The 60948-nt window shown below is 39.9% G+C and overlaps 1 protein-coding gene and 2 pseudogenes across 1 annotated transcript; 2 read left to right on the top strand and 1 right to left on the bottom strand.

Annotated features, from left to right (window-relative positions):
• Positions 1–345: 345 nt before the first annotated feature.
• LOC134735575 (fatty acyl-CoA reductase 2-like) lies at positions 346–29898 on the top strand. The gene is made up of 8 exons (XM_063631135.1): positions 346–355; positions 2150–2319; positions 3528–3572; positions 7424–7548; positions 8296–8363; positions 12581–12755; positions 16008–16086; positions 28659–29898. Exons 1-7 carry the CDS (start codon positions 346–348, stop codon positions 16015–16017), a joined length of 603 nt encoding a protein of 200 aa, XP_063487205.1. The 3' UTR covers positions 16018–16086; positions 28659–29898.
• LOC129472692 (Krueppel-like factor 2) lies at positions 4093–5016 on the bottom strand (annotated as a pseudogene).
• Positions 16078–33534, top strand: LOC129472167 (uncharacterized; annotated as a pseudogene).
• Positions 33535–60948: the final 27414 nt, after the last annotated feature.

Raw genomic sequence — 60948 nt, 5'->3', positions numbered from 1 at the left:
GATTGTGCCACTGCACTCCAGCCTGCGTGACAAGAGTAAGACTTCATTTCAAAACAGCAACAACAACAACAACAAACAACAAGAACAACAACACCAAAACCCAACATTTTCTAGTACAAGCAAACTCACTAAGCTTTGTAAGGCTCCCATCCCTCCAAGTATTATCCTTTCTGCGTACCCCAGCATTAATGACAGCAACTGGTACTAGCCATGTGACATAAAATCCCAGTACATTTTTGGGCTCTGATGTTTTCTAGGAATTTTTTCTTTACAGACTTACTGAAATTAAGCTCTATTCCCTCAAGACCTGGTTTTCATAAACTATAGTTTTGCAGTTGAGGGAAAATGGTCTTAGGTCAGTCAATCCACTGTTGACACAGAAATGAAATGAGGTAATGGTAGGATTATTGTTAATGCTGAGAGGTGTATGAATCATCCTACACTCTTTCACAGCCTCCAGGTGACCATATAATTAAAATATCCTTGATATTTCTATGTAGTTTAAGTTGTTTTTAATTCTAGAACCCCTGTCTTTCTCTATTCAACTTAAATGAAAAGGCATTTGAGTATCCAGAACACACTCAGCACTCAGAAGCAAAGGAAGAAAAATGGAAACATAATGGTCAGTGCCCATGTTCTACCCCAGGATCAAATGAGGCATTAATACTGGGAGTTGTGCTTCTGAATAAGTCTTAACCTCGTACACATCTTAGTTGTTCAAACATTTGTCATGTCAGCAAGGTGGTAACAGTGAAGATTTTCTACAATCAAAATAGTATCGTTATGTTCTGTTGTATAAAATAGAAATAAATGTACCACATTGATCAGAAAAATCACCCTAGCCTGTTCCGATGCTTAAGTTTTAACAATTTAACCACATAGATCTGTCAGCTAGAATAAATGTTGCATATTTAATTGACAATAATTTTTTTGCTGTCTCAGAGAGGTGTAGATAGATTTTGGGGCTATCAAATGGTTCTGACTTTTTCTTTTCTTTGAGATGGGGTCTGTCACCAGGCTGGAGTGCAGTGGCAAGATCTCAGCTTACTGCAACCTCTGCTCCCTGGTTTAAGTTATTCTCCTGCCTCAGCCTCCTGAATAGCTGGGATTACAGGCGCACGCCACCATGCCCAACTAATTTTTGTATTTTTAGTAGAGATGGGGTTTCACCATGTTGGCCAGGATGGTCTCAATCTCCTGACCTCATGATCTGCCCGCCACGGCCTCCCAAAGTGCTGGGATTACAGGTGTGAGCCACTGTGCCCAGCCAGTTCTGACATATTTTTAAGAAAGATTAGGCTGATGCTATGGTAACTCAGTTATTCATGATACATGTCATCTTGTAAGTAGGAGTATTCAATATTCATGATTTTGAAGGCATTTCAGAGTACTATAATCACCACACTTGACAGACTTCAGAATTCATTGAAAATCGCTGGAAATAATTAGCAATTTGTTATCATAGACTCTAAACAGACCTTCAAAATGCATTACATAGATTTAGTAAAACAGATTGTCAGTCTGCCACAAGTAATCACTTGGGTTTGATTGGCAGTGAATGAAATTTTTAAAATGTAAAGCTAAACTCTTCAGGATCAGTGCACTGGGTTTCTATGGGACAACACTGAACAGGGCTGCCACTGAAACACCTTGGATGAGGAAACACAGCTTCCAGCACACTACTGGGAGAATGACTGGGACTCAAAAATGTGTGCAATGAACGTACTTACGAGCTTGTTGGAAAAGAAGTAAAGAGGTTGTATGTAGTTACCTCAAATTAGTACTACTACAGATAAAGTAGCAATCAGTACTGATAAAGTAATAGTAGTGCTAAAGTAGTACTAATAGCCCTACACTAGTAGTAGTAATAAAGTGGCATTGCTATTGATTCTATCCGTCTACCTACCTACCTGTCTGGATGGGAGGGCATAGGATTTGACTAAGATTGGGCTTAGCAGTGAAGAGAAAAGAGCTCATGCATGCTTTGGACAGGTACACACTCAAACTTGGTATCATGTGACTGTTCTGAATTCCAGAACCAAGGCTAAAAGGTGGAAGTTTTGTTTGACTGTCTCACATTTTCCTTTTGGTCTATTGTCTAACACATGTTGCTAGAATTCTTTTTACTCTGACTACCTTTTATGTACAGACAACACTGTTATTGACGAGATCAGTCCCAAGCGGATTGGAGATTGTCCCAATACTTACACCTATAGCAAGGCCTTGAGAGAAGTGGCGGTGCAGCAGGAGAGCAGGAAGCTAACCATCACCATCCTAAGGCCCTCCATTGTGGGAGCAACGTGGCATGAGCTTTTCCCGGTAAGCCCACTCACCCGGATTCTGTGTTTTGCTTTCAAACTAAGGTTCTTCTAGCCCAATTATTTTCTGATGTCATTCTTCTTCTCCCCAGGATTTATAGCTAAGTGCAGCCAATCAAATATTAACCCATTATACTAGGGCAAAATTCCACTTTGGGATCATGCGGCTCTTCTGGCAGTTACCCTATCTTAGAGTTGGATGGAGATCTTAAGTTAGCTTCAAACCACTCTAGTCTCAAAATTCCCATGGGTGATGTTTTCATATCTTGGCTTTCCCACTGTAGCTTAAACATACCAGAATGTTCTTGATGGCCAAATTGGTAGTATTGCAACTAACTACCAGGGTTACAAAGCTCACAGAAGGATCTCAGTTTGGGAATACTAATTTATTTTAACCTCGGTATACTGCGATGTCCTTTTGAAAGTACTTTGAATTATACCATCTTCTTCAAAGCAAGTCTGTGAAGCTTTGGGGGCAGATAAATTCCAGCTCCACCACTTACTGGCAATGCAACATTTTTGAGTTGTTCTTTCCATAGGACAGGACAGATACTACTTTGGAGAGTTGGTTTGATGAGACAATGTATGAGGAGTGCTCAGTCTCTAGTGAAAGGCAGGTCCCTACTAAAAGGCTCAACGAATGTTAGTCCCTTCATCTTCTCCTCCCATATATCTGGTCTCCCATTATACGCATTTCGACTTTTATACTGTAAGGTAAAGAGACGGCTTAGGGCTTAGGAAACAAACTCAAAAAGACATTTCCCTCTAACTACTCTTCAGCATAATCTTTCCTGTAACATCTTTAAGCAAGTCAACACACATTACTACCAATCATGTTTTCAATGTTCTCCTAAGGAGGCTAAAATCAGGAATGAGGCGGAGAAGTATGGTTGGTGAATTGCTTAGCAGATCATGATATAAGGACAAGCTCCATTGTAGCCCTTAAGATGTCATAAAACGCCACAAAACCATTCATGACTCCTGCTACGAACAACAATCCTGGCCAAATTGTAATTCTTGCACAAAGTGCAGAAAATAGCCAATGCTTTGCCATTGATCTTTGGGATCTTAATAATACTGAATTAGATAGTTCTATCAGCTGGAGTCTCAGTGCCCTTGTTTGAAATTTATTAAGATTAGACTGCAGATGTTCCAAAGATACAACAATTTTCTGAAATGTGTAACCAATGGAAATTTTCTTTCTTTTAGCGTTGGGTTGATAATCTAAATGGATGTAGCCGACTCATTATTGCGGTATGTATAGGGATGAAGAAGTAACTGTAATGTAGTGGAGGAATAGTAACAAAATTCTTAGTGCTGGCTTAGCTTCATTGATCCAAAAACAAATGCTACTTTACTATCAATTGAAGCATATTATTTCAATTATTCTGGTTATAATATGGAGGCAGGATGAAATTATTTTTATTCTTTTAGAATTTTTTATCAGGAAAACAGAGGTAAAGTGCTATCAATTACTATTTAAGAGTTCTATTTTGAAAAGTCTGAGAATTAAGGATTTTTCTTTTATTTAAAAAAAACTTTTTTAAAAATTAAAAATAAAACAAGCAAAAGTCCTATGAAAATGAAGCAAGTAGCCCTGCCACTCTATGTACAGTAATACAATATTTGTCACAGTTATTACATACAGTATTATAAAAAATGTCACAGACAGTACAAATTAAGGCCCTTATTTCTCAAAGGACATCAAGCCTTATGACCTGGTGGTAGGGAAGATGCCACTTAATTATTGCACCATTTTGAAAAACAGAACTCGTCAAGGCGTATAGTGGTCTTTTCCCACCTGGTCTTCAGTCAAAGATGGGGGCTGGGGCGGTGGTGTCGTCTTCCTCTTCGAGGTAGACCCTATGTAGCCACACTGCCCTGCCCGGTTCTCTGGGTGCAATAAATACCAGTCACGGTTTGGGAGGGGGCCGTGCGCAGGTGGGCGGAGGCGTCTGGGCTGCATGTGCCGCTTCCTGTGCAGGGCAAGGTGGGCAGAGCGCCAGAAGGCGCGGTTGCACCAATGGCCCTGAAATGGCCCGTGACCCCTGTGCTTGCGGTGGTGGAGCGTTAGCTTGTCTGAGTGAGCACGCTTCCAGCTGCATCCATCCCAGTGGCAGTGGTCAGGCTTGTCACTTGTGTGCTGCGCAGATGTGCCTTCAGGTGAGAATTCTTGCCGTAGGTCTTGCTGTAGCCCCATAGGTATGCCTGGTGTTTCGGTTCCCAGGCCAGGAGCGGCTGCCACGCTTGGGCTCGGCCTCCAGCAGCTCCAGCGGGGACGCCGGCGCCACCACAAGGAGACCGCGGGCGACTGGGGGTGCCAGGCCCAGGGCTGTGGCGGCAGCGGCCACCGGAAGAGACTAAAGACGGGGGCGTGGAGGGGCTGGGCTGAGGCTGGGGGGGGCGGGGGGGCGCCTCATGAAGGCGGGGCTGGGTGTCCCAAACCAGGGCCATGGAAGGGCAGCGGGAAGGAGGCGCCCTGGCCATAGGGGCTGAGGGGCGGGTGTCGGGGGCGGCGTTGGGGGGGACCCGGGATCTCGCATGCATGAAGCCGCAGGCCCGGGGCGCCCTAGTGTTTGAGGCCGCGCAGTCCAGGCCTGAACCTGGGTAGGCAGCCGTAGTCGCCGCCATCCGCTTCAGGGGGCTGGGCTTTGACCAGGCGGTTGGACAGCGCCAGTAGAAAGCGGTTGAGCAGGCCGGGCGCGGTGGTTCACGCCTGTAATCCCAGCACTTTGGGAGACCAAGGCGGGCGGATCACGGGGTCAGGAGATCGAGACCATCCTGGCTAACACGGTGAAACCCCGTCTCTACTAAACATACAAAAAAAAGTAGCCGGGCGTGATGGCGGGTGCCTGTAGTCCCAGCACTTTGGAATGCTGAGGCGGGCGGATCACGAGGTCAGGAGATAGAGAACATCCTTGCTAACAGGTGAAATCCCCCTCCTACTAAAAATACAAAAAACAATTAGCCGGGCACGGTGGCGGGCGCCTGTAGTCCCAGCTACTCCAGAGGCTGAGGCAGAAGAATGGCGTGAACCCAGGAGATGGAGCTTGCAGTGAGCCGAGATCGCGCCACTGCACTCCAGCCTGGGCGACACAAGGCGACTCCATCTAAAAAAAAAAAAAAACGGCTGAGCAGCGCGGACCATCTGGCAGCGGGTCCAGCTCGGGGGCGCCTTAGGGCAGCGGCGTGCAGTGTTCGGGTAATAGGACGCAGACGGCGGGGTCGGCAGGGGCTTCGGGGTGGCCTCGGCCCAGGCCATCCAGCCCTGTGGACCGAATGGAGTCCCGCACGCTGTTGAGATGGTCGTGGGTTCCCCTGGCCTCGGGCTTGGCGCGGGGTCAGCGCTCCTGCAGGCGGCGCTCGCGGTAAGGGCTGGCGAAAGTGGAGACGGACGGCAGGATGGATTCACTTGGCGACATGGCAGGGAGCTGGGAAGACAGACACCGGTGAGTGGCTGCCAGGGAGGGCTGGTCGGGGCGCGGGCAGGCGGGCATGGTTCTGCCAAGGATTTTGCTTTATTTATCGCAAGATGGGGGTATTTCCTCCTTTCCGCAGTTTATAATTGCATGAATTAGTGCAGTGAATTGAGGATGCAGTAAAAATATCTTCAAAGATTATTAAATTCGTCATTATAAAACACATACAAGAGTTGATGTGTGTGTATGGAAAGCAGGTATACATCAATAATTCTTAATGAATACAAGAAAGAACTACTAATATTGGAGCAAATATTTCAAATACAAAAATCAGTGAATATAGGAAAGGCCTTTTTTATTATATTTTAAGTTCTAGGGTACATGTGCACAACATGCAGGTTTGTTACATAGGTATACGTGTGCCGGCAACGGCTTTTCAATAATGTCTTACAAGGAGAAACGTGGCTCCTCTAGGTAAGCAGCCCTCAGTGCGCATCTCCCTGAAGTCCAGATTGATCCGGCAGAGCTGTGGGCTTCACAGCTCACAATGAGGCATTTAGGGCCTAAACCCCACTTTACTCTTTTGTACAATGAATAGGAAATCAGTGATCTAAATGAGTTTAAATCTTATTAGGGATTCACACTGCCCTTCAGACTCTGTCTCTATTCCTCCCAGAGCTAGGTTCAGCATGAATTAAAATACAAATATGAGACAATGAATTATGATCGTGACAAAGACTTTCCTTCGAATTTCGGATTTTTCTAGCAGCCCCTTTCTTTCTGTTTCCCACCTGCCTTCAACTCCTTCTCCTAAAAAAGTTCAGTTGGGGTGAACGTTTGGTGATTTAGAACATCATTATTTTAACGTGATCCCAAAGCGGTTTTCATTATATGCAAAGCTGCATATTCATTTACATTTTAAAAAATGTTCTAAATTGGTTTCTTATGTCCAAAAGAAGGGGAGCTAGTTAGAAGAAAAGAGAATTGAGTAACATAAGAAAGTGCTAATCATTTCAAATTAAAGTGGGAAACATGCAAAGCAGAATCAATTTCATAAATTCAACAAATTATTAACATAAATAATTCCAAACTCTTGTATCTATATAACATCAGTGATCTGTGAGGTGAAATGAGATTCTAAAGAAAAAGTAAACAATAAGGCCATTTTTCTAAGCCAAAAAATTTTTGTCATTAATTGTGGAATTTCACCAATTAATTTTTTTCAAATAAAAATTTCATAAATTTTTAGTGCCTACTATTGCTTGTAGGTTAATAAGCCCTAGCAGAAAACAAAATCATTAAGGAAATGGAAAACAAACATTAATGGGAAATTTGTGTAACCTCAATTCTTAACGTGTCTTATGAATTAATTTTTAAAATGTGAAGGTTTATTCTTGGTGTTTGGTAATTAACTAAGTTTATTAATCTCTCATACATATGAGGAATTTTATTCCCTAAAGGAACGTGAGGAACACTAGTAGTTCAAGAAAATGCTGAAGATGCGCTTGGGTGGGAAGCTAGAATAGGCTGACGAAGTCAGACTTAGTGTAGAAACCTGGTAAGCAGTGGATCGATGTTAGCTGTTTTCACTTATTGCACTAGTATAATCAGTTTGATGATACATACTTTAGCCCCAGCTGTTACTTAAGACCTGGTTTCACATTTTATGTTCTTTTTCCTGTGCAGGCTGGGAAAGGGTTTCTTCTGGCCATAAAAGCTACTCCAATGGCTGTGGGAGACTTACTTCCAATTCCAGTTGATACAGCCATCCGTCTCCCACTAGCTGTAGGATGGTGTACTGCAGTTCACAGGTGTGGATGCTCAAGTGGGCTTTCAAAGACTTCATGAGGGGGAGGGTTAATGTATTAGGCACATTTTCCAAATATTGGCATTTCATTGTACAAGACCCCAAATGTGAGAGGGTGTTTGTTTCAGTATAGAGTTCCTAATATGCCATCATATATACATTTAGTTGTTTTCAAAATACAGTTTAGTACTTGGCTACTCGCAAAGTAATAAAACATTTAAATCACTTAACCATAAAATTCTTGATAACCAAAAGGCTTTTGTTTCTATTCAGTAGTTTAACATTCAGCTTTCTTTTTTAGGGCAAAGGAGATAGAAGTGGATGAAATGAGAAAATATTTTTTAATTGAAATCTGGTTAATGCCAAAAGTGTTCAATCACTATGTGTGGGGAAGTTCCTGGTACAAAGAAAAAAAAAAAGGTTGTTCCTACATTTGGCTGTGTTAGTAAGTAGTAAACAGAATTAAATTTTTCTTATGTGAACTCACACATATGTGCTTCATAATATGTCACTTCTATTTAACATCTCTTTCACACACACATGCATCCCCCACACACACACCCCTTTGCTAGTCTTCTTCCATTTTGCTTATTAACCCAAAGAAAGAAAAAAATATGGAAGTCTTCTTGCGTAGGTTGCCTTAATCAGATGAATTATTGAAACCACTCTGTCTAAATATTATTTTCCCTTATTTTTCTTTCATTAGTTTTCCATTCTGTTGTATTTATTTAATTTTTATTTCATTTTCCAGACCTAAGTCAATGTTAGTCTACCACTGTACATCTGGTAACCTCAATCCCTGCAATTGGGGCAAAATGAGTAAGTACTTTAGCCATGTAACTGCATAATTACTAGTGTCTGACACAGAGGAAAAATAGACAAAGTGTGTCATGGAGCTTAGAGCCTACATGAGGAGAAAGACAAAAAGTAAGCAAAGAGACAAAATAATGGGAAATTGTAAATGTGTGGTAGTTAACTAGAATGTACTGTGGTTACCAAAGAAAGCAGTCATTGGGAGCACATACATGATTGTAAGCAGTGGGGGTCCATTGGCTGTATTTTAAAAAACAATGATGAAATAAAGCAAAAGTTGGCAGTTATAAAGACTCTCAGTGATAAAATACTGAAATACTCCTCCCTGCTGGGGCACTGGGTCCTATACACACACCCCTTCCCTTCTTGATATGTCACTGAGAGTGTGACGTGATCAATGACCAGTGAGATTTAGAAAAGTCGGGTGATCTTATTCCTTATTGAGTGTGTAATACTGATCACTAATTTATGCAACTTGTTTCTCTTGGGTGTGCATTAATTACTCTACTAGTGATTTGTAAAAGTGAATAGGAATCACTGTGGGAGAATAAAAACAACACCCAGATTCCTTGGACCCTAGGACCAAGGTCTTGGGTGATGCTGAGGAAACTGTATTTTTAATAAGCATCTAGATGATTCTTGCTGCTTGGGGAAATGCTCTTTGAGAAACCCTGTACTATACAAATGATTAATTTGTCTGAATGTAAGGGATTTAATCTGGTCAATGTACAAAAACCATGGAAATCAATTTGAGTACAACTTATCTAATGATGGTAGAAGATAAAAGTAGGGAGTTTTGCTATTCTGTAGGATTTCTTAGTACCTACTAACTAACGCACCCCTTCTATCCCTGTTACATAGGTACCACTAGCTCTTCATATTCCAATGGTAAGCCATGGTACCACACTGAGAGTTCTATTGCAGGGCAGCTAGACACTGTGGCTCATTTATACATTGTGGCTTTGAATTGGAAAATGCTTTTCCAGGAGTGAAAATACCTGGCAGGCATGTTTCCTCTACCCCTCTCACACCTGTAGCAAACACTGTGGGCTGATACGACATTGGTTATCCCTGTGCCAAGGCTCTGTTCTAGATTCCCTTCTAACACAGCATTTCTGGAAGCTATTACTGTTAATTTGATGTTGAGTTCAAATTAAACTCATTTGTGTTTCCTGTCGGGGACTCTTAGGAGGGATAAAAATGCTGCCTACTGGGAGCAGTCGCCATGTTAACAGGAGGTTGAGCATATATAGTCTCAGGTGATACTACAAGGAGTGATAGACAGCTGGGTGGGTGAACATGGGCCATCTCTCCATAGCATTGTCTCCTTTAGTGTCCCTTAAGAAGAGTTTTTAATCTCCTGCATATAGGTCTTAAGCATCTTTTATCAGATTTATACCTAGGGCCTAGGTAATTGATGGTTTTTTTTTTTTTTTTTTTACTAATTTAAATGTCTTTTGTAAAAATATATTTTCTAATTGTTTGTGGATGATGTCAAATGCAATTGATTTTTGTATATTGACCTTATATTCAGCTATCTTGCTAAACTTATTATTGCTAGAAATTGTATAAAATTTCCTCATGATTTCTGGACTTATAATTATCTGGACTTATAATTTTTTGTGAGAAGATTTTTTATTGCTTTAGTGTCTTTAATAGTTAAAGAATTTTGCAGGCTTCATTTTCTGCTGGAATCAGTTTTAGTAAATTTGTCTCTTTTTCTAAGATTTTGTCTGTTTTAAAATGTATTTACATCCTTTTTTTATGTTAATATTTTTGTCCTAAACTGTATCTGTAATTATGCTTCTTTTTTAATTCATAATATTTGTTTGTCTTCTCTTTTCTTCTCAGCTAGTCTCCAAAGGGTTTATTTTATTTCTTTTTTTCAAAGAACCAACTTCTTCAGGCTTTATTGACTTTTTTCTTTTCTTTTTTTTTTTTTTTTGAGATGGAGTCTTGCTCTTGTTGCCCAGGCTGGAGTACAATGGCATGATCTTGGCTCACCACAACCTCTGCCTCCCAGGTTCAAGCAGTTCTCCTGCCTCAGCCTCCTGAGTAGAGTAGCTGGGATTACAGACATGCGCCACCACGCCTGGCTAATTTTGTATTTTTAGTAGAGATGGGGTTTCTCCATGTTGGTCAGATATGGTTAAGTGATTGTAGAAAAATAAAACAGATTAAAGAATAAGTAGTATTGTGGGAAGGCTGCTATTTGATATGTGATGGCCAAAGAAAGTCTCTCTGATGGCCGGGCGTGGTGGCTCACACTTGTAATCCCTGCACTTTGGGAGGCCGAGGTGGGCGGATCATGAGGTCAGGAGATCGAGACCACCGTGAAACCCCGTCTCTACTAAAAAATACAAAAAAAAAATTAGCCGGGCGTGGTGGCGGGCGCCTGTAGTCCCAGCTACTCAAGAGAGGCTGAGGCAGGAGAATGGCGTGAACCCGGGAGGCGGAGCTTGCAGTGAGCCGAGATTGCGCCACTGCACTCCAGCCTGGGCGACAGAGCGAGACTCCGTCTCAAAAAAAAAAAAAGAAAGTCTCTCTGATAAGGTGTCATCTTAGTAGAGACCTGAAAGAAGTGAGAGGGCAAATCAGAGGGACATGTGGATGAAATATTCCAGGTTGAAGAAACAGTAAGTGCTGAAGTTCTTTAATCATATTCAAGGACAGCAAGGAGGCCAGTATGGCTGCAGCAGAAGCCCTGAGAGGGAGGGAGGTAAGAGATGAAGTCAGAGTGGTGGGCAGAGAGAGTGAGGATGCAGAGAGTGCAAGGCCTTGCAGAACATGGCTTTGCCTCTAAATGAGAAGAGATTCCATTGAAGGGCTCTGAATGGGGAAGTTCCTGTAATAGACTGAGTTACATTTTACAAGAATCACTCTGGCTGCTACATGGAGGTCCGACTAGGGGGACAAGGGTAGTGGCAGAGACCACTTAGGACAGTATTGCAACATTCCAGGCTACAGTAGTGGTTTGGATCAGAGAGAGAGCAGGTGGAAATTATGATTCTGGGTACTTTTCAAACAGAGAGCTGATAGATTTTGTTCAATTGTGTGTGGATTGTTAAAGAGAAGAATCAAGGATAACCCCAAAGTTTTTGGCTGAACTACTAAACAAATTGAATTAGCATTTGGTTAGAGGTAGAAGACTGGTGAAATAGCAAGTTTGTGTATGTATTGGGAAGGGGGTGGTTAGCAGTGGGTGTATCAGGAGGCCCATTTTAGAGCTGTTAAATGTGAATGTCTGTTACACCTCCAGGTGGAAATGTTGAACAAGTATATGGATATATAGATCAGAAGATCAGTGTTGAGATCAGAATCTCTTATGCTATCAACCTGTACATAACTTTTTTATTTACTACCATCTTTTTAAAGTATAAATCCCTACGGACCAGATGATTCTTGAGAATCTTCTCTGAAGAGGAGTTATATTTTTCAGATAGATTTTTAGCCGGCATTTTTTTAAGTAGGGCAATAATTGTATTTACTATAGTAACTGACATCATAATTGAATAATGAGCTTAGGCATATGCTTTGCAAAACCTACATACCTTAAATAAAATTGAATTCAAATGAGTATCTTTTCGAAAGAACTACTGAATTCACAAATGTACGTAAAAAGTTCTTAATTAAGCTTAATCTAAGTATTAATATAAAAAGAAAAACACTATTATGAATAAAACCCTGGATACCAGAGTGGATCATTGAGTCTGACATATTCCCAGAGAAATATTTAAAGTAAGCTAACACAAGAAAATCTTGCCTTTAGAGTTTTTTAGTTTAACTTTTAATAAAGATTCAAATAAAATGTTAAGAAACTTTCAAAATGGTTCTGAAAGTAATGGTCCAGCCAGGGAAATAAAGTTTCTAGCCTCTGTCTTGGGGCTTTCAGAATAGACTAGATAACCTTAGAATTAAATGTGGATTTATGTTTTTTCTGAGCAGTACCCCCTTTTGTTGACTACATGTGTTTCCCCAAGAAGTTGTTTTAGAGTAGATGTTTCAAATAAAGGATCCAACTCTTAACCCATTCACATTGTTTCATTTTGCAGATAACCACTTGCCTACGATAAAAATCTTTACGTTGTTCTCAGAAATTGATTCTTGACTCTACACAGCAAATCCTTTGTCTTTATTGTTGTGACCCATTATAAATACCTTCCGCTATGATGGGCTTATATTCTCCTATTCTCCTCTAGCACTTACTCTCTTTTTTTCCCCAGGATTCCAGGTCTTGGCAACCTTTGAAATTCCAATTCCATTTGAGAGAGCTTTGAGGAGGCCGTATGCTGATTTCACCACCAGCAACTTCACAACCCAGTACTGGAATGCCATCAGCCACCAGGCCGCTGCCATCATCTATAACTTCTATCTGTGGCTCACTGGAAGGAAACCCAGGTGAGAAGCTGAGTCAATGGCTTTGAGAATGTTGCTGCATATGGGAGATTGAGGCCCCAAAGTCTTTAGTGCTTCCTTCAGCCAAGGATTAAAGGAGATAACTGAATCTGACCCATATATACAAATTGAACACACCTACTCTGAAAATCCAAAGTCTGAAATTCTTCAAAGTCCAAAATGTTTTCAGTGCTGACATGATGCCACAAGTGGAAAATTCCACACATCTTACCTCCTGTGATGGGTCACAGTCAAAACACATTCAAAACTTTGTGTCATGCATACAATTATTTAAAATATTGTATAAGATGACCTTCAGGTTATGTGTGTGTGGCTAAGTGTGTATGAAACATAAGTGAATTTTGTGTTTAGACATGGGTCCCATTCCCAAGATACCTCATTACACAGAAGGAAATATTCCAAAATCTACAAACAGTTGAAACCCGACACACTTCTGACCCAGGCACTTCAGATAAAGGATACTAACCTGTGGAAGTTTTGAACAAACAAAGCAGTCATAGTGAGAAGCCACAGAAGCCTCCTACATTAAAAATGCTCCAGCATAATAAAGGAAGGTAAATGTTAAAGAGCTTGTTTGATGAATTTAGCAAGTGATCATTCACACAAAAATAAAAGCAACTGAGACTCTGTCACTAGGGTTTTTCAAATAGGTAGATAATCTTAAATATCCAGTAATGATGACAGCCTCACTTACTGGGAGCTTACTCGTGGGGCTAAGGAGGATGCATGATGATCCCATTTTTATTGTCACAGTTACCGAAGGAAGATACCCTCATCAACCCAATTTTACAAATGCAGAAATAGAAGCTAAGGGAAGAATCTGAAGTAGTCTCAAAGGAAGTGACAGGAAAGATGTGGAGAAAGCTGAGTGTCAAAGTCAGTATTCAGGACCAGATTTACTGCTACTTAGAGATGAATGAAGAAATTAGAGGGAACACAGTGTGCTGATGCTAAAGCAGCTGTCACCACCTAGCTTCGTGACATAGGACATATTCTTTCTCTGTCTCACTTGAATAATATGATGTGTCAGAGGAGACATTATTATAATTGCCTAAAGCAATTCTTGTGATCAAGAATCAGAAGCATGAACAGTATTGCCCTCTGTGTTAGCCCCTTTATAAGGGAGGAAGTCATCTTCAGCATGTTGAATTGTCATCTTTATCAGCAGTGCAAATGACTAAAACTTAGCCAATGTAGAGTTTATCCAAATTTTTACAGACCTCATTTGCAGCTCATAACTCACTTCTTGAGCAAAGTGGAAAGAAAACATTATGATTACGGGGAAAATATTTGTATGGGACTTATCAAATAAAGATAGGAAAAGAAGAAAACCCAAATATTACAGGCAGAAATGCTAAAGGTTTTAAAATATGTCAGGATTGGAAGAAGGCATGGATAAAGAACCAAGTTCAGTTAGGAAAGAGAAACACAGAAAGAAGAGACACAATAAAAGTCATATGTATTCTGTGAGAAGTCAGATAGTAAGATTTGTGGGAAATGGGTTGGTTTGTTGTATGGTAGGTATTTTAGCAATAATCTTTATGGCAGAGAAAGCTAAAATCCTTTAGCTTGTGTGAATGATCACTTGCTGAATTCCTCAAGGTAGGCATGATAAAGGAGGGTTTAGAGGAGACACAGACACAATGAACTGACCTAGATATAAAGCCTTAGTATACTCAGCTAAGAATAGTGATTCTGAGGACACACTGTGACCTGATTATGTCATTACATGTGTGGTAGTGATGGGGATAATAGAAGGAAGAACTGATGGCATATTTTCACCCCCCCCAAAATCAGTTAAATATTGGGACACTAACCATCCAGGTCTAGAAAAGTCACATGCCATAGCCATGGTATTGCACATCATTCATCTTGCATTCTTTGAGAATAAGAAGATCAGTAAATAGTTCAGAAGTGGGAAGCTTTGTCCAGGCCTGTGTGTGAACCCAATATTTTGTTTAGAAATAGAACAAGTAAGTTCACTGCTATAGCATAACACAAAATTTGCTTAAGTGGTGGTCAGCAAATCCTTGAATGCTGCTTAATGTGAGAGGTTGGTAAAATCCTTTGTGCAACACTCTTACTCCCTGAATGTTTTGCTGTGCTGGGGCCTGTGCATGCCAGACAAGGCCAAGCTGGCTCAACGAGCAACCAGCCACCTCTGCAACCTGCCACCTCCTGCTGGCAGGATTTGTTTTTGCATCCTGTGAAAAGCCAAGGAGGCACCAGGGCATAAGTCTGTTTGTCTGGAACATAACACATATTTGTTTTTACAACAAATAAAATTGATCTTGAATAAAAACTGAGTGGTTATTGTCATTAATCTTTGAACCCAGATTAACCTTTTGGTCATGCCTAGTCTAAGAGAAAAGAGATATTCTTATCAATAAATACAGAGCCCAGCTATGTCAGTGAAGATCTCAAGTGCATAGATAGTAGTTTGGAGAAGAGTCAGAGGCCAAAAAGACAGGAATGGTAGACATTGAACAGAGGAGAGTGTGGTGTTTGCCTTTGCATCACCAACACCTGAGGCTTTGGGAGAGCACCTACAAGATACCAATAAAGCATTGTAAGAACATCTATGAAGTGAGAAAATTTGAATTACTGTTGTTCTTGTGGTTATGATTGTATTTGTGGTTGTTACTTCATTCATATTAATCACCTATGTGCCCAAGTGTAATCACGAAGTTAGATTTTTCCCGGATTTTTTTATTAGACTCAAGAGTTCCCACAGACAAAGGCAATATCACTATCCTATTTATACATTCATTCTCTCAGTTCTGTGGAGCCAAAATGTAGAGTCCAATGCAATAAAGGCTGGCCTGGATTATCTAACTGGTACATGAGGCCCAGTGTGGTAGTTTACTCCAGAGGAAATTGGCACTTGTATAGAATTGTAGTTAAGTTGATCCCTTGATATCAGGAAAGTTTCTGCTATGCAGTCCTTTTTGATGATTTCTTAATATATACCGTCATTTTAGACAGTACCAGTGGCCACAGATGTACTTGGCAGCAGAATATTACAGATGGTAAACCTCGAATCTGCGTTTTAGTAGCAAGAGCATTTGGAGTCTTGTGCTTCCCTTGTAGACATCTTCTTAACATCTGCATCCTATCTTTTGTCTACTGTTGTTACTGCTCCTAGTTCCATAGAAATTCTAATTTTCATTTGGGATATACATTTTTGTTATTTGTAAGCTCCCCCTTCTTTTTCATTTTTTCACCCCATTTCAGACTGTTCTAAAATCAGAAAGGAAATTCTCCTCCATGAGCATGTGTATGTTTTTGGCTGTTGGAACTTGAGATGGTACAAGTAAGTACAAGCACATTTTCCAGATAAGTCATGTGAAGTGATTTACATTTCATAATATGATCATTTCTGATTGATCTTATTATGACCACCCATAGAGATGGCTGTAAAGAATTAAGAACATCAAACAATGTCAAGTTGTTCATTGCATGTATTTCAGAACATTGCGAGATAAAGCCAGGTGGAGTCATTAATTTCACCAGCTAGTTATTTCCTTGCTGCAGTACCAAAGATTGTCATTTTTGAATTAAAACCTCTGGTTTTTCTAACTCATGTTTCATTGTTGATCATGGCAAGTGAATAATTAGTGAATGTATATGTTTAGGTTATGAGGAATTTAAAACACACCCTAAGAGTTGTGATGTTGATTGCTTTTAAATGTTGTAATGGTTTTGAGAGTGTCTGCTAATGATTTCTTAATTACATACTTGCTTTTCTTAGAAAATCACCTCATTTCATTATTAGTGATTAATTTTCTCTTAAATATTTAACTTCATATTTTAATAAATCACTATGCCTGGGATTCCATTAGATATTTGAAAAGATCAAGTATAATTTTTTTACCCAGGTAACATATACAGTGGCTCAAGATTTGTGTTCTTTGATCTCACAATTTAAAAAAATATGCTTTAAGCACCATGGAAATCCCAGCAACTTCAGCAAGAAAGAGTCTTTGTTCCATAGTTTCTTTGCTTGATAAATATGTGGAATAAAATAAATGGAATATCTTAATTCAGTTTTTGCTTCATGAGACTGGTCGAGTGAACATAGGCCTAGTGCTTTGAAAATTGGCCTGTTGTAGAAGATTGATATTCTAGTAGCCTAAAGAGAATCCATTTCTTATAAGAATATATATATTTTGGAAAATGTGGTATTTCTCAGAAAACTGCTGAAATGAATTATGTATCTTTTCTCTTTAATTCTATTACTTTCAAAGATCTAAAGCTTTCACTTGAAAATTAGTCTTTTGGAAAAAAAGACATTGAAACTAGTGTTAAATTAATTTCATTGAGGTAATGAATATGAAGATTCATTTACTGTAATCTTGTGATCTTTTAGTTTCTTGTGCTTTTAAAAATAACACTATAATGGTCTATATGTGTATCAGTTTTTACAATAATTTGTCTAAACTTTACCTTATATCAGTGTGCATGAAGAACCAAGTGCAGTCTGAATTAGCACAATGCAAATAGAAAACCGACCTTTTATTTTCCTCACAAAATTATATCTAATATAAACCTTATGTAAAATAAGGAATTTTTAAGTGCTCGTAAATTAATAACAAAATCATACATAATGTCAGTGGAGGAGAAAAATTAAGGAGTTTATGTCACAGTAAAATGCATTTCTAAATTGACTTAGTATTGTTATAAAACATATTCTTGAATATTATATCAGAATTTATCACCACTAGTGAAGTCAAAATAAAGATAGATCTCTAAATTATACAATTTATTTGGGAATCACAGAATTGTAGTTCTGAACAAAACTGAAAACCACGGTGGTCTTCTATATGTGTGAAGGACAAAGAGAAGATTGGGGGTTTACTGGCAAGGGAAATGCTACATACTGTTTTGAAAGAAAGCTCACGGCCAGACACTAGAGAAGATTTTGGGAGCCGGTCAAACAAGCCTAATGGGAGACAAATCTTTTGAGACTTCCCAGGAGCCCAGCTAGAAAATCCCTTAGTCAATTTTAGGTGAAAAAGACTTAAATTTGATTCTGGGGAAGTTTGTCATTTGTTTGGATGCAAAAAGCCTAAAAATATTAAAGTAGAATTACATATCCTTGAGAGATAATGGTCACTTATTTAACCAGAGTAATAATGGAAAGACTTCAAAAACAAATTCAAAGGTTACGTAGTCAAGAGAAAAAAAGTACTTAGACCTGTATTAGAGATGACTTAGTTTTTTCAGCTGGTCAAAACCGGAATAAAGACAGCCCAAACCACAAGAAGCTATCTTAAAACATAAAATGTCTGCTTGTTAGGTGGATTACTTAGAGCGAGAGAGAGAGAGAGAGAAAACCTTTTGTAGTATGACCATTTCTCTTGGTATACGCCCTTTTGAATAAGCTGGAAATTAAACCCCATGAAAAACCACTTTAATTCAATTAGACTCTGGAAGAGTGTGTGTCTAAGGTTATAAGTAAACCATATTATAGAATAATAATACACATATACACACACACACACACACACACACACACAAGTAGTACCTCCACCAGGGGGAATGGATGGCTTTTAGAAAAAGCATGTGAAATTTCCTGGTTACATAGAACAATTTGGATACATCAGGAAAAGCCAAGAGTACAGAATTCATCTATACTGGAAAAACTGTTTTTCCAGTTTTTTTTTTTGAGACAAACATTCTCTGTGTCAGGTTATAATACCAGAGTGTGAAGTGGAAAAATGCAATACGAACTGACAAAAAAAAATGAGAGTCACCACTTTAGTTAAGCAAAAGGATGTACTGTTTTAAAGAGAGAAGTAAGAGCAGAAGGCATTGATGTATTGCAAATTACATGTAGTGAGATGCATAAAAAGCCAAACCCTTGAGATAAAAATCTAAAAACTTTAAGAGGAAAACTCTACCTCCTGAAATGAAGCGATCATTTATTTTTCTTTATTGCTGCTTCTAGAAAGAGGATACATGTACAGAATGTGCAGGTTTGTTGCATAGGTATACGTGTGCCATGGTGGTTTGCTGCACCTATTGACCCATCCTCTAAGTTCCCTCCCCTCACCCCCATCCCCCAACAGACCGTGTTGTTGTTCCCCTCTCTGTGTCCATGTGTTCTCAATGTTCAACTCCCACTGAATGAGAACATGCAGTGTCTGGTTTTCTGTTCTTGTGTTAGTTTGGCGAGGATGATGGCTTCCAGTTTCATCCGTGTCCCTGCAAAGGACATGCTCTCATTCATTTTTCATGGCTGCATAGTATTCCATGCTGTATATGTAACACATTTTCTTTATCCAGTCTATCATTGATGGGCATTTGGGTTGGTTCCAGTCTTTGCTATTGTAAATTGTGCTGCAAGAAATAGAATGATTTATATTCCTTTGGGTATATACCCAGTAATGGGATTGTAGGGTTAATTGGTATTTCTGGTTTTAGATACTTGGGGAATCACCATGCTGTCTTCCACAATGATTAAACTAATGTATATCCTCACCAACAGTGTAAAAGCATTCCTATTTCTCCACAGCCTCACCAGCATCTATTGTATCCTGACTCTTTTAAATAATCACCATTCTGACTGGCATGAGATGGTATCTCATTGTGGTTTTGATTTGCATTTCTCTGATGATCAGTGATGTTGAGCTTTCTTTCATATGTTTGTTGGCCAACTTCTTTTGAGAAGTGTCTGTTCATATCCTTTGCCCACTTTTAAATGATATTATTGCTCATATTAACTTTGAAATGACTGGAAATTCAAAATAAAGACAAGCAAGATAAAATTATATTTTTAAGTTATAGGTATGAAGTATTTTTGAAAGGAAAGAAACCTCTAGATTGTATATATGTATGTGTACATATTTATATGTATATGTGTGTATATATGTGCGTGTGTATATAATATATATATTGCTTTCAACAAAAAAAATTATTAGAGTCAAAATACTACCATCTCCAGGTGTTTTTATTTAGCTTGGTACCTAAAATCATTTAGGTGACCCATTCCCATGTTTGGAAAATTTTTAAAATTTGTTGTCTACATCTGTGGTATTCAGTATAGTAGCCACTAGCTACTTAACTTTTAATCAGTCATAATGAAATTTAAAATTCAGTTCTTCTGTCATACTAGCTACATTTCAAGTGCTCAATAGACACACTTGGCTAGTGGCTACTTTATTGGACAGGGCAGGTATAGAACATTTCCATTATCACAGAATATTTAACCAGACAGCATTGATCTAAATGGTTAAGTTTTTTGTTTTTTTTTTTTTTTAACTGGAGTGCAGTGGTGCAATCTCAGCTCACTGCAACCTCTGCCTCCCAGGTTCAAGCAATTTTCTGCCTCAGCCTCCCAAGTAGCTGGGATTATAGGCGCCCACCACCACACCCGGCTAATTTTTTTATTTTTAGTAGAGACAGGGTTTCACCATCTTGGCCAGGCTGGTCTTGAACTCCTGACCTCATGATCCACCAGCCTTGGCTTCCCAAAGTGCTGGGATTACAGGCATGAGCCACTGCGCCAGGCCAAGTATCTTGTAGAGAAAGTTTATATTATGATTCAGATTTCCATGTTGCCCATCTTTTTTATTAATCTCATAGACACTTATTGGAGCGCTTATTATGTTTTTAGTGCATGAGAAGTGCGAAGAGTGTAAAGACAAAAATGATGTAGCCAAATCAAGTGGTGGAGACAGACATTTAAAACATGATTGCAACCCAACATGACTTCTCCAGGGAGAGGAGAGCAAAGGACAATGAAGGCAGAAAGAATCACACTTGCAAATCCATGAACGGTGTGGTGTGTTTGGGAAACTCTGGGTAATTTATTTAGCCCTAGACAAGTAAAAATAAGGACTAGAAAGGTGTGCTGAGGCCAGATCTTGAAAGATTTCAAATAACTGCAGGCAGGTTACATTCCATTGAATGAAAACCCAGTTGAAACTGGTTTAAAACACAAAGGTGGTGTATTGATTTACAATGGAAAAAATCCAGGACTAGAGTGGTGAGCAGCTGTGATTCAACTAGAGCTCTGGCTGCCTTGGTCTTTGAGTCTCTCAACTCTGCCACTTTGTTCTGGTTTTATCCTCATGATGAATAAGATGTTTGCTGTAGCTTCAAGCTTTACACACATAATATGACAATGTTCGGATGAAGAGAGGCTGGCCCTTTCCAAGATTTTCTCCCAAGATTGATGAAACTTGTTTTCTAAAAACCCTCAGCAAATTTCCCTCCCATCACATCAACCTAGTTAAGGTTACCTGTCCATTTCTGGCCAGCCCCTGTGTCCTGAGATTATGCCATGTGCTAATTTGTTGAGAAACCTCAGATGTAAGCCAGTCACTGTCTAGAGTGTAAGAGTGCATGGATATCAATCAGCTTTTCTCTGAAGCTGGGGTGAGATTATGTGTTTCTGAGGCAAGATGGCTACTGGAGAAGGGCGAATACCTGGGTGATAATTCAGAACTTATCAAGAGATAGCAGCCTGGGTGTCAGGGGGTTAGCATTCTGAGTGGAGCATGGTTTCTGGAGTCAGACCTGAGTTGGTGTCCTTTATCCACCACTGGGTGGATAACTTTATGTAACTGAGCCTCAGTTTCCAAATGGAGATTATAACGGTCATTGTCTTTCGTACGGTTGTGTGATGTAAAGGAGTTAACATAGGAAAGGCACTTAGAATAGTGCCTGAACCACAGTAAGCGCCCAGCAAATATTAGCTTTAAATTCATACTCAAATATGGGAGGGAGTTTGAGCTTTATCTTTTAGAGTCTGACATTCCCATTGAAGGTCTTTTGTATCTTGACAGCTAGAAGATTTCCTACCACTTAAATAATAATAAAAGATTAGAACTCAAGTGATGCTGATGATGACAGGAAATGTGAATTAGCTGAGTAGTTGGGACAGAAATCACGTGGCCTGCAAAGCTGAGAATATTATCTGGCCGTTTACAGAAGTTTGCCAACTCCTGAAATAGAGGACCAGAAAAATGTCTTCTGATATAAAACACCTAAACATGTTAGGCCTGGTGCAGCAGCTCACCCCTGTAATCCCAGCACTTTGGGAGGCCAAGGTAGCTGAATCCTCCCACCTCAGCCTCCCAAGTAGTTCGATATCAGCCTGGACAACATGGTGAAACCCTGTCTCTACCAAAAATACAAAAATTAGCTGAGCATGATGGCAGTTGCCTGTAATCACAGCTACTTGGGAGGCTGAGGCAGGAGAATGGTTTGAATCCAAGAGGCAGAGGCTGCAGTGAGCCAAGATCACACCAGTGCACTCCAGACTGGGCAACGGAGTGAAACTCTGGGAAAAAAAAAAAAAAGATAAAATATGTTTTTATAAAATAGTTTTAATGCATAGCTGAACTTGAGGCAAAATAAGGAAATTCCTAAGTGTCTTGAAATGACAAGAAAGTACACATCTGCACGCAGAGTGAGAGAAGTTGAACAAGCACACACACAAATATGACAAATGTGTATTGAGAGCCAAATATATGTCAGGTACATATTGCTCTGTGCCTGGGGAACAGGGGCAATAAGGTAGAAAAATAACAGACATGGGATTAACCTCATAGATCTTAAAGTCCAGTGAAGTAGACAACTTTTGTAAGAAATAATGTATATTAAATATTTTGAAAAGTACTGTGAAGAAAAAGCAAGACGCTTTGAAAGAGACTAACAAGTGACACCTGCTTTAGGATTATGTGCCTTGAAAAGAACTCCAGAAATAGTGCCACTGGAACTCAGGAGGAGTTAATGTATTCATGGAAATGGGAGAGAGCATTTCTTTTACGTAGATGCCTAGGCTCTGCCAACTTTGCTTGATTCTATCTGACTCTATAAGACAAGTTATAGAAGTATAATAATGCCTTTGCTATAAACCAGAAATGGACAAATACTTAAGAAATTTTCATATCAAATGCACATTTTGATGCTATAGTAATTGTTCCAGTTTAAATCATTCATTTATACATATTTTCTTTTTCTTTCTTTCTTTTTTTTTTTTTGAGACAGGTTCTCACTCTGGTTCCCAGATTGGAGTGCAGTTCGCAATCAGCTCACTGTAACCTCAAATTCTTGGGTTCAAGGGATTCTCTTGTCTCAGCCTCCTGAGTTGCGGGGAATATAGGCACACACAGCCACAGCTGGCTAGTTTTCATATTTTTTGTAGAGATGGGGTCTCACTATATTGCTTATGCTGGTCTCGAACTTGTGGTCTCAAGCAGTGCTCCTGCCTCAGCCTCTTGAAAGTGCTAGGATTACAAGTGTGAGCCACCACACCTGGTTTATACATATTTGAATAGTTTTAATATAACAGCAAAGTCCATTTGAGGCAGAGGACAGACTTTTTTAAAAACTATTGAAACATCTGTCTTGCTCTTATCACCAAGGCTGGAGGGCAGCGCATGACCATGGTTCACTGCAGCCTCAACCTCCTGGGCTCATGTGATCCTCCCACCTCAGCCTCCCAAGTAGCTGGGACCACAGGTGTGTGACACCATGCTCGGCTAATTTTTTTTTTTTGTAGACATGGCGGTCTCACTACATTGTACAGGCTAGTCTCGAACTCCTGGTTTTAAGCAATTTTCTGGTCTCAGCCTCACAAAGTGCTGGGATTACAGGTATGGGCCACCACACCTAGCTAGAGAACAGATTTTTAATAACAAAAGAAAAGTCCTTTTTATTCAAAGGTTGACTTTAGGAGCCTGTCTAAAGTAAAGGCGGGTAGATGAGACTGATTGCTTACAGAAAGCTAGCTTTGTGTGCTGAACTTGGTACTATTAGAGGTTACTTGAAAGATCTGGGAGAAAAGGTTTAAAACTGCAGCTGGAAGATGTTTGCTAGACTAGAAATGGAGAGTCCTAAGCACTCAGGAATTCAGCAAATGGCTGCTGGTTAGGTTTTTGTTTTTGTTTTTTGGATTTGAGATACCCTCAAACTCTAGTTATTTCTGAATTGAAGATGACCAATTGATGGGTATGTTTGTATTAGTAAAATCAAAAAGCTTATTAATTTATGTTTCACATTAATAAAACCCATAAAGAAATTATACTTTGCCTTTGTAACCCATATGTCAGCTTGGATATCCCTGCCCTTTAATCAAATGTAATTAATGACATTCCCCAAGAATTGTTGAGGATTCTCAGGTGGCTAATTGTTCATGGTCATCTCTGCTGTTGCTGGAGATGAATCAGTTTTGTTTATGAATCATTTTCATTTCACATGGGCTCCATAACAAGTCGATCCAGACTAGGTAAAGGTCTCGTTCTTCATTTGTCATAAATTTAGAATCAAACAACAAAAAGAGAAAACAATGCCTAGGCCTGCCTAACACTCATAGGACCTGCCTTTACCTACCACACATGGACACCCAGTCTTTCAATGTGTCATCCTCTACCCTGTTAACTGAAGTTTTCTGGGTTTATTTTTCTCATCTTTTAAATCTTCCATTTACTGTAATTTAGGAGAAAATGAGGTCACTGAGTTTGTTAATTCATTTTGCTGAGTTCAGTACACAAATTCTAGGCAACATTTCACAGACCTGGCTCTTTCATGGTGTAATAAATATGGGCTTTTGCAAACTGTTTTCCTCTTTTTGGTCTCACAGCTATGTTTTGGATGATTAAAGTTGCTAAAGGTCTAAACACTTACTAGTAGGTTATGTTCTTACATCTGCACTGGGCAGTAGCATAGGGCAGTAGAAAGAACACTGAAGCTCTAGATACTACTGTCTCCTCAATCAGAGAAGTAGAGCTTGGTGGAGAGACCATAGCCTAGTTAGCTAACCCATATGAGTCTTGTTTTTATTATGCATAAAAATAATAGCTATTTCACAGGGATTTGCAAAAATCAAATGTAATCCTAAGTATAAAACAATGTTCTATATTGTGCAATATAAATATTAGTTTTGTTATCAGTAACCTCTCATTTCTTTTACCCAGGTATGTTCTTTTGTTCATTATCCCTAAGCAAGACTCTCTACATTGCCTGCATCAGTTTCACACTCTTATCAAGGATGTATACATTCCTACATTTTCTTTTCTACAGTTAGTCATCATTTCATTAGAAAGACAATTTAAGTATTCACATTTATATTATAACATTAAATTTGGAAAAAACTTTTTGCAAGAAAGGAGAGTATAATCAGAAATTCATCTATAAAGTCCTAGGTTTCACCAGCCTGTGCCACATGTGTTCACAGTCACTCTCCATTCTGCATGAGTTATACTAATGTGGGAGCTGAAGGAGATAAACCCCCCAAATCAGTAGCTTAATACAAATGTGATTTGTCAATCACAGTAGTTCTAACTGGTAGAAGGTGTTACACTCCACAGTCACTCAAGGATCCATGCTGATGGAAGGTTGCCATCTTCTGCACATGGCTTCTAAGTCATCCAACTCTCTGGATGACAATATCCAGCTGCCAGTGGGGTAAAAGAGGCACTGACATCATGTGGAAGGATTTTATGATCCAGGTACAACAGTGCCCATCACATCTGTCCATATTCCACCCTCAGAAGTGTCACTGGGCTACATCTAAGTACGAGGATGCCTGGAAAATACATAGCTGTGTGCCCAGGAGGAAAGGAAAATAGGATTGTTGAACAACTAATGAGGTTCTGCCATGGCCTTCTTTTTAGGTCACCAAATATCTGCCTTCCTGTCTTTCCCACACATGCAAGACACTCATTCCTAACCAAGGGTCTCATACCATTATTGCATCCAGTTCAAACTCCAAAGGGGAATAGACTATCCTCTGTATCAGATTCTGATATGTCAGCTTCTGGTTTGGCATTCTTGAATAAAAAGGCCAATTTTCTGCCTCCCATGTAGAGGTGAAAAATATCTCTGTTCTTCTACTTGTCATGGTAGAACAGTGAAAAGACCACCATAATTGAAGGAAAAAAATAAATCTGCTATGCAAGAAAGAGAAGACAGGCAGACAAGCAGCAGTCCCTAGAGTATAAGCATAAGGAGATCCTGAGTAGCAAGTAGTGAGAAGCTCCGTACACTGGGCATGGGAAATTCCTTAAATAGCCTCTGAATCTACTCTCTGGGAGGAATCCTCTTTTCCATCATTTTTGGTGGTGGCTCCATCCTCTGGAAAGTTCTTTTTTCTTATTCCCTGGCTGTCACCTCTGAACTGGCTGTGAAGGAGTGTGCTTTTCTTGAGGTCTTTGGCTTTATAACTCATTCTGCAAGAGTAAAGGTGAAAACCAATGGGTGTTTTATGCCGATCTGTCCCACAGACTCTGGCCAAGTGACGAATGAAAGGAGTTCGCTGACACAGGTATTTTTCCTGACAGTGTGGCTAGGAGACTGCACCACTGAGCGCTGCTGATGAGACAGTGCAGCAGCCAAAAGGAGTGCAGCCCCCTAAGCTGGCCCTGCTTGAATTTATTTAGTACAGATTTAATGACAAGGGCTTGGAGCAAACACAATTTGTGGGTAATTAACATTGTCAAACCCCCGAGTCGAGAGCAGTCCTGCGCGTGAATGATCAAAGCTTGGTTTCCAGAGATATAAGTAGAACAATTTATCTGGATAAGTTTCTTTACATTCCCTTGTTATCTAACCCTTGCTCTTAAGAGAATTTAACTGCCTTCAGCTAAATTCTCTTTTGAAGCTTTTGCAAAACCTCCCATTCTTCCAAGAATTGTGTCTTTCCCTATAACCTTTTCTTACAACTTTTCCCACCACCCTGACCAAACTCCTAACACTTTTAGGTTTAGTCAGTCATTTGCTGGCTCTGGGGCTGTGGAAGAAAAAATAAATCCCTCAGTTCATGCACACAGTGTGACAGCTTGGCATAAGTAAAAGACATGAACAAAAAGATTAATGAAGGAGTGAAAGAAGGAAGGAGTGTGCATTAGGCACAACATCATCTAAAAACTAAAAAAACTGCAATGCATTAAACTTGTTCATTCAACAAGTATTGGTTGAGTGCCTACTAAGTGTCAAGTGCTGGGCCCGATGTGGGGGATACAGTGGAGGATACATTGGCAACACATGGAAAGTAAAGGCAGTGAAAAGGCCATGGATTTAAAAATTAAAGGAAAAAAAGGGGGTAATACATTTGTTACTGGTTTTAGCAAATCGAAAAAATATGAGAAAATAGTGCAGTGTTTGCCAAATCTACAACTCTTTCACCCTCACTGAGTCTCAAATTAAGAATGTACAAAAGCAGAATTACTAGGAAATCAGTTTTATGGGTGTATTCCCTTAAGTAATAGCACTATACTGCAAAATTGGTGGAAGTCGCCTGCACATTTGAAATAACCAACCTGCACCTTTGCCCCCTCCCCCAGATTCTAACCAAATAAAATATGAAATAAGGTAGAACTCACCATGCTCCACCAACTTGCCAGGAATGAAGTCAATGCTGATTGGAAAAGTGTCAAGCAATAAAGAAGAGTTTGGATCCATTTTAAACATTATCTTCATGTCACTTGAGACTTTAATCTCAGCCAAATCTACTTCCAAAACCAATCTCTTGTGCAATGATCTTGTCTGGGTCCAGGCCAAGGCTTACTTCTATTGCACAGCTACTCTCACCTTTCTTGATTTTTACTCTGAAGAACTTTCCTGCCTGGGTTAGAGTTTCCTCTGGTAGGCATCAGATTCTGCAAATATTTATTATCTCGTGTTAATCAAGACCCCCCTCTAGATTCTGCTATGTAACTATTTTGACATAAACGGAGTGATTTAAATGCAGTTGTAACTTGTTCCTAAGTAGGGCCTGTTATAGCTTTTTAAGCAATATATCTCCAGTCACACATAATAATAAATGGATTCTAACTTACCCTAAGTACTACCGTGTTCCTGAGGGTAAATAAACCATGTCAACTTTGTGAGGCTTAGAAATTTTTCTTTAAAGCAAAGTAACCAAAAATGTTACCAGTTTTCCTTTGATTACTACTATATTGCCCAGGAAGTGTGATCAAAAGACATCTGTTGTATGTATCAAAATTCATACATCTGCTTCATTCATTTCCTTTTATGGTATCACCTCTGACTTCCAGTTTCCCTGCTGTCAGAAACAATTAAATGGGAGATGCTTTGGACAACAGGATTTTAAAAAATCCAGTGGCCACAGAGAATTGGAACTGAAGAATCAGGAGAGAGGATTAATTTTCTTTCTTCTCACTAAGTTTCTTAAGTATTTTCAGAGCTCTTAAAGGGACATATCAATAGCGGGGAAAGTATCTAAATTAATGGCAAGATTCTCGAGGACTTTCTCACAAAGATAATTAAGGTGGCACTCTAAGAAAACAACCAGCGACATCACAAATATATATAGGTATTTTTTATTGTAGTATTACTTATGGTAAACTTGGATCCAATTTGAATGTTCCACAATAGAGGAATGACTAAATAAACAACAATACATACAAGTGTTAGAAAAGTATTCAGGCATTAAAAATCATGTTTTATCAAATAGTAAATGACAAAAAGGCTTGTAATATATTCAGTGCAAAACCATATTAGGTATAATCTCAACTCTTAGCCCTAAATGTTGGTATGATCTTGGATTAATTTTTTTTTTACATTTTCAAATTTTCAAATGAGAAGTATGATTATTCTACTTCTGTGGTGTGGAAAAAATTACCCTCTGTAAAAGTGAAAAAGTAAGAACAGTCATCTACTTTCCACGTTTTCCAAATACAATGAACACATTACACTTTTACAGTGGAAGAAAAGAAACACCTATCTTTTAAAATAGGAAATAAATCAGAATAAGACAGAAATTCATCATGAATTTACGAAATTATGTCATCAAGTATAAGTTCAGGTCATGTTTAGTTTTGAAACTTTATCAAAATTAAATAGTTTGACTTATTTTTATTAGAAATACGATTCTAAGTATTCAACATTGCTTTTTAAAAAATTATCTTCTAGTTTTTCACAAAATCTGAGGAGCTGCTATGGAAAGCACACCAGATCTCGTGTTGAAATGTGAACGTGCCCACCACAGACCAAGGACTTTCAACCTGTCAACCCCCAGGATTTCCAAGCCAGGAGTTTCATCTCTTACTTACGGAAAATTTGTCCATTTAATTATGAACCAATCAGCTTTTCATTGTGTCAAAATCAAATCTAGATAGTGAAATTGATATTTTATCTTTATTATCTTAAATATATCTTGGCTTAAAGAGACATAAGTGGCTCTTCCCCACTATACCAGATAATGAGTTGCAAATAAATCATTCAGTAGTAAAGTTCGAAGAAAGCCTGAAAGCATTTTGAATTTCCTAGTGTCTTACAGATTTGTTTCTTTTTACAACAACCATGTCCCATGTATATCCGTTTAGGACCTTAAGTTGTTAATAATCTACTCTGAATAATTCCTTAAGAAAACATTAAAAGGACAATGTCTATACCTGGGAAATAAAACCCAAAGTAGTAGAAATTATATTAAAAATCATGTAGTTAATTAAGAATGAGTGTGAGCTTAGACACTGAAAAATGTGTCACTGAAAGAATACCAAAAATGGTCAGCCTTTTCCTGTTAAGTTATAGTAAGGTATATAGTATAAGTACTTAGTACGTAAGAGAAGAATTAGAATGAGATTGTACCAGGTTCAGAATTCCTCATCCGAGAAGATCAGACAAAATTCAAGCTTTTTAGAGAGGGGCTACCCTGAATGATGTCACCAGTAAGTGGGTTTATAAACAAAGACAGAGCTTGGCAGGTTGCACTGGATACTTCAAACCAGTTTCTCTGGAAAAATGTGAGTTGCTCAATAAACCCTCAGTTTTCCTGAGGTAAATCAACTTTGAAATACAAAGGAGAACTCTGGGTGATAAATCACGCCAGGTTACACGCTGGGACTGCAGTTCACAGAACATGATTAGATTTAAGACAATAGAAGATAGGAACATTTTTTGAACTAGTTTATTGAATCCTTTTGAGAATATCACTGTTTGGCAGTTCCTAGAAAGCTTAGACAAATTAATCTTCAAGAGGCAAACTAACTTTGAACTAAATAAAATAAAAACAAACAACCAAAAACTTTGAATTAGAAAACAGCTGCAAAGAAAAGCCCAACAATCTGACATGTTGATTATTATTTTGTTAACATTACAGGAATACAAAGATGATTTTACTGTTCAGACCTTTACACATCACACAACAGAAAAATCCTTCAGTTGACTAGTTTCCATAAACTTTGTAGAGTTATGGCAAAACGAGTCATCTGTGAAATACACAAATGTTTTGTACTGAGGGATATTTTCACATAACACAGGAGATGATAAATTTAGACCCCCTCAATCTCATCGTCATACTGATTATACTGTAAGCAGTGATTAGGGTGCACAGGTTGCATGTTTAGAAGGTATGGATATAGCAATTCTAACGTATCTTAACATTGTTTCTGAAAAGCTAAGGTTTTGTTATTGAACGACTATTAGAAGTTGAATGTGATCCTCTTCCAATGTGTGGCATTGCCTTCCTGTGGAATTAACATTCTGTGTGATTTAGAGTACGTGTCCTGACTTTCTCAATGCTCATAAATACCTTATCTGTAGGAAACTTACTTTAAGGGAAAAGCAGCTTTAGCCTGTCTCCAGTATATGGCCCTGACTTGCTTATACATGTAATCTATTATGAAGGAAAAAGAGCCATCCTCACAAATCTGCAAGATTAAAACTTCTAGCACAAACACAGCTTGAATCAGTGCTTCTGTAGCTTGTTTCAGCAAAGAGACCATAGCCAGTACTGTGGCTACAACATACACCTTGCCATCAGATACAAGAGTTAGGATTCATATCCACATCCTGTGCGATAAAAAACCTTTAAATCTGAACGGAACATCCGTAGAATTAGCTCACACACAACTCAGAAGCAGGAACACTTTGGTCTGTGTTTAAGTAAAATGAACGTTGAGATTTCTTTATGCAGCAGCAGAAGTAGGATTCTGAATCTCTCTTTGGAGTCAAGTTGGTCTTTGAAAGAAAACCAATTTGCTTTTAAGAGGTTCTAATCTGGCAGGATACGAGATGATGGCAAGCATGTTTAAACCAAGTATCGACTAAGGGACTGGTACATTGAAAAACTACTTTCTGTTTCAGGAGAGGGTAATTAGGGTGTCAGCAATGCTGTTATTACTACTAAGGTCACCAAGGACTTAGACCAAGAAGTTCCATCCAGCAACACCTTATTACAGTGTACAGAGGTCAACAGTAATAGGTAAAAGAAAAAGATAACCTTTTATCAGACTTTTACATTACATTGCTAATTTTTATTACAGAATATTTTTCATTCTTTTATTTTGATTCACTGATATTTATTTCTGATTCTGACTCTGCCTACTGTTATTCACCCTACTTGTTAATTCTAATCTATTCTCTTTATTTGTAAAAGCACAACTTTTCTGAGGCATATTTGTGTGTGTGTATGTGTATTTAACCTATTCTAGAAACATTAAGGTAGAAGAGATCGATTTTACAGATTATAATAGCATGTAAAGAGTTTTATACAGTACACCATGGAATACTATGCAGCCATAAAAAATGATGAGTTCGTGTCCTTTGTAGGGACATGGATGAAACTGGAAAACATCATTCTCAGTAAACTATCGCAAGGACAAAAAACCAAACACTGCATGTTCTCACTCATAGGTGGGAATTGAACAGTGAGAACTCATGGACACAGGAAGGGGAACATCACACTCCGGGGACTGTTGTGGGGTGCGGGGAGGGGGGAGGGACAGCATTAGGAGATATACCTAATGCTAAATGACGAGTTAATGGGTGCAGGAAATCAACATGGCACATGGACACATATGTAACAAACCTGCACATTGTGCACATGTACCCTAAAACCTAAAGTATAATTAAAAAAAAAAAGTTTTATACAGTGGATGCCTGAGAGTCTGCACAGTGGGGAACTCTGAAGTAATAGGTAAGGTGTCAAGAACAAGCAGGTCAGGACTGTGGCACTCAAAGGGCAGGTAACCAGCTTTTCAGTAACATTTTTAAGTAACAGTTTCAGAGATCCTCAGAGAATGCCACGCAGTAAAGGACGCCCCTCAAAATCCATACAGCAGATTTCTGGTTTCCAAATTTCTGGGATATAGTACTTAATACGGTATTTGAAACTCTACGATTGCTATGGAAGAGACATTCTGGAGAGTTACGTATTATCCAAAAATAAATTTTTCAGAAGCAAGAAATTTTAAAATAAACCAACCAAAAAAGAATGGCCAACCTTTTAAACCTTTTTTTTCCATTAATAAGGAGCTACATAGTCTGCTGGGGAAGAACTTGATAGAAATTGACTGTTTTCACTTAGTGGTCTGATCCCCTTGTATCTGTGTCAGATAAAATCATAGAACTTACTATTTGTTACCATGGATACCATGAAGATACTGCCATCCACTAAATAGTAGTAGAGGAGGACAACGTAGTTTTCTGGAACTAGTCCCATTTTGCCTTCATAAGTTCCTTTAACCATCCTGGTTCCACTGATGGGTCCACGCTGGAAAATGTCGCTCCTGGTGGGAAGGAAAGCTCATGCTGTGCTCTGCTTTACAGGAGTACATGGCTTTGGCTTGGTGCCCAGAAGAAACTGGCTTAGGTGAACCAGCATTTTCAAACAGTTGAGCTTTTGCTGCCACTACTGAGCCAGGACGCTGATAGCCATTGCTTGAGGTGGTGTCTAGTCTTAACCTCCTGCACATTTTTGGAGGCAGGTCTGGGTTTGAAGCTTTGGGTGTCTCCTTGGAACCTACAGAAGTTAAGCTTTGAACAGATCCACTGTAGCTCGGGTTTCCTTCAGCTGCAGAGATGGATCTGAGAGAAGAAGCAGAAGCTCTTTTCAGTCCTGAAAGCCCATAAGGCCCTTTCTTGACTAGGTCTGTGGGTGGGGAAACGTCCCCTGGGCTAGTTATCGAAGCAATACTCTGGCAATCTGATTCTGCATCTGTCTTGTGAATGTTCACAAGTGTCTCTCCTTTTAGAAGCTGCACAGTAAAGGTCCCAAAATACACACCACCACGAGTGCAAAAACCCAGGCGGTTCTCCCAACGTGATGTTTTTTTCCCAGCGAATCTCCGATAAGAAGGTCTGTGCAGATTTCTGTGCTCCCACCTGCAGTAAATATTCGTAGACGTATAAAGCTAACTTTTCCCCAGCCTTCCTGTCCGAGGGCACCAAGGAGCCTTTGCCTTTGGCAAACATGGTTTGCAGGCAAGAGGGCGCCAAGCCTCGCCGCCGCCGCCACCGCCCCGGCTCTCCCGAGCTGCCCCTGGCTCCCGGCCCCCTCCCAGGCGCTCGCTCGCTCTCCCGCTCGCTGGCGCTCTCCTCGCTTCGCTCCTCTCCCTCCGGACCAGGCGCTGGCTCCGCGCTCTTTCCAACTGTCAAAGCAGCAGCCCGGGCCATGATCCCATCGCGCTGGAACTCCTCCCGCGCCGGCTCGGTCTGGGGTGCCGCCGCCGCCTCCCGCAAGGCCGCCCGCTCTCCGCTAGCTCCCGAGCTGGCCCGGCTCCCCCTGCGCGGCCCCCTGCGCCTCCAGCACTGCTGCCGCCGCTGCCGCCGGTCTCATGTGTCACATTTTCTTAATCCAGTCTATGGTTGATGGTGGACATTTGGGTTGGTTCCAAGTTTTTGCTATTGTGAATAGTGCCCCAATAAACATACGTGTGCATGTGTCTTTATAGTAGCATGATTTATAATCCTTTGGGTATATACCCAGTAATGGAATCGCTGGGTCAAATGGTATTTCTAGTTCTAGATCCTTGAGGAATCGCTACACTGTCTTCCACAATGGTTGAACTAGTTTACAGTCCCACCAACAGTGTAAAAGGGTTCCTATGTCAAGCAATGGCAACAAAAGCCAAAATAGACAAATGGGATCTAATTAAACTAAAGAGCTTCTGCACAGCAAAAGAAACTACCATCAGAGTGAACAGGCAACCTACAGAATGGGAGAACATTTTTGCAATCTACCCATCTGACAAAGGGCTAATATCCAGAATCTACAAAGAACTTAAATTTACAAGAAAAAAACAACCCCATCAAAAAGTGGGCAAAGGATATGAACAGACACTTCTCAAAAGAAGACATTTATGCAGCCAACAGACACACGAAAAAATGCTCACCATCACTGGCCATCAGAAATGCACATCAAAACCGCAATGAGATACCATCTCACACCAGCTAGAATGGCAGCTTAATTTTTAAAATGCTGTATCAATAATTTAACCACATAGATCTGTCAGCTAGAATAAATGTTACATATTTAATTGACAATAATTTTTTGCTCTCTTAGAGACATGTAGATAGACTTTGGGTTTATCAAATGGTTTTTTTTTTTTTTATGGTTTTTTTTTTTTGAGATGGAGTCTTGCTCTGTCACCAGGCTGGTGTGCAGTGGTGCGATCTTGGCTGATTACAACCTCCGACTCCTGGGTTCAAGTGATTCTCCTGCCTCAGCCTCTCAAGTAGCTGGGATTACAGGCATGTGCCACCACGCCCAGCTAATTTTTGTATTTTTAGTAGCGATGGGGTTTCACCACGTTGACCAGGATGGTCTCAATCTCCTGACCTCAACATCCACCCGCCTCGGCCTCCCAAAGTGCTGGGATTACAGGTATGAGCCACTCCACCAGGCCAGTTCTGACATATTTTTAAGAAAGATTAGGCTGATGCTATGGTAACTCAGTTATTCATGATACATGTCATATTATAAGTAGGAGAATTCAATACTCATGATTTTGAAGCAATTTCAGAGTACTATAATCACCCCACTTGACCAACTTCAGAATTCATTGGAAATCTCTGGAAATAATTAGCAAGTTATTAGCACAGACTCTAAACAGACCTTCAAAATGCATTACATAGATTTGCTAAAAGAGATTGTCAGTCTGCCACAAGTAGTCACTTTGGTTTGATTTGCAGTGAATGAAATTTTTTAAATGTAAAGCTAAACTCTTCAGGATCACTGCACTGGGTTTCTATGGGACAACACTGAACAGGGCTGCCACTGAAACACCTTGGATGACAGCCTCAAGCTCCCTGAACACAGCTTCCAGCACACTACTGGGAGAAGGACTGGGACTCAAAAACGTGTGCAGTGAATGTACTCACGAGCTTCTTGGAGAGGAAGTAAAGAGGTTACATGTAATTACCTCAAATTAGCACGACTACAGATAAAGTAATAATATTGATAAAGTAATTGATAAAGTAATAGTGGTGCTAAAGTCATACTAATAAAGTAGTACTAATAGCCCTATACTAGTAGTAATAATAAAGTGGTATTGCTATTTATTCTATTGGTCTATCTACCTACCTATCTCTCTAGATGGGAGGGCATAGGATTTGGCTGATGGGATTGGGCTTAGCAGTGGAGGGCAAAGAGCTCATGCATGCTTTGAACAGGTATGCACTCAAACTTGGTATTGTGTGACCGTTCTGAATTCCAGAACCAAGGCTAAAAGGTGGAAGTTTTGTTTGACTATTTGTGTGTCACATTTTCTTTTTGGTCTATTGTCTAAGATAGGCTGCTAGAATTCTTTTTACTCTAACTACCTTTTAGGTGGTTAGATGATGTTGTTATTGATGAGATCACACCCAAGCTGATCAGAGATCCGCCCAATTCTTGCACCTACAGCAAGGCCTTGGGAGAAATGGCGGTGCAGCAGGAGAGCAGAAACCTAACCATCGCCATCATAAGGCCCTCCATTGTGGGAGCAACGTGGCATGACCCTTTCCCAGTAAGCCCACTCACCTGGATTCTGTGTTTTGCTTCCAAATTAAAGTTCTTCTAGCCCAATTACTTTCTGATGTCGTTTCTCCCCCTCCTCCTTCTCCTTCTTCTTCTTCTTCTTCTTCTTTCTCCCTCTTCCTCTTCTTCCTCTTCCCCTTCCCCTCCTCCTCCTCCTCTTTCTCCTCCTCACGATTTATAGCTAAATGCAGCCAATCAAGTATGAACCTATTATACTAGGGCAAAATCCACTTTGGGATCAGGATTTACCCAGCATGCAGCTTCTCTGGCAGTTACCCTGACTGTCCTAGAGTTGAATGGAGATCTTAAATTAGCTTCTAATTACTCTAGCCTCAAAATTCCCATGGGTGATGGTTTCATATCTTGGCTTTCCCACTATAGTTTAAACATACCAAATGTTCTTAATGGTCAAATTGGTAGTATTGCAACTGCCAGGGTAAACAAGGGTTACAAAGTGCACAGAAGGAGCTCAGTTTGGGAAACTACTTTTTCTAACCTCAGTGTAGTGCTATGTCCTTTTCAAAGTACTTTGAATTATACTATCTTCTTTTTTTATTACAGTTTAAGTTGTAGGGTACATGTGCACAACGTGCAGGTTTGTTACATATGTGTACATGTGCCGTGTTGGTTTGCTGCACCCATTAACGTGTCATTTACATTAGGTACTTCTCCTAATGCTATCCCTCCCCTGGCCTCCATGCTAGGACAGGCCCCCGTGTGTGATGTTCCCCGCCTTGTGTCTAAGTGTTCTCATTGTTCAATTCCCACCTATAAGTGAGAACATGTGGTGTTTGGTTTTCTGTCCTTGCGGTAGTTTGCTCAGAATGATGGTTTCCAGTTTCATCCATGTCGCTACAAAGGATATGAACTCATCCTTTTTTATGGCTGCATAGTTCTCCATGGTGTATATGTGCCACATTTTCTTAATCCAGTCTATCATCAATAGAGATTTGAGTTGGTTCCAAGTCATTGCTATTATGAATAGTGCCGCAATAAACATATGTGTGCATGTGTCTTTATAGTAGTATGATTTATAATCCTTTGGGTATATACCCAGTAACAGGATCACTGGACCAAATGGTATTTCTAGTTCTAGATCCTTGAGGAATCGCCACACTGTCTTCTACAATGATTGAACTAGTTTACAGTCCCACCAACAGTGTAAAAGTGTTCCTATTTCTCCACATCCTCTCCAGCACCTGTTGTTTCCTGACTCTTTAATGATCGCCATTCTAACTGGTGTGAGATAGAATTATACCATCTTCTTTAAAGCAAGTCTGTGAAGCTTTGCAGCAGATAAATTCCAGCTCCATCACTTACTGGCGATGCAAAATTTTTGAGTTGTCCCTTCCATAAAACAGGAGGGATACTATTTTGGAGAGTTGGTTTAATGAGACAGTGTATGAGGAGTGCTCAGTCTCTAGTAAAAGGCAGGTCCTTACTAAAAGGCTCATGGATATTAATCCCTTCATCTTCTCCTCCTGCATCTCTCCTTTCCCATTATACACACACATTTTGACTTTTACACTGTAAGGTAAAGAGACATAATAAGGTCAGCTGAATGGCTTAGGGTTTAGGAAACAAACTCAAAAAGACATTTCCCTCTAACTGTTCTTAAACATAATCTTCCCTGTAACGTCTTTAAGCAAGTCAACACACACACACACACACACACACTATATATATACACACACACACATATATGTGTGTCTGGCATGGACTCTATAGCTGGTCAAAAATTTCAAGAAATGGGCCATTACTACCAATCATGTCTCCAATGTTCTCCTAAGGAGGCTAAAGTCAGGACTGAGGTGGAGAAGTATGGTTGGTGAATTGCTTAGCAGATCATGATATAAGAACAAGGTTCAATGTAGCCCTTAAGATGTCATAAAACACCACAAAACCATTCATGACTGCTGCTATGAACAACAATCCTGGCCAAATTTTAATTCTTGCACAAAGTGCAGAAAATAGCCAATGCTTTGCCATTGATCTTTGGGATCTTAATAATACTGAATTAGATAGTTCTATTGGCTGCGGTCTCAGTGCTCTTGTTTGAAATTTATTAAGATGAGACTGCAGATGTTCCAAAGATACAACAATCTTCTGAAATGTGTAACCAATAGAAATCTTTCTTTTAGGGTTGGGTTGATCATCTAAATGGACCTAGCAGACTCATTATTGTGGTATGTTTAAGGATGAAGAAATAACTCTCTGAAATGTAGTGGAGGAATAGTAATAAAATTCTTAGTGCTAGCTTAGCTTCATTGATCCCAAAACATAAATGTTACTTTACTAACAATTCAAGCATATTATTTCAATTATGCTGACTGTAATATAGAGGCAGGAAGAAATTATTTTTATTCTTCGAGTATTTTTAACAGAAAAACCAATGTAATGTACTATGAATTACCATTCAGGAATTCTTTAAAAAACTTTTTTTTAATTAAAAATATTAGTCTTAATTGAGTGTGGATAATAGAAATCCCATAATTATCTTATTTTTATTAGATACCTTCTCAAAGTAGTTTTACACTATTTTATTCTCCTTTTGTAGTTTATAATATAATAAATATGTCTAAAACAATATGTACAACAGACTAATAAATGGTTCTGTTTAGCTAAGTCTGCTCTAGTCTATATCATGAAAATGTTGGGTCTAAATTTCTAAACATTATGAACAACAATATTTTGAAGTGCTCTGATTTTCCTAAGAATACCATACTCCTGACTCTCTTAAGTTTACACATGTAAATGAGAAGGAACTATATATGAAAATATCATACCTCTTCTTTAGCTATTAGAATTTTTCAGCTGAGGTTTTATATCATCATCAATTTAGTGTCACTCCTTTGCTCTGCAACCTTCAACTCTCAATAAATAGTTAACAATTTTATTTTCTGGAAATTTTTAGACTTTAAAGAACTCATTCAAGATTCTTTAAGAAACAAGGTGGGGGATGAATTGAAGACTTCCATTTTAAAAGTAAGTGCAGCAAAATTATGAAGGTTAAGCCTGATGAATACGAAAGGCAGACAGCACCAAATGCTGGTGATGCTGGTAGGAATGCAAATGTTACACCACTTACGAAGACAGTTGGTCAGCTTTTTACAAAACTAAGCAAACTCTTATCATATAATCTAGCAATAATGCTCCTTAGTATTTACCCAAAGAAACTGAAAACTTGTCCACACAAAAACCTGCACAATACTGTTTATAGCAGCTTAATTCATACTTGCCAAACTTGGAAGCAACCAAGACGTCCTTCATTAGGTAAACGGATAAACTGTAATACATCAAATAATGAAATGTTATTCAGCATTAAAAAGAAATGACCTATCAAGCCATAAAAAGACATAAAGCAATCTCAAATACATGTTTCTGAGTGAAGCCAATCAGGAACTGCTACATACTGCATGATTCCAGCTACATGACATTCTGGGAAAGGCAAAACTATGGAGACAGTTAAAAAAAAATCAGTGGTTGCCAGGAGTTATGGGGGACAGAGGGACGAGCAGATGGAGCACAGAGGAATTTTAGGGCAGTGAAACTCTTCTGTATAATAATAATTATGGATATTATGTTCAGATTTTTAAATAAATAAAACTGAAATTTAAAATAGAATAAGAGGGAATCAGGTTGATTTGTTTCAACTGAAATTCATGATCACAAAGTCATGTCTTTATGTTTCCCAGAAAAAATATTCCCTGCTCCATTCACTCTCATCCTTTCCCAGAGTCACAGTTCACATTTATTTTCTCTCCTTCCCATCTTCGCTCTTTGCTGATGACTTTATTTTCTATTTCACTTATAAAAAAGTGGTCATTTGACAAGAATTTCAAAATCTCCAGTCTCTACATCTGCTCATCTTTATACATCTATACCTACATTCTGTTATCTCTCCTTTTCATATGGGTGAACTGTCTTTGCTTCTAAATAATGTCCACCCCTCTTACTGTGACTAGGTGCTGTGTCTTGTTGTATTAGGATTCTCTAGGGGGACAGGACTAATCGGATAAATGTATATATAAAATGAGTTATTAAAGAGTATTGACTCGCACAATCACAAGGTGAAGTTGCACGATAGGCTGTCTGCAAGCTGAGGAGCAAGAAGGCCAATCTCAGTCCCCAAATCCCAAAAGTAGGGAAGCCAACCGTGCAGCCTTCAGTCTGTGGCCGAAGGCCTGAGAGCCCCTGGCAAACCCCTGGTGTAGGTCCAAGAGTCCAAAAGCTGAAAGAACTTGGAGTTTGATGTTTGAGGGCAGGAAGGCACCAGCATGGGAGAAAGGTGGAGTCAGTCGAGCCCTTCCATGTTCCTCTGCCTGCTTTTATCCTAGCTCCATGTTCCTCTGTCTGCTCTATCCTAGCTCCATGTTCCTCTGCCTGCTTTTATCCTAGCTGTGCTGGCAGCTGATCAGAGGGCGACCACCCAGACTGAGGGTGGGTCTGCATCTCCCAGTTCACTGACTCAACTGTTAATCTCCTTTGGTGACACCCTCACAGACACACCCAGGAACAATATTTTGCGTCCTTCAATCCAATCAAGGTGACACTCAGTATTAACCATCACACCTGGTATCTACTCATGCCTGTCATTCCAGCAATTTTCTTGCTTCTTTTTCTGCGTCTGAAATTTTAATTTCTCCACCATGTTCTTCACATGAAAAAACAAAAAAAGAAGTTATTTCATTTAACCTGAAAAAAACCAACAACTCATAAAGAGTTAATGAATAAATTTATCTCAAACATTTGATAACTTTAATTATAACTTTAATATTCACAGCTTATATTTATCAATAGATTGTCTTAGGAAAAGAAAAAGACTTCCCATAAACTAGAAGAAAATGTAAAATATGACCAACATATAAACAGCAATGTGTTAAAGAATAATATATAAAGAATAATACAAATAACACAATTAAATAATGAACAAAGGATATAGACATTACACAAAATATGAAAACATGAATAGGCAATATATAATGCTTAATATTGGTAATCAGGGAAATGCTATTAAACATAGAACAGGATGATGTCTTACATTAGCCAGCTGGACATAAATTGAAAATTTCAATCACAACTGTCAGAGAAGTTATAGAACAAAGGAGACTCTTATACATGACTTGTAAGTAATGAGATGGGGAAGCGACATAGAAGTCACTGCCTCACAATCAATGGCGGTTACTCAATTCACTAGTCAGTAATGTGTGCTGTAAGTTTCACAATCATTTTGTGCTTTTTGTGAGAGTAATAGTTTAACAAAAGTGTAATTTTTATTAATCTCACAATAAATTTGAGCTAACATTTTATGTGATTGAATTCCTTTAGACCCCATTATTTTATTATGGCTAGTTTCCTGTGTTTTATTTTGCAGATACATATAATAACTCTAAAAGACAGAAAGATTTTGTAACATCAGTTACTTCCGGGAGTGAAAGTGGGAGGAATTTTTTTTTTTACTATGTATTACTTACCTTTTAAATTTTACACTAGGATAATGTATTACTATATTCTGTAACAAAATTAAAATATAACATTTTTAAAAGTTTTAAATTAAAGTAAAAAGTTCAGTAGATGAGAGATTCTGTCTCTAATCAGGGGCTAATGACTGATTCCACTATAAACAACTAGAAAACTAGACAAACTATATAAAACAATCATTTTCAAACATTAGACAATCAGCAACTGACTGTTTTTCTCCAGTTGAGAAGAGAAACAAACAGTGTAAGCCCTACAATAGCCCCTTATTTCTGCCTGGGGATACTTACTGGACAACACCACTGACAGCAGAACCCAGACAGAGCTTGGAGAAATCCCTGAGTTGAAGAGAGAGAAATATTATTTTAGGAGGGCTAAGTGAGCATCTCAAATTTAAAGTAATGAACTATACAAAGAAAGAGCTCCAGAAATCAGCATAGGTTTCCCCTGAGTGACCCAGGGACTGGCTAATTCAGTGAGCATCCAGCCCTGGATCTGTCTAATTTCCCCTCCTGAATGTCCAGGATCACTACCTTGAGCTGTCTTCATATCTGCAAATGACAGATTCATCTCTGCCCCTCAGAACTGCATAAACCTGTGCAAATACTCTCTACTTTTTATGAAAAGCACATATAATTTCACAAGCAAATAGCATTTCCTGTGTTTTGGAGTATTAGCTCAACTTTGGAATTCAGAGTTATGGGTTAGGCCCTTTCCTCACTTCACCTTTCTCTGCATACTTGTGCCTGATTTTTCCTCTTTTTTATTTTTATTTTTGTTTGAGACAGAGTCTCACTCTGTCACCCAGGCTGGAGTGCAATGGCCAAATCTTGGCTCACTGCAACCTCCTCCTCCTGGGTTCAAGAGAATTATAAAAGAGCAATATAAATTCCTGTGGAATTCCCCTTTTACTTAAGAATTTAATATCAGCAAATTAGTTTAACAAGGCTGTTTTGTAAGAGGCTGCAGTTGCATTCAAAAATTGGAACAACGACTTGTAAAAATTCAATATTTTATTTATTTATTTATTTGAGATGGAGTCTCACTCTGTCACCCAGGCTGGAGTGCAGTGGTGTGATCTTGGCTCACTGCAACCTGGGCCTCCTGGGTTCAAGTGATTCTTCTCCCTCAGCCTCCTGAGTAGCTGGGATACAGAAATGCGCCACCACGCCCAGCTAATGTTTGTAGGTTTCACCATGTCGGCCAGGCTGGTTTTGAACTCCCCACCTCAGCCTCCCAAAGTGCTGGGATTACAGGTGTGAGCCACCACACCCGACCAAAAGTCAACACTTGAAACTACCACCTGTTACATTCACTGTGTCTATAATTGGACATATCTTTTTCGGTGGCCAAAAAATTACAAAACAGACACAGAATAGTCTCTTCAAAAAATTAAGGATGTTCTTTCTTCTTAAAAGGATTTTTAGTAGAGATGGGGTTTCACCATGTTGGCCAGGCTGGTCTCGAACTCCTGACCTCAAGTGATTCACCCACCTCGGCCTCCCAAAGTGCTGAGATTATAGGCGAGAGCCACTGCACCTGGCCTGTACTGGCTGCATTATTAGGGGAAATATAGATGCTAATAAATATAAGAAAGCAATTGGAATAAACATTAAGTGAGGAATTCGATGCAACTACCATAAGAATAAAAATAGAGGCTATGTATAATTGTTTTTATTTAGAAAAAATTATTTTTCCTTTACTTCTTGACAATTTTTCAACAAGAGCTGAGTTGCCCACATTCCATGTTGCTCTCTTGGAATGGGAAGAAATCTGTCTTCAAGACAGCATGAGAGCCAACTGGAATCTGCATGGTTTGTGAACAAGACAGGTAACAATAGAAAAAGAAAGCCCAGGCTGGCCACTTAGTGTAGCTCATCTTGGATGCCTCCAAAAGTGTCTTAAAGTTGCCCGACTTAGCTAGAATTGCATTAAACGACACAGGATAAGAGATAAAATCATGTTTGAGCTCTACTTGTAATCAGAATGCTGGAAGGGACAGCAGAAATCTCCTCCCCCTACTCCCTCCATGGAGGGAACTAGGGCATGTGAAGGAAGGCAACCACCAATGTCACACAGGTAGCTAATTTGGTGGCAGACCTAGGTCCCTGGACACCTCGATATTTCACCAAGCTGTCTGTCAGCAGTGTTGGATGAAACATCCAAAGGAATATTCTCAACAGCATGGCTCACCTCCCAAATATTTCACAAATATTATCCAAGGATGATGTATTAAGAGTGAGAATAGTATCTATGATTGTTAACTGCCTTAAACCCCCACATCCTGTTCATGTTACTGGTGCCTGCCTTTGATACTGTATCCATAGCAATGTGCAAATATTGTAAACACTCTGCTGACCCAGGAGTTTTCTTGCCATTGGCTAAAGGTGCAGCATTAATATGTTGCACATGTACACAGAATGGCAGTAGTTACAGCGTTTATGAAGCTTTAACATCTGCACAGCCAGAAAGCTTGTGGGCGTATGTTTTGCATATCAGAGTATTTCCTAGGAAACTGAAAATAAATACATTATGAAATTTCAATTTTCAATGTGTCACTAGTGTTGTTCTGGTGTCCTGTCATGCCTGCTGCAAAACACACTTTGACCAGGGAGGGATGCCTTATGAAATCCCATTATATCATCTGAATCTGCAGGATGGCCACAGAATTGCTTCTGTGTTAATAACAGGAAGATCAAACATGAATTAAAAACTCACAATATGCTGGGTGTTATGCTAACAGCCTTGCTTGCATTCTTTAATTTAATTCTCACTTTAAACCCTAGGCAGTAGGTGCTGCTAACCCATTTTTCCCAGTTAGAAAACCAGGGCCAGCCAGGCTCCGTGGCTCACCCCTGTAATCCCAACACTTTGGGAGGCCAAGGCGGGCGGATCACCTGAGGTCAGGAGTTCAAGACCATCTCTACTAAAAATACAAAAATTAGCTGGGCATGGTGGCACACACCTGTAGCCCCAGGTACTTGGGAGGCTGAGGGAGGAAAATCGCTTGAACCTGGGAGGCGGAGGTTGCAGTGAGCCAAGACGTGCCACTGCACTCCAGCCTGGGTGAAAGAGTAAGACTCCATTTAAAAAAAAAAAAAAAAAAAAGAGAAAACTGGGGCCCAATGAATTAAATACCTTTAAGCACCTTGTTTACTGTCAGAACTGGTGAGTGTAAAAACAAAAACAAAAACTAAAAAACCTAGTGAGCGGTAGGAACCAGGAATCAAACCTAGATTTCAAGGCCTGCGTTTGTACCATGTGTTCACAGCCAAACTATTGTAAATTGCAGAGGTGACTGTAGCATAAAATCGCTCCCGGTTATTAATATATGCACAGTGAAATAGGTTTTCCTGTTGCTATGGTTTGAATGTGTCCCTGAAAAGTTCATGTGTGGGGAACTTTGTTCCCAATGCTGCAGTGTTGAGAAGTGGGCCGTTGGGAGGTGAATAGAGTCCTTCATGAGTGGAGTCATTCATTCATGGATTCATGGACTAATAAGGGCAAGTATTAGTTACCACAAGAGTGAGTCTGTTATAAAAGCCAAATTGTTTGCCCCCACTGAAGTACAGAAAAAAAAAAAGAAAGAAAGAAAGGAAAAAGAAAAGCCAGTTTGGCTATCTCTCCTGAGCCTCCTTGCCGTGTGATGCCCTGTACTGCCTGGGGACTCTGCAGAGAAGGCCCTCACTAGATGTGACCCTGCAACCTCGGGCCTCCAGACTCCAGAACTGTAAAAAATAAATTTCTTATTTGTAAAGTACCCAGTCTCAGGTATTCAGTCATAGCAACAGAAAACAGACATCTGTTAAAGACATATTTAAAACGGACTCTACCATTTCATTTCTTATGTGGAAATTATTACATTTCTACCTCATGATTCTCCTGTTTTCTCACCATAAGGAGTTAATTTAAGAGGAGGAGGAAGCTGGGCGCACCATCTCAGCTCACTGCAACCTTTGCCTCCCAGGTCCAGGCGATTCTCATGCCTCAGCCTCCAAGTGGCTGGGATTACAGGCATGCACCACCATGCCTGGTTAACTTTTGTATTTTTAGTAGAGACAGGGTTTTACCATGTTGCCCAGGCTGGTCTTGAACTCCTGACCTCAGGTGATCCACCCGCTTCAGCCTCCCAAAGTGCTGGGATTACAGGCGTGAGCCACCGTGCCCGGCCTCATTTCATCTCTTGAAGTTGGGTTTTCTCGTGAGGCAGTTACACTTGATTTATAACGTTCCTCTCAGCTTTAAAATTCCATAAAATTCAGAAGCACTATTTACTAGTGAAACAATTTACTGGGAGAAGTAGTGAGTCACCTGTCACTGGAAGCATCCAAGCACAGTGAGAATAGCCAGTTGTCTGATACGCTGTAGAGCGAATTCCTACATTAGGTAGGAGGTTAATATTTGATTTCAATAATTAAGCCAATAATAAAAAATAGCACTGAGTATGTAATATGTGCCCCGCACTGTTCTAAGCATTTGCTCACATCTCATTTGATCTTTTTGGTAACTGCAAGGGGAGTGGGTACTATCCCCATTTACAGAGGATACTCAGATCAGGGGCAGCACTAACCAGAGATCTCACAGCTAGAGAGAGATGGAGATTGGAAATCAGATTGCTGTGGCCCCCAGCAAGTCCTAATCACCACCCAATTCTGTCAGCAGCCTCGAGGTTCTGGGATGGGCATGTCTTCCCACTGGCCTGGGATCTAGGTGCAAGGTGATGTGCCTGCCTCCGAGGCAGGGAACTGAGCATGGAATGTAGACGGCAGGCTTGCCAACAAGGCCGCTTTCCCATGGCCTGCAGCAGAAAGGGGCTGCCTTCCGCTGCTTGGGCTGCGAATGCTCTGAGCCCTTCACCGGCAGCCTTATTTTACAGAAGACGAAAACGAACACCCAGAAACGGCAAGCTACCTACCCAAGGTCACAGAATAAACAAGTGGCACAGCTGGGAAACATCTGCCTGGACTCCTCTCTTCCAGGCCAGTGCTTGATGTTCTGTTTTGTTTTTATCTAAATCACATTACTGCAGTCACTTACATGTGACAGTCCCTCAGTTTTCTGCTCTGAATATACGTATTTTCTAATCAAGGCCTATGCATTGACTACAGCAAACTGGAGATTCCCAAGAGTGGCAATTATTCAAAATGAAACTCTCTGCCTATGATATTCTAAAAATGCTAATCTAACCTCACCCCTGTGCCACAAGAAACTCATCTCTTGTTGGTCCTGAATCCACACTTCCGCTCCTTTGAGGCTAGTTTCCTCACTAACATTGACCCCCAAATTACACATTAACCTTTGCCCCAGCTGTCACCGAGCAGAATTCCCTCCGCAGTCCTCTCTGCTTATCTGGCCTCCTGGGAACTCACGATCAAACAGCGCTGAGAATTCAACAATTGTTTCTTTCTTCTTCTTTTTTTTTCCTCAAGATCTGCTTTTAGGAGAAGCAATCATTTCAACACTGCATTACAAATGAAATTATACCTCAGTCAGAAACAAGCAACCCCATTCCCCACATAAGCTACTATTATTATTATTTTTTGGACACGGAGTTTCACTCTGTTACCCTGGCTGGAGTGTAGTGGTGCCATCTTGACTCACTGCAACCTCCGCCTCCCAGATTCAAGCAATTCTCCTGCTTCAGCCTCCCAAATAGCTGGGATTACAAGCGCCTGCCACCATGCCTGGCTAATTTTTGTATTTTTTAGTAGAGACAGGGTTTCACTATGTTGGCCAGGCTGGTCTCGAACTCCTGACCTCAAGTGATCCACCCACCTTGGCTTCCCAAAGCGTTGGGATTACAGGCGTGAGCCACTGCACCCAGCCTTTTTTTTTTTTTTTTTTTTTATGGGCAATATGTACTTTCAGATCACATGTTGGTTGGGGATCATCCTCTAAGATGCACATTCACGTTCTGGGGGATGACACAGTCAGAAACAGGTTTCAGAATCCAGTGTGACCTTGGGCAGATCTTTCATCTGTTCTCAATCACATTTGTAAAACACAGGCAAAGACTGTGGCGACCTCACAAAGAATGTTTGCTGAAAGGAGAAAGGAGTGGTTTCTGGGCCAATCCATTCTCACCCTGTCGAACTGAGACCCCATGTCTCACTTCATCCTCAAGTGTAGTTGGAGATTGTCATCAACATCATCCCCCTGGCCCGCCGCCTGTTGGCATCAAGGTCACCTGCAGTGGGTCTTCCACACTGAGGGACTGTGCCCTTTGCCACTCAGCTGGGACCCAAACCCCTGTTCCCCACAAAAGTCATAAAGGGATATTAATGGAAATACTGGCAAATCTTACAATATAGAAATAAAAAAAGTTCTGTGTTAAAATTATTGTAAGCAAACTGAGAAAACAATCACGAAACTGGGAGAAATACGTGCAAGAAGTATGTGCAATCATATCACAGGCAGAGGTGAACTTCCCTAATACATAAACAGCTTCCACGATTCAATAGGAAGAAGCCTACCAACTCAAAAAGAATAAAGAGAAGTAAAGGATATAAACATCGAGGTCACAGATAAGGAAATACAAATAGTTCTCGACATTTTATTTTATTTTTTTTAATTAGAAAAATTGCCAGGCACGATGGCTCATGCCTGGAATCCCAGCACTTTGGGAGGCCGAGGCAGGCAGATCACGAGGTCAAGAGATCGAGACCATCCTGGACAATATTGTGGAACCTCGTTTCTACTAAAAATACGCAAATTAGCTGGGCGTGGTGGTGGGTGCCTATAATCTCAGTTACTCAAGAGGCCGAGGTAGGACAACCACTTGAACCTGGGAGCTGGAGGTTGCAGTGAGCCGAGATCGCACCACTGCACTCCTGCCTGGCGACAGAGTGAGCCTCTGTCTAAAACAAAACAAAACGAAGCAAAACAAAACAAAACAAAACAACAACAAACAAAAACTAATGAACAAACAAAAAACAACAAAAAATACTCTACTAAGAGAACAATTTTCCACCTATCGTGTTGAGAAACATATTTAAGAGTTTTATGGCCGGATGTGGTGGCTCATGCCTGTAATCCCAGCACTTTGGGAGGCCGAGGCAGGTGGATCGTCTGAGTTTGGGAGTTTGAGACCAGCCTGACCAACATGGAGAAACCCCATTTCTACTAAAAATACAAAATTAGCCGGGTGTGGTGGCGCATGCCTCTAATCCCAGCTACTCGGGAGGCTGAGACGGGAGAATCGCCTGAATCTGGGAGGCGGAGATTGTGGTGAGCCGAGATTGTGCCATTGCACTCCAGCCTGGGCAACAAGAGTTAAACTCTATCTCAAAAAAAAAAAAAAAAAAAAAAAGAGTTTTGTGACATGCTTGTTGGAGCTGTGTGAGGAGAAAAGCATTTCTATACACTGAGGATGAAAGTGTATATTAAAGTCACTTCCATAAGGCAATTGGCATTATCAGTCAAAATCACAAATGCACGAACCCTTTGACTCAGGAATACAGATATATTCTGATGCATGCCAAAAATGTATGGACAGGATTTTTCATTGCAAAATTGTTTGTCATCTTCTTATACAGTGTATGAATACAAGAACTCTGGAAATGTACACCCATATGATTGTATAATGCAAGCATACATTTTTATCCTGCTTGCATGTGTTTTTCCTAAACTTATACACACTTACTGATGAAATAAGCTAGCACTGCTTTTACATAATGTTTAAATATGTAAATGTCAATCTGTGTTTAACAAAATTGATTTATTGCACTGATGAATTTTATTTCAAAAGTTATCTTTTGGCTGGGTGAGGTCGCTCACACCTGTAACCCCAGCACTGTGGGAGGGCGAGGTGGGTGGGTCACCTGAGGTCAGGAGTTTGAGACCAGCGTGACCAATATAATGAAATTCCATCTTTACTAAAAATTTAAAAATTTGCCGGATGTGGTGGTGTGGGCCTGTAGTCCTAGCTACTCAGGAGGCTGAGACAGGAGAATCGCTTGAACCTGGGATGCAGAGGTTGCAGTGAGCTGAGATTGCACCACTGCACTCCAAGCCTGGGCAACAGAGCGAAACTCCGTCTCAAAAAAAAAAAAAGTTATCTTTCATGGTATGTGCACTTTAGAATAATTTCAAAGATCTTTAGGTAACTCAAAACCTTGTACTCATTTAATTGATGGATATTTGCTGGGTACGTAAATAATTTCTAGGAAAAATGAAAGACTAAAACATGCATTATGAAGCATAATTTAAGTGTATAAACTTTCGCTTCTTTATTTTTATTTATTTATTATTTTTATTTTATTTTACTTTTTATACTTTTTTTTTTTCATTTTTGTGGAGATCAGGGTCTTGCTATATTGCCCAGGCAGGTCTTGAACTCCTGGGCTGAAGCTATCCTCCCACTTCTGCCTCCCTACGAGCTGGGATTATAGGCGTGAGCCACCATGCCCAGCCTTATTATTATTATTTTTTGAGACAGAGTTTCACTCTTTGTTGGCCAGCCTGGAGTGCAATGACACGATCTCGGCTCACTGCAACCTCCATCTCCTGGGTTCAAGTGATTCTCCTGCCCCAGCCTCCGGAGTAGCTGAGATTACAGGCACTTGCCTCCACACCAGGCTAATTTTGTATTTTTAGTAGAGACAGGGTTTCGCCATGTTTACCAGGCTGGTCTTGAACTCCTGACCTCAGGTGATCCGCTTTCCTCGGCCTCCCAAAGCGCTGGGATTACAGGTGTGAGCCATCATACTTGGCCTATTTTTATTTTTGGAGACAGAGTCTTGTTCTGTTGCCCAGGCTAGAGTGCAGTGGCGCAATCTCAGCTCACTCCAACCTCCACCTCCTGATTTCAAGCGATTCTCCTGCCTCAGCCTCCCGAGTAGCTGGGATTACAGGTGTGTGCCACCACACCTGGCTAATTTTTGTATTTTTAGTAGAGACAGGGTTTTGCCATGTTGCCCTGGCTGGTCTCCAACTCCTGACCTCAAGTGATCCACCCGCCTCGGCCTCCCAAAGTGCTGGGATTACTGGCATGAGCCACCGGCCCGGACCTTGCTTCTTTTTTTATATGCTACGAAGAGCTTACATCTTTGGATCTGTTAATGAACGTGTTTCTTTTTGCCACTTGGAGAAGTTATACCATAAAGGATTCATATGGCTGCAGAGAGTTGTGTTACGTGCATTCATGAGCTTTGCTTGTCTGCTATATGTTAAGTGACAGTCACAGTTACAAGTGTCCAACTTCCCATGTTCTCTATGAAATAGAATTTGCTTTACTTAAAAGTTATCATTAATGTGAGTGATTGGCACTATGCTTTGGAGCAATAGTTTCAGAGAAATACAACTGTGTATGTGTTTCTGTTTTTGTTTTGTTTTTTTGAGACAGAGTCTCACTCTGTCTCTAAGGCTGGAATGCAGTGGCATGATCTCAGCTCACTGAAACCTCTGCCTCACGGGTTCAAGTGATTCTTCTCTCTCAGCCTTCCTAGTAGCTGAGATTACAGGTGCCCACCACCACACACGGCTAATTTTTAGTAAAGATGGGGTTTCACCATGTTGGCCAGGCTGGTCTAGTACTTCTGACCTCAGGTGATGCACCCACCTTTGCCTCCCAAAGTGTTGGGATTACAGGCGTGAGCCACTGCCCCTGGGTACACTTCTGTTTTTTAAGGAAAATAAAGTACTGTAGTTTTGTCTTAAAGCTGCATTACTCAGATTAGGTTTGGGGCAGGGGGTTTGGGGGTTTGTTTTCAGTTGGTTTGTTTGGTGAAATCTCTTTACACGCCTCCAACATAATGACACCAAAGAGCTTTTTTTGTGTATTATAACTGTTAGTATTTACTGTTAAACATTTAAACATAACTTTCTAAAAAATATTTTTTCATTCCTCTCAGTACATACCTATAAAACATAATTTTTTTTTTTTTGAGACAGCATCTCGCTCTGTCACTGAGGCTGGAGTCCAGTGGCGTGATCTTGGCTCACTGAACTAGAGATCTCCCCTGTTCAAGCTATTCTAATGCTTCAGCCTCCTGAGTAGCTGGGACTACAGGCACCTGCCACCACGCCCGCCTAATTTTTGTGTTTTTATTAGAGACGGGGTTTCACCATGTTGGCCAGGCTGATCTTGACCTAAAGTGATCCATCCACGCAGGCCTCCCAAAGTGCTGGGATTACAGGCATGAGCCACCACGCCTGGACGCTATAAAACATAACTTTTAAGAAAGCTTATTTAATGATTCATTTAAAAATAGCAACAATGAGTGAAGTACAATAAATACACCTCAGCAGCATTATGAAATTAGTTCTGACCTCATGGGCCCCTTGAGATTGGTCCTAAAGTCAAGGGTGAGTTTACTGTAGAATGCAAAAGATCATGCTGACATGAATTTTTTTTTTTTTTTTTGATGCAGTCTAGCTCTCTTGCCCAGGCTGGAGTGCAGTGGCACGATCTCCGCTCATTGCAACCTCCACTTCTCCTGTTCAAACAATTCTCCTGCCTCAGCCCCCTGAATAGCTGGGATTACAGGCATGCACCACCATACCCAGCTAATTTTTGTATTTTTAGTAGAGATGAGGATTCACCATAGTGGCCAGGCTGGTATTTTTTTTATATATATATAAAATATTTGAGTCTGAAATATGTTAAACACTATGAAATGTGTTTAAGGTCTTATAAAAGTTTGCTTTTATAACAACATACACTTTATTATATAAAATATATATAATATATAATATTTTACAATATATAATGCATATAAAATACATCATAGGCATTTTAACACTTAAATTTACTAAAATTCTTTAAAAAATTTTTTTTAATATTCATGGTCTTGTTTCCCTGGTTTACTGTTTGCTGTCTTCCCCTATACTATGAAGGGTTATTCTTTTTTTCTATGTAAATCTACCTAGATAGCAAAGATTCAGTGTTTTACCAGAATAATTTTTTGATTTTCATGTTGATTTTATTATGCCCTTGATTATTTAAAGAAACAACATTTGTTATTTAGGAGAGGGCTAAAGTTCTTTACAATCATGTTATTTTCTATCTTTATTTTAATTTTAATTTATTTTAATTTATTTGGGTTTTTATTCTTTTTTTTTTTTTTTTTGAGAGAGAGTTTCACTCTTGTTGCTCAGGCTGGAGTGCAGTGACACGATCTCTGCTCACTGCTACCTCAGCCTCCTGGATTCAAGCGATTCTCCTCCCTCAGCCCCCTGAGTAGTTGGGATTATAGGTGCCCACTACAACGCTCAGCTAATTTTTTGTATTTTTAGTAGAGATGGTGGGGTTTCACCATGTTGGCCAGGCTGGTCTTGAACTCCTGACCTCAGGTGATCCACCTGCCTCAGTCTCCCAAAGTGCTGGGATTACAGGAGTGAGCCATTGTGCCCTGCCTATTTAATTTAATTTAATTAATTAATTTATCTTTTGAGACGGAGTCTCCCTCTGTTGCCCAGGCTGGAGTGCAGTGGCATGATCTCAGCTCACTGCAACCTCTGCTTCCTGGGTTCAAGCAATTATTCTGTCTCAGCCTCCCTAGTAGCTGGGACTACAGGCGTGCCATGCCCGGCTAATTTTTGTACTTTTAGTAGAGATGGGGTTTCATCATATTGGCCAGGATGGTCTTGAACTCCTGACCTGGTGATCCACCTGCCTCGGCCCCCAAGACTGCTGGAATTACAAGCGTGAGCCACCGCACCCGGCTGCCCGGCCTATTTTTAAGTGTTGTATTGCCCCTTACAAATGGGTAGGCAAATATTATTTCTCAGACACCTATGATCCTACATTAAGTGTTCAAATCTCCTGACAATTTTGGATTTTGCATTCCCAAAATTCCTAAATGTGAAATAAAATAAAATAAAAGGAATGATAGCTGAGATTTCCCAGACATACCACTGAAAATCACAAAAGATTTGTTACTTCCCCTTATGAAAAGAGAGGTGCCAGAAATAAACAGGTGTATTTGATATGTTACTATTGTTGAATTACCCAGGAATAGATGAGGTTATTTTTTATCAAAAGAAAGGGAAATTGTAGGAAAAATTTCCTTTCAATAGAAAATTAAATATTGCCTACAGCACACCCTTTCACATTATCTGCTTTTGATTCCATGGGAGTTATTTTACAGCTTGTAAAATGTAGATAACTGATAGAAATGAAAAATAATTCTTGGCTCTAGACCTGTACATTTAGTCCTACCAGTAGAGGTTCAATTGACTTGCTTTTGCCACCCTGGAAGAAGCTGGCTTGAGCTCTGTTGGTGCATTTGTTTCAACATTCCTTTGCTCCATATAAATGTAGCTTTTTTGACCTTTCCTTTGAGTCAGTTATAATCTGCTGTTTGAGAGTCATGATTTTATTTTATTTATTTATTTTTTTTGAGACAGGGTCTTGCTCTATCACCCAGGCTTGAGTGCAGTGATGCAAGCTTGGCTCACTGCAGCCTTGACCTCCTGGGCTCAAGTGATTCTCTGAACTCAGCCTTCTGAGTAGCTAGAACTACACACTTGAGCCACCATGCCTGGCTAATTATTATTATTATTATTATTTTGTAGAGGGGGGTTGCACTATATTGTCCAAGCTGGTCTTGAACCCCTGGCCTTAAGTGATCTTCCCACCTCATTCTCCCAAAATGCTGCTATTACAGTCATAAGCCGCCACTTCAGGCTGATGATTTTTATCCTTTTTAATAAATGTATCTTTTAACAATGAGGACAATGGAAGTTAATTCATTACAAATGATGGAAGCCTGTTGCATTAGAGTTTAATTCTCTTCCTTAATCCTTGTTGCGAATACCTGGAAGGCAGTAACTAAAGACCATTAGCTGGTATTAAACTTCAACAACTCTGGAATATAGCCCCATCTCCTCCCTAGGATAGCCCCTGGCAAGTTACTTTCCTCCCCTACATCTATGCAGCCTCCTAGCTGGGTGGGGCTAAAATAATCTCTTCCCACTCTACACCAGCAGGTGGGACTGCATCAAGAGTCCTAGGCCTGAAAAAAAAAGAAAGAAAGAAAGAAAGAAAGAAAGAAAGAAAGAAAGAAAGAAAGAAAAAAGAAAAAGAAAGAAGAGAAGAAAAAAGAAAAGAAAAATGAAACAAAAGGAAAAGAACAGGAAAAAGAAAAAATCAAACTTGTGAAAAGAAGGGGGAAGCCAGGTGTGGTGGCTCATGCCTTTAATCCCAGCACTTTGGGAGGCCAAGGCGGATAGATCATTTTAGGTCAGGAGTTCGAGACCAGCCTGGCCAACATGGTGAAATCCCCGTCTCTACTAAAAATACAAAAATTAGCTGAGCGTGGTGGCACACACCTGTGGTCCCAACTACTTGGGAGGCTGAGGCAGGAGAATCACTTGAACCCAGGAGATGAAGGCTGCAGTGAGCCAAGATCACCATTACACTCCAGCCTGGGCAACAGAGTGAGACTCCGTCAAAAAAAAAAAAAAAAAAAAAAAAAGAAAGAAAGAAAGAAAAGAAGGGGGAATAAAAGAAAATTAAACAGGAGTCTCAGTCCTGGAGGGAAAATATCAGTCCTAGTCTGGAAAGGAAGAGAAGTAGAGCAGGTTTAGAGGTTGGTCCTATTCTATTCATTTTATGGGGTCCCTGCAGCAGCTGAGTTGAAATGAAGACAAAATGAAGCTTAGAGCCAGGAGATGAATATTTTAAAAAACTTTTTACTGATGAATAACATATGTACATTTTAAGAATTATACACACCCATGAAACCGGCAGCCAGACCAAATGACAGAACATTACCAGCAGCTCAGAAACCCCCTCGTTTCTCTTGCAGAAAATTGATACTGAGTTCTTGTGACATGGATTGATTTTGCCTGGTTTGTGCTTTATATAAATGGTATTATACAGCATTTTTTGAGAAAATGTCTTTCCTCAATTGTATTTTCATCCATAATGTTGCATGTAGTGGTCGGTCATTCATTCTTTAGTCTGGTGCCGATGGGAATTTGAGTAGTTTATGGCTTAGGACTATTATAATAGTGCAGCTATGATCCTATGATCATTCTTTTTTTTTCTTCCTCTTTTTCTTTCTTTCTCTCTCTCTTTCTTTCTTTCTTTCTTCTTTCTTTCTTTTTCTTTATTTCTTTCTTCCTTCTTTCTTTTCTCTTTCTTTCTCTCTTTCTTTTTCTTTATTTCTTTCTTCCTTTCTTTCTTCTTTCTTTTCTCTTTCTCTCTTTCTTTCTTCAGGGTCTCACTCTGTTCCGCAGGCTGGAGTTCAGTAGTACAATTTGGCTCCCTTCAGTCTCTGACTCCCAGGCTGTAGCCATCCTCCTACCTCAGCCTCCCAAGTAGCTGGAACTACAGGCATGCACCACCACATCCAGCTAATTTTTGTATTTTTAGTGGAGACAGGGTTTCGCCATGTTGCCCAGGCTGATCTCAAGCTCCTGGACTCAAGTAATCTACTTGCCTCAGCCTCCCAAAGTGTTGGGATTATAGGCGTGAGCCACTATGCCCAGCTTGATCATTCTTGTCCATGTTTTTTTAATGACCATGGATTTCTGCTAGGTATATGCCTAGGAATGGAATTGCCAGGTCATATTTATTTCTTTTCTTTTCTTTTTTTTTTTTTTTTTGGGATAGCAGCTTTTACTTTCATCCCATTTAATTATATATATATATATATATTTTTTTTTTAAATTATACTTTAGGGTTTTAGGGTACATGTGCACAATGTGCAGGTTTGTTACATATGTATCCATGTGCCATGTTGATTTCCTGCACCCATTAACTCGTCATTTAGCATTAGGTGTATCTCCTAATGCTGTCCCTCCCCCCTCCCCCCACCCCACAACAGTCCCCGGAGCGTGATGTTCCCCTTCCTGTGTCCATGAGTTCTCATTGTTCAATTCCCACCTATGAGTGAGAACATGCGGTGTTTGGTTTTTTGTCCTTGCGATAGTTTACTGAGAATGATGTTTTCCAGTTTCATCCATGTCCCTACAAAGGACACGAACTCATCTCTTTTTATGGCTGCATAGTATTCCATGGTGTATATGTGCCACATTTTCTTAATCCAGTCTATCGTTGTTGGACATTTGGGTTGGTTCCAACTCTTTGCTATTGTGAATAGTGCCGCAATAAACATACGTGTGCATGTGTCTTTATAGCAGCATGATTTATAGTCCTTTGGGTATATACCCAGTAATGGGATGGCTGGGTCAAATGGTATTTCTAGTTCTAGATCCCTGAGGAATCGCCACACTGACTTCCACAATGGTTGAACTAGTTTACAGTCCCACCAACAGTGTAAAAGTGTTCCTATTTCTCCACATCCTCTCCAGCACCTGTTGTTTCCTGATTTTTTAATGATGGCCATTCTAACTGGTGTGAGATGGTATCTCACTGTGGTTTTGATTTGCATTTCTCTGATGGCCAGTGATGAGGAGCATTTCTTCATGTGTTTTTTGGCTGCATAAATGTCTTCTTTTGAGAAGTGTCTGTTCATGTCCTCTGCCCACTTTTTGATGGGGTTGTTTGTTTTTTTCTTGTAAATTTGTTTGAGTTCATTGTAGATTCTGGATATTAGCCCTTTGTCAGATGAGTAGGTTGCAAAAATTTTCTCCCATTGTGTAGGTTGCCTGTTCACTCTGATGATAGTTTCTTTTGCTGTGCAGAAGCTCTTTAGTTTAATGAGATCCCACTTGTCGATTTTGGCTTTTGTTGCCATTGCTTTTGGTGTTTTAGACATGAAGTCCTTGCCCACGCCTATGTCCTGAATGGTATTGCCTAGGTTTTCTTGTAGGATTTTAATGGTTTTAGGTCTAACATATAAGTCTTTAATCCATCTTGAATTAATTTTTGTATAAGGTGTAAGGAAGGGATCCAGTTGCAGCTTTCTACATATGGCTAGCCAGTTTTCCCAGCACCATTTATTAAATAGGGAATCCTTTCCCCATTTCTTGTTTTTGTCAGGTTTGTCAAAGATCAGATAGTTGTAGCTATGCGGCATCATTTCTGAGGGCTCTATTCTGTTCCATTGATCTATGTCTCTGTTGTGGTACCAGTACCATGCTGTTTTGGTTACTGTAGCCTTGTAGTATAGTTTAAAGTCAGGTAGTGTGATGCCTCCAGCTTTGTTCTTTTGGCTTAGGATTGACTTGGCGATGCGGGCTCTTTTTTGGTTCCACATGAACTTTAAAGTAGTTTTTTCCAATTCTGTGAAGAAAGTCATTGGTAGCTTGATGGGGATGGCATTGAATCTATAAATTACCTTGGGCAGTATGGCCATTTTCACGATATTGATTCTTCCAACCCATGAGCATGGAATGTTCTTCCATTTGTTTGTATCCTCTTTTATTTCATTGAGCAGTGGTTTGTAGTTCTCCTTGAAGAGGTCCTTCACATCCCTTGTAAGTTGGATTCCTAGGTATTTTATTCTCTTTGAAGCAATTGTGAATGGGAGTTCACTCACGATTTGGCTCTCTGTTTGTCTGTTATTGGTGTACAAGAATGCTTGTGATTTTTGGACATTAATTTTGTATCCTGAGACTTTGCTGAAGTTGCTAATCAGCTTAAGGAGATTTTGGGCTGAGACAATGGGGTTTTCTAGATATACAATCATGTCATCTGCAAACAGGGACAATTTGACTTCCTCTTTTCCTAATTGAATACCCTTTATTTCCTTCTCCTGCCTGATTGCTCTGGCCAGAACTTCCAGCACTATGTTGAATAGGAGCGGTGAGAGAGGGCATCCCTGTCTTGTGCCAGTTTTCAGAGGGAATGCTTCCAGTTTTTGCCCATTCAGTATGATATTGGCTGTGGGTTTGTCGTAGATAGCTCTTATTATTTTGAGATATGTCCCATCAATACCTAATTTATTGAGAGTTTTTAGCATGAAGGGTTGTTGAATTTTGTCAAAGGCCTTTTCTGCATCTATTGAGATAATCATGTGGTTTTTGTCTTTGGTTCTGTTTATATGCTGGATTACATTTATTGATTTGCGTATGTTGAACCAGCTTTGCATCCCAGGGATGAAGCCCACTTGATCATGGTGGATAAGCTTTTTGATGTGCTGCTGGATTCGGTTTGCCAGTATTTTATTGAGGATTTTTGCATCAATGTTCAGCAAGGATATTGGTCTGAAATTCTCTTTTTTGGTTATGTCTCTGCCAGGTTTTGGTATCAGGACGATGCTGGCTTCGTAAAATGTGTTAGGGAGGATTCCCTCTTTTTCTATCGATTGGAATAGTTTCAGAAGGAATGGTACCAGTTCCTCCTTGTACCTCTGGTAGAATTCAGCTGTGAATCCATCAGGTCTTGGACTCTTTTTGGTTGGTAAGCTATTGATTATTGCCACAATTTCAGAACCTGTTATTGGTCTATTCAGAGATTCAACTTCTTCCTGGTTTAGTCTTGGGAGGGTGTATTTGTCGAGGAATTTATCCATTTCTTCTAGATTTTCTAGTTTATTTGCATAGAGGTGTTTGTAGTATTCTCTGATGGTAGATTGTATTTCTGTGGGATCGGTGGTGATATCCCCTTTTTCGTTTTTTATTGCATCTATTTGATTCTTCCCTCTTTTCTTCTTTATTAGTCTTGCTAGCAGTCCATCAATTTTGTTGATCTTTTCAAAAAACCAGCTCCTGGATTCATTAATTTTTTGAAGGGTTTTTTGTGTCTCTATTTCCTTCAGTTCTGCTCTGATTTTAGTTATTTCTAGCCTTCTGCTAGCTTTTGAATGTGTTTGCTCTTGCTTTTCTAGTTCTTTTAATTGTGATGTTAGGGTGTCAATTTTGGATCTTTCCTGCTTTCTCTTGTGGGCATTTAGTGCTATAAATTTCCCTCTACACACTGCTTTGAACGTGTCCCGGAGATTCTGGTATGTTGTGTCTTTGTTCTCGTTGGTTTCAAAGAACATCTTTATTTCTGCCTTCATTTCATTATGTACCCAATAGTCATTCAGGAGCAGGTTGTTCAGTTTCCATGTAGTTGAGCGGTTTTGACTGAGTTTCTTAATCCTGAGTTCTAGTTTGATTGCACTGTGGTCTGAGAGACAGTTTGTTATAATCTCTGTTCTTTTACATTTGCTGAGAAGAGCTTTACTTCCAACTATGTGGTCAATTTTGGAATAGGTGTGGTGTGGTGCTGAAAAAAATGTATATTCTGTTGATTTGGGGTGGAGAGTTCTGTAGATGTCTATTAGGTCCACTTTATGTAGAGCTGAGTTCAATTCCTGGATATCCTTGTTAACTTTCTGTCTCGTGGATCTGTCTAATGCTGACAGTGGGGTGTTAAAATCTCCCATTATTATTGTGTGGGAGTTTAAGTCCCTTTGTAGGTCACTGAGGACTTGCTTTATGAATCTGGGTGCTCTTGTGTTGGGTGCATATATATTTAGGATAGTTAGCTCTTCTTGTTGAATTGATCCCTTTACCATTATGTAATGGCCTTCTTTGTCTCTTTTGATCTTTGTTGGTTTAAAGTCTATTTTATCAGAGACTAGGATTGCAACCCCTGCCTTTTTTTGTTTTCCAGTTGCTTGATAGATCTTCCTCCATCCCTTTATTTTGAGTCTATGTGTGTCTCTGCACGTGAGATGGGTTTCCTGAATACAGCACACTGATGGGTCCTGACTCCTTATCCAGTTTGCCAGTCTGTGTCTTTTGATTGGAGCATTTAGCCCATTTACATTTAACGTGAATATTGTTATGTGTGAATCTGATCCTGTCATTATGATGTTAGTTGGTTATTTTGCTCGTTAGTTGCTATAGTTTCTTCCTAGCCTCGATGGTCTTTACAATTTGGCATGTTTTTGCAGGGGCTGGTACCGGTTGTTCCTTTCCATGTTTAGTGCTTCCTTCAGGAGCTCTTTTAGGGCAGGCCTGGTGGTGACAAAATCACTCAGCGTTTGCTTGTCTGTAAAGTATTTTATTTCTCCTTCACTTATGAAGCTTAGTTTGGCGGGATAGGAAATTCTGGGTTGAAAATCCTTTTCTTTAAGAATGTTGAATATCGGCCCCCACTCTCTTCTGGCTTGTAGAGTTTCTGCTGAGAGATCAGCTGTTAGTCTGATGGGCTTCCCTTTGTGGGTAACCTGACCTTTCTCTCTGGCTGCCCTTAACATTTTTTCCTTCATTTCAACTTTGGTGAATCTGACAATTATGTGTCTTGGAGTTGCCCTTCTCGAGGAGTATCTTTGTGGCGTTCTCTGTATTTCCTGAATCTGAATGCTGGCCTGCCTTGCTAGATTGGGGAAGTTCTCCTGGATAATATCTTGCAGAGTGTTTTCCAACTTGGTTCCATTCTCCCCATCATTTTCAGGTACACCAATCAGACGTAGGTTTGGTCTTTTCACATAGTCCCAAATTTCTTGGAGGCTTTGTTCATTTCTTTTTATTCTTTTTTCTCTAAACTTCCCTTCTCTCTTCATTTCATTCATTTCATCTTCTATCAGCGATACCCTTTCTTCCAGTTGATCGCATCTGCTACTGAGGCTTCTGCATTCTTCGCGTAGTTCTCGAAACTTGGCTTTCAGCTCCATCATCTCCTTTAAGCCCTTCTCTCCATTGGTTATTCTAGTTATCCATTCTTCTAATTTTTTTTCAAAGTTTTTAACTTCTTTGCTATTGTTTTGAATTTCCTCTCGTAGCTCAGAGTAGTTTGATCGTCTGAAGCCTTCTTCCCTCAACTCATCAAAGTCATCCTCCATCCAGCTTTGTTCCGTTGCTGGTGAGGAACTGCGTTCCTTTGGAGGAGGAGAGGTGCTCTGTTTTTTAGAGTTTCCAGTTTTTTTGGTCTGTTTTTTCCCCATCTTTGTGGTTTTGTCTACTTTTTGTCTTCGATGATGGTGATGTACAGATGGGTTTTTGGTGTGGATGTCCTTTCTGTTTGTTAATTTTCCTTCTACCAGACAAGACCCTCAGCTGCAGGTCTGTTGGAGTTTACTAGAGGTCCACTCCAGACCCTGTTTGGCTGGGTGTCAGCACCGGTGGCTGCAGAACAGCGGATTTTCGTGAGACCACAAATTCAGCTGTCTGATAGTTCCTCTGAAAGTTTTGTCTCAG

This window comes from Symphalangus syndactylus, chromosome 22 (assembly GCF_028878055.3).
Source record: "Symphalangus syndactylus isolate Jambi chromosome 22, NHGRI_mSymSyn1-v2.1_pri, whole genome shotgun sequence".
Taxonomy (NCBI): Eukaryota; Metazoa; Chordata; class Mammalia; order Primates; family Hylobatidae; genus Symphalangus; species Symphalangus syndactylus.
The sequence above is the reverse complement of the archived record's forward strand: the minus strand, read 5'-3'. Positions and strand labels throughout refer to the sequence as shown.

Excerpts from the sequence above, each read along its gene's own strand:
- LOC134735575 (XM_063631135.1), top strand. Across the intron at positions 7,549-8,295 it reads TGGTGTACTGCAGTTCACAG|ACCTAAGTCAATGTTAGTCT; the intron begins GTGTGGATGCTC and ends TTCATTTTCCAG. Across the intron at positions 8,364-12,580 it reads CTGCAATTGGGGCAAAATGA|GATTCCAGGTCTTGGCAACC; the intron begins GTAAGTACTTTA and ends TTTTTTCCCCAG.